General features: G+C 38.6%; 6 protein-coding genes across 11 annotated transcripts in view; 5 read left to right on the plus strand and 1 right to left on the minus strand.

The window, feature by feature from the left end:
- The first annotated feature begins 4,176 nt into the window (after nucleotides 1-4,176).
- LOC146614552 (macrophage mannose receptor 1-like) lies at nucleotides 4,177-8,678 on the plus strand. The gene is made up of 5 exons (XM_085376615.1): nucleotides 4,177-4,210; nucleotides 4,351-4,737; nucleotides 5,208-5,439; nucleotides 5,480-5,568; nucleotides 8,332-8,678. Exons 1-5 carry the CDS (start codon nucleotides 4,177-4,179, stop codon nucleotides 8,676-8,678), a joined length of 1,089 nt encoding a protein of 362 aa, XP_085232741.1.
- A 3,098-nt stretch (nucleotides 8,679-11,776) lies between these two features.
- On the plus strand, nucleotides 11,777-14,307 carry LOC146614553 (macrophage mannose receptor 1-like). Of its 2 annotated transcripts, none has more exons than XM_085376084.1 (4): nucleotides 11,777-11,810; nucleotides 12,045-12,414; nucleotides 12,876-13,234; nucleotides 13,961-14,307. In XM_085376084.1, exons 1-4 carry the CDS (start codon nucleotides 11,777-11,779, stop codon nucleotides 14,305-14,307), a joined length of 1,110 nt encoding a protein of 369 aa, XP_085232210.1. The 2 variants fall into 2 exon arrangements, with proteins under 2 accessions (XP_085232210.1, XP_085232211.1); XM_085376085.1 differs by having other exon boundaries at nucleotides 12,045-12,407; nucleotides 12,878-13,234.
- A 6,163-nt stretch (nucleotides 14,308-20,470) lies between these two features.
- Nucleotides 20,471-22,912, plus strand: LOC146614554 (C-type lectin lectoxin-Lio3-like). Of its 3 annotated transcripts, none has more exons than XM_085376121.1 (4): nucleotides 20,471-20,504; nucleotides 20,742-21,135; nucleotides 21,596-21,957; nucleotides 22,566-22,912. In XM_085376121.1, exons 1-4 carry the CDS (start codon nucleotides 20,471-20,473, stop codon nucleotides 22,910-22,912), a joined length of 1,137 nt encoding a protein of 378 aa, XP_085232247.1. The 3 variants fall into 3 exon arrangements, with proteins under 3 accessions (XP_085232247.1, XP_085232248.1, XP_085232249.1); XM_085376122.1 differs by having other exon boundaries at nucleotides 20,742-21,128; nucleotides 21,598-21,957; XM_085376123.1 differs by lacking the exons at nucleotides 20,471-20,504; nucleotides 20,742-21,135 and having other exon boundaries at nucleotides 21,756-21,829; nucleotides 21,860-21,957.
- A 9,173-nt stretch (nucleotides 22,913-32,085) lies between these two features.
- LOC146614555 (C-type lectin lectoxin-Phi1-like) lies at nucleotides 32,086-34,420 on the plus strand. 3 transcript variants are annotated; one of them, XM_085376072.1, is made up of 4 exons: nucleotides 32,086-32,119; nucleotides 32,266-32,659; nucleotides 33,120-33,478; nucleotides 34,074-34,420. In XM_085376072.1, exons 1-4 carry the CDS (start codon nucleotides 32,086-32,088, stop codon nucleotides 34,418-34,420), a joined length of 1,134 nt encoding a protein of 377 aa, XP_085232198.1. The 3 variants fall into 3 exon arrangements, with proteins under 3 accessions (XP_085232198.1, XP_085232199.1, XP_085232200.1); XM_085376073.1 differs by having other exon boundaries at nucleotides 32,266-32,652; nucleotides 33,122-33,478; XM_085376074.1 differs by lacking the exons at nucleotides 32,086-32,119; nucleotides 32,266-32,659 and having other exon boundaries at nucleotides 33,283-33,353; nucleotides 33,384-33,478.
- A 17,666-nt stretch (nucleotides 34,421-52,086) lies between these two features.
- On the minus strand, nucleotides 52,087-57,283 carry ttc22 (tetratricopeptide repeat domain 22). Its single transcript, XM_085376469.1, has 8 exons — nucleotides 57,012-57,283; nucleotides 55,299-55,599; nucleotides 54,916-54,971; nucleotides 54,728-54,843; nucleotides 53,874-53,992; nucleotides 52,987-53,148; nucleotides 52,709-52,861; nucleotides 52,087-52,626 (listed from the first exon to the last, which is right to left on the minus strand). Exons 1-8 carry the CDS (start codon nucleotides 57,281-57,283, stop codon nucleotides 52,087-52,089), a joined length of 1,719 nt encoding a protein of 572 aa, XP_085232595.1.
- Nucleotides 57,284-62,743: 5,460 nt separating this feature from the next.
- Nucleotides 62,744-70,826, plus strand: part of lurap1 (leucine rich adaptor protein 1) — a 14,065-nt gene continuing 5,982 nt past the window's right edge. Inside the window, exon 1 of the mRNA XM_085376439.1 lies at nucleotides 62,744-62,962. Coding sequence (XP_085232565.1) covers nucleotides 62,744-62,962 — 219 coding nt within the window. The remainder of the gene's footprint in view (nucleotides 62,963-70,826) is intronic.

Here is a 70,826-nt window from a genome sequence, read left to right on the forward strand (position 1 = left end):
ATGTATTTTACTCATCCACACAGTGGAAAGACGTTGCCTGTTAAACAGTTCACAAACTTCAACACAACATGAGTTATTTGTGTGCTTAAATACACCGGTGGTCAACCTTTACTGGACACACAAAGAGAGCACTTAAACAAACAAGAAGAATTAGATAGCCAAACACTATTATGAGGCTAAACACAGCTCTCCTCCCACCCTACATTTTACTGGTATTGAGCATTAGACTTCCCACTCTTAGGGGAAGTCTATCTAAGGCGTTTTCTCAGAGAGAGACGTGTGCGACTTCAGTGCTGAGCACAATGACACCTTCTGGTGTGAATGAGGATTTTGCCTGAAAACAGTTTTTGTGAACAAGCTTGTATGATATACATGAAAATACAGAATGTTTATGATAAAACTGACACCCTCAGCACACTACTCTGTTGTAAGATTCATAATTTTTCTCATCATTAAGATGATGGATATGAGATTAGTGAGAGACTTTTACCATGTGATTCCTTTAAACCAATCATAGATTGGTTCATGGCGTGACGAAGGCCACACGGCTGAAATGAGAATATTTTTGTGTTTTAGAGGATCTAATGCTGTAGCATAGCAGACTAGTTGTAGTAGCTGAAGAGGACTTTTGCCACCATGTAATACTCCTTTAGCTTATTAGACACCAGGCATGCCTCTCTGAAGCAGGAGGTCCATGAAGGAGGTGAGACCGATGGTAGAGTGTGGATCAGCAGCATCTGAAACAGACACTGGATGAGATCTAAATCAAAGTAATGTGCAGGATATTTCTGCTGCTGTAGAAAACCCCACACTCAGTAGTACAATCACACACCTGTAATGGAATATCAGACTCCAGCTCAAGTAGCTTCTCACTCCAGGGAGTAAACCTCATTAACCATATATACCTATCTGTCTGTCTGTCTGTCTGTCTGTCTGTCTGTCTGTCTGTCTGTCTATCATGTACATTTCACATACATGTGGAACAGTTTCAGTTTATCACTGAAACAGAAAATACATGAACACAAAAGTGCGATTATACAGGGTCTGCTCAGTTTAATGATATGAAACAGGATTTTGTGTATTTACGATTTGGTTGCATTGAACATGTTCAATGACCCCCAAGGTGTTAAAACCACAACTTATTATTGAAGAGAAGAGAGGCCTTCTGGATATTTGCTAATTCTGGATATTTGTCACCTTAAAGACTGAATGATGAACTTTTACTCAATAAAATGTTGTAGTTTGTTAATGACAAAAAATTGTTTTGGATGTTTTGAGTTTGATATGTGACTTGTATATACTGTAATGTTCAAATTTTAAAACATTATATATCACTGATTTAACTTAAACATGAATATATTTTCATTTTCAGTCAAACCCTCAGACTCAAACTGAGGCAAACATCATGCAAATACAGAGGATATCAATTTAAGGAAAGTTTCTTCCTCCTCTGCTGAGCAACCTCTGAATCATGGTGTGTCTGCTCAGACTTACAAAGGTAGTGGTTAATGTGAAATCAAATGACTGCTTAGAATTTGTCGACAATAGGTCGAGTGGGTCCAGCTACATTTGTGAGTAAATTCGATTTTTATTGAAAGGGTATTCGGAGGTTCTGCTCTCTTTGTGTGCATGTGGAATCTCTGTATTTGTTGTTCCATGAGGGCTGAATAATTACACAATCAATTCTGGACTTAGGAATATGATGCATATGGTCATTTCCCATTCATGTTTTACTGTGTTACACTCTTACACTCTTTTAATAAGATAAGATAAGATAAGATAACCTTTATTAGTCCCACACGTGGGAAATTTGTTTTGTCACAGCAGGAAGTGGACAGTGCAAAAGTTATGACGCAAAAATTAGAATACAATAAGAATAAATACAGTACACAACTGTACAGAATAGAATAAAATAATATACTATATACAGTAGAATAAAATAGAATAAAAATATACAATAAGATAAAAATAGAATACGAATGCTATATACAACTGAGTAAAAATACAACGATGCCAGAAAAGATTATTGCACTTAGTGTTATTGCACATGTGTGGATGTGTGTGTTTGTTCAGTTAAAGTCTTTGTTGTGGAGTCTGACAGCAGTGGGGAGGAAAGACCTGCGAAATCTCTCCGTCCCACACCGTGGGTGCCGCAGTCTCCCACTGAAGGAGCTGCTCAGTGCTGTCACAGTCTGCTGCATGGGGTGGGAGACGTTGTCCAACAGGGATGACAGCTTAGCCGCCATTCTCCTGTCACTCACCACCTCCACTGGGTCCAGAGGGCATCCTAGAACAGAGCTGGCCCTTCGGATCACCCTGTTCAGTCTCTTCCTGTCCCCAGCAGAGATGCTGCCGCCCCAGCAGACCACACCATAAAAGATAGCAGAAGCCACCACAGAGTCATAGAAGGTCTTCAGGAGTGGGCCCTCCACTCCAAACGACCTGAGTCTCCGCAGCAGGTACAGCCTGCTCTGCCCTTTCCTGTAGAGGGCGTCTGAGTTATGAGTCCAGTCCAGTCTGTTGTTCAGATGAACACCAAGGTACCTGTAGCTGTCCACAGCCTCAATGTCCATACCCTGGATGTTCAGTGGTTGCAGTGGAGAATGCTTGTGCCTGCGGAAGTCTACCACCAGCTCCTTGGTTTTACTGGCGTTGATCTGGAGGTAGTTCAGCTGGCACCAGTCCACAAAGTCTTGAGTCAGTCCTCTGTACTCCTTGTCGTCCCCATCAGTGATGAGGCCGACTATTGCAGAGTCATCAGAGAACTTCTGCAGGAAGCACTGGGTGGAATTGTGGGAGAAGTCTGCAGTGTAGATGGTGAAGAGGAACGGAGCCAGAACCGTTCCCTGTGGGGCCCCCGTACTGCAGACGACCCTGTCCGACACACAGCCCTGAGTCCTCACATACTGTGGTCGGTCGGTGAGGTAGTCCAAAATCCAGGTAGTGAGGTGATGGTCCACTCCAGAGTTCTCCAGCTTGTCCTTCAGAACCGAGGGAAGAATAGTGTTGAAGGCACTGGAGAAATCAAAGAACATGATTCTCACAGTGCTTCCAGCGGTCTCCAGGTGAGCGAGGGAACGATGTAGGAGGTGAATGACGGCATCATCCGCTCCAATGCCAGGCTGGTAGGCAAACTGAAGTGGGTCTTTACCTCCAATAATTTGCCTCCAGGATCCAGCTGCTGAGGTATGGGAGTGATGAGACAGTGTGAGTGTTAATGGAGATTCCCTGATTTTGGATATGAAAAACTGCTGAGTTGGATTTTGTGGGGGTTCCTGTGGGACCTTTCTTTTTTGGGAGAGGTGTGATGAACCCTGCTCATTGTTTTAAACCTTCTCTAAAGTGTTTCAGATCTGGTGGGTGCAGCAGGGTTCATCAGTGCCAACTGGGCCTTTGGTTCCCAGACTATAAATCTTCCTGCACTGCTTTTTCTTTACTCTTTGTTGTTTGTTGCATTTACAACACTTGCATCTCAGCATACGTGCATACCTTACATCATAGCTCCTATTGATTTGTGTAGCTCATTAAGTTCTGTTTCAGTAGTCTAATTTTGTTTATGAACCTTCCAAAGAACCTTCAAAATGCAAACAGTAAAGACATGCAGTTAGTTTAGTTTTATTATAAGTTTTATTATATATAAATACCTCTGAGAGAAGGAAGCATGTTGTTAAAGTAAATTATTTTAAATAACACCCCCTCTTTGTTTGACATTATGTAAATATTAGTATTATATTACCTCTGTTATGACCATCTTGTTGGAATATTTAAATGAGTCCATAGAATGATCTTTGTTGAAGCAGAGACATTTTACTGAGTGCAGGTTTCTTTAACACAACACGCAGAGGCATCGGACTGAAGCAAGGAAAGAAGAATAATCAGATGTAAGTTCAAACTTCAGTCTCAATTTACATTGTTAGCTCAGCACTGGCTTTACATTAAACTTACAGTATTTATTCTGTATTTCTGCTGATTTTCAAAAGACTCAAAACCATTTTTAAAGTAGCTATTCCCCTCATGTGTAATGTATTTTTTTACAGTGCAAAATAAACTATGTTTTCTTACTCATATATTACCTTACCTATATTACCCTATTATCTGTGAAAGTGGTGCAGTTATATTAACTTTGATGGTTGTTTATCTGTCTTTCAAATCTTAGTTTCATCAAACAGAGGAAATATGCACCGGAGGCTTTTTCTGCTCATGCTGATGGGTAAGTCGATCATTTTAACAGTAAAAACTGCAGATTTGCATCACTTCAGATTAGTGCAGGGTTTCTGTGAACTGCTCACAAAACTTGCCATCAGTAGATTTCTGAATGACCTGTGGTTTTTTTTGTTTTGTTGTTTTTAGGTCAGTGTTCCTTGATTTTATGCCAGTGCTATGAGTACTATTTTATTAAAGAGCCTAAAACTTGGGACGAAGCTCAGCGCTACTGTAGAGAAGGATATAAAGACCTGGCCACAGTGCCTAACATGACACATATGAAGACACTGTACACAGATTCTACAGAGAATCAAGGAAACGCCTGGATTGGGCTGTACAGCATCTCAGGAAAAGAAAACAGGAGGTGGCACTGGTCTCTGCCAGGAGTGGAGTTCAATGATAAAGACGTGAAATGGAGTGGAAATGAACCTAATGATAAAGGCGGACATCTTGAGAACTGTCTAGTGATTGACAGCTCTGGTGGGTTGTTGGATTTTGGTTGTTCTCATGTTCACCGCTTTATCTGCTATAATAGTGAGAATATTTGACAATAATTGTATTAATTAAACAAAGTGTTTATATTTAAACATATCTACAGCTCATCTCTAATGAAAATGAGAAGATGCGATAATTGGCTGCTGGTGTTTTAGCCCCTGTGTGCTATCCTGCTCATTTGAATACCCGTCCTCCCACGGTGCTTTCTCTGCCTCTCATGTTACACCAGGACACTGTTCATTTGCTTTGCTGAACCATCTCGTGGTGCCAAATGTCATTACACAAAATTTCATACCAGACCTTTGATCAGAAAACTGTTTCTCTGCCACACAGAGCAAAGTCATCCTGAGCATAATGTCACAGCTGTGGTTATTCCCATAATGTTGATAGTTTAGTTTTGAAGGTTTTGAGCTATTTTAAGTTGTGTCTTTAGAAAATCAATTTAAAGATACATTTAAAGATAGAAATGTACATTTCTTATGAGTCTTGTCTTTCTCTTTATTCCACAGAACAAAACAAATCACTACATTTCATTGATGATACAAAAAAGTGGCGTGAGGCTCAGAGCTACTGCAGAGAGAACCACACAGACCTGGCCAGTGGAGAAGAACAGTTAAAGGAAGCAGTCAGTACATTTAAGAGTTCTGATGAAACACGATCGTGGATCGGCCTGTTCAGAGACACCTGGAGGTGGTCAGATGGGAGTAATTATTCTTACAGACACTGGAGAGATGTTGGTGAGTTACCTGAAAGAGTGGTCTAAAACTGACCGCGGCACCAGGAAATGTGCGATGACTGAATTAAACAAAAAAGGAAAATGGAAAGCTCATGATTGTAACACCAGAAAATCTTTCTTCTGCTACGCTGATGGTGAGATTTACAGAGATTCATCTTTATTTAGTATTTAGTATTTATTTATTTATTGTCATTGTCAAGAACAATGAAATTGCGTTTGGGGCTTCCATACAACCCAAAAAAAAGAAGAAAATAATAAATACCCCTTAAAACCCAAGTGTACATATTTAACCCAGTGTGACTCCAATGCAATAAAACAATCCTTAGCAATAATGTTCGTAGAAATTCAGACAAAGACCTGAGAAACATGACAAAATACAACAATGCAACCCATTCAATATTATTGTACTGTGAGATATGATATCAGATATGATAGTTATCTATTTAAGAAAGAGGGGGGGGGGCAGGAGGGGGAAGAGAATAAAGATATGATGCACCAATGCAGACCAGTTCATTGCTATTAAGAAGTTGGATATGGTTATTGTCCGTGAGAGGGGGGCAGAGAGTTCAGGAGCCTCACAGCCTGTGGATACAGGCTGTTGGCCAGTCTGGATGTTCTGGCCTGTATAGACCTGTACCTTCTCCCTGAGGGCAGCAGATGGAAAAGGTGGCGCGCAGGGTGATGTTGGTCCCGCAGGATACTGTGCACCCTCCTCAGACAGCGAGTGGGGAAGATATTACTGATCTCTGGCAGACTTGTTCCAATAATTCTGCCAGCTTCTTTCACCACCCGCTGGAGTGCTTGCTGATCGGCCTTGGTGCAGCTGGGGAACCACACTAGAAATCCATACGTCAGAACGCTGCTGATGGCACAGTTGTAGAAGTTCAACATCAGAGATCTGGGAATGTGTGCGCTCCGCAGTCTCCTCAGGTAGTAGAGGCGCTGTTGGGCCTTCCGTACAACTGAGGTGATATGGTTGCCCCAGGACAGGTCCTCGGTCACAGTTACCCCCAAGAATTTAAAACTGCTCACCCTCTCCACCGCCTCACTGCCAATGAAGAGAGGCAGATGGTTGTTATGACCCCTCTTCCGGAAATCTACAATGATCTCCTTGGTCTTTTTGGTGTTTAAGACCAAGTTATTGTTGTGGCACCATGACTCTAGTTGTTGCACCTCTGTCCTATAGTTTGTCTCATCATTGTTGGATATAAGTCCGAGCACTGTAGTGTCATCTGCAAACTTAACAATGAGATTGGACGCGCAGGAGGAAATACAGTCATGGGTGAAGAGAGTGTATAGCAGAGGGCTCAGAACACACCCCTGAGGGGCACCGGTGTTGACCACAAGGGTGGAAGAGGTGTTCTTACCCACTCTGACACTCTGTCTACGGTTAGTGAGGAAGTCCACAATCCAGTTGCACAGAGAGGAGTTAAGTCCCAGTTGGTGGAGTTTGGGACGGAGTTTGTATGGCCGGATGGTATTAAAAGCCGAGCTGTAGTCTACAAAGAGGAGCCGTGCATAGGTGTTCCTGTGTTCCAAGTGCTTCAGTAATGTGTGCAGCACTGTGGCGATCGCATCCTCGGTTGACCGGTTCTCCCTGTATGCAAACTGGTGCGAGTCCAGGGATGGTGGAAAAGCAGCTCTGATGTGTTTAATGACCAGTCTCTCCAGGCATTTGGCGGGAATGGGGGTGAGTGCCACAGGTCTGAAATCGTTCAGACATGTGACATTTGACTGTTTTGGGATGGGAACGATGGTTGCTGCTTTGAAACAGGATGGTACCAGTGAACAGGACAGCGAGGTGTTATATATAGAGGTGAAGACGTCCGCCAGGTCGGCAGCACAGTCTTTTAGCACCCGGCCCAGCACTCCATCCGGCCCGGCCGCCTTCCTGGTGTTAATGCTCCGGAACACACGCCTCAGCTCATGAGTGCTCAGGACCGGAGCAGTGTAGGAGCTCCAGGCCGCTGCGTCTGTGCGCGCCGCCATCTTAAGTTCAGCTTGAACATCTGGTTTCTGTCAGTTTTCTTACTGAAGGAATAAAGGTTAAAGCTAAACTAATATTTCTTCTCTCACTGAAAAAGTGTACATGAAGGGCTGGTATATGTTTCATCATAAAGCTTAATAATGCAAGCTGTTATGGAGATAGAGCTACACCCCAGACACATAATGCAGCCTCCCTATAGGAACCTTATAAGAACCAGGGGTCATATTAGTTTATAATAATAACATTTATGAATTCTCCAGTTTTTTTCCCTTTTTTTTAAAGGCTCACTCATACATGAAAGATTTTAGTTAATAGGACTTTAATAAAGCAAATTAGGAAAAGTTAAAATTCTAAATTGGAAAAACTTACATCAGGAAAGTAAAAAATATTTCCAACTCTTATTATTACTTATAACACCAGTAAACCTTTCTTCTGCTATGATGACGGTGAGATTTGCAAAAATGCATCTTTCACATCTGGTATCTGTCATGTTTCTTACTCGAGGAATACATATTCAAACTAAACTAATCTTTCTTATTCTTATTGAAAAGAAGTCATCATCAAAGCGAAATAATGCAAGCTTTTATGGAGATAAAGGTATACCCCAGACGCTTAATGCAGACTTCTTTTGTAAGGAACTTAAGACACATTAGTCACATTAGTTTCTGTCAGTGAGGGCCTGTAATGCAACTTACATGTAAATAATTCTTAAGAAAGAAAGAAATCTTCTCGATAACTTGGGGTGGTCGAGGTATACTCTGGGTAACAAGTCATATAACATTAATGATTTTACCACGGGTAAATCAAGAGGAGTAAAGATTTGAAACAGAAAATGCTTAAATTCTTTTTCTTTTGTTTTTGTCCTGATTTGTTTCCTTTTAACCGACCATCCTGTGTTTGTTCATGCCAGAAAACTTCATTCTGATCAAAGAAAACAAAAAATGGGATGAGGCCTTAACTTACTGCCAGCGGCACCATCATGATCTGGTCTCTATCACAAATCCCAAAGAGGAAGAATTAGTGAAGGAGAAAGTGAAGAACGCCACCACACCGTATGTGTGGCTGGGACTGCGCTTCAGCTGTGTTTTTCAACTGTGGCTGTGGGTCAGTGACCGGGTTGTCTGTTATGAGAACTGGGCCAATGAGGATCACGCTGGACGGTGTGGCATGTCTGTAGCCATGGAGACAGGAGGAGAGCATAAATGGTTCAAGAAAAATGATTCAGAGATGTTTAACTTCATCTGTTCGCTGCGATAGGCTTTTAAACCAGTCTAAATGACTGCTTATAGAGTTGATATTTCTCGTAATTATGAAGTCAAAAAATCAAAATCAAAACTAGAAGCAGATGACATCTAACAGTGATAATTTCTCTTTGTGTTTATTCTTAAGGTTGTTTTTTTTGTTTTGTTTTTTGCATATTGTTTACTACTACCTACTACAGAATAAGAATCCCTTTTTTGTTTTGTTTTTTCAAACTTAAAAACCACATATATGTAATTATTAGTTTGGTGTCTAACATAAAGAGTTTATTCTGTTTCCGTCTACTTTTATTTCTCTTTTTTCTATTTTTTTCTTGAACACTAGATGGTGCATTCGAGTCAGCCAAGCCACTGAAAAATGTCTGAAAAGTCGTGTGCTTGTACTTTAAATGATTCATGTTACCCAGTTTGGTCTTTTTGTGTAAATCAACATTAAACAGTAGCTCTGAAATTATGTTGGACTATGCTTTTGTTTTAACAAAGTAAAAGAATGTGGAAAAACTAATAAATATATTTTTCATAAAGTTTTGTATTCTTAGACAGTTTAAACTTCATTTTTATGCTTTTCAGAAAGAAATAGACCAATATTTACAATCATATAGTAAAAAACCAGGAAGGCTTTGTGACTGAGCTCCCATCTTATTGTTTCCTTTTAGTTATTTTCAATTAATGTCCATGTTAAACACTAGAAGGTCTTTTTCTTTCTTTTCAATGTTGATGGTGGTTAAATTTGTGATAAAAATCTAAGAACATGAAATATAAAATAGTAAAATGCAAGACTGTTGTAAATAGAAGATTAATGCTGCAGTCACTTGCAAATGTAGCAACAGCTTAGAGAATGGTAAAATAAAAAATAAAAAAGCTGAACTGATTTTAAACTGAAAACCTGAACACACAACCTGCTCTCAACCAGGTTGTGTGTTCACCATAAGTTGCCATGGTGATTTAACCAGGTAATAAAAGCAAGTTTCATGACACAGAACATTTTGTTTTTCCCTAAGTCTGATTTTTAAATATAAAAATTCGGTATGAACAACTATTTTAGTTTATCTCCCACAGAAGTGTCTTTCTGTGAAGTGACACTTTCTGTATTTATTTGCTGGACAGCCAACAGTGCATATTTCACTTCTTCCTCTTTTCTATCATTTAGTTTCTTAAGACGTGACGCGAGCTGTTACAGTTCACTGTGTCAATGAGGAGGACTGCACACGCAGGAGGAAGAGACAGCAACAAAAAACAAGTTTAAAAAGAACAAACCGGATATGCTTCCAGTAAACACAAAGTCCCACTGTTAAACCAAAAGTAGGAATATTTAAATGTGTACCACAGAATTCTCTTTGTTGAAGCAGAGTGGAATATTTTATTACAGTTTTTTCTGATTGCTTAAGCACATTTTTTGTAACTATTGGCTAATTTTGCAAAACTCTTCACACAAATAAGAAAACCTGTCACCCAATAATCAAAACATTGTAGTTCTCTTGCAAAAGCAAACACAGCTAGATTAACTCTTCACACCTTCGTAAAAATGGTGTTTCCGTATCAAACAGTACACACAAGCCATCATCTACTAAGCACACAATGCGCCAACTGCACACTGATGGTATGAATACAAAACACATCTGGCTTTTGCTTTCTCTGTGCACAAGGTAGGCTATGTCAGTTTGAGCTCATACTTCTGTCATAGATCCATAAGCATAGAGGGATCCAAACTTCAAGTACTGGTGTTTATTCACACACATCAAAACAAACACAAGTGTTTATTTCCAAGTATAGGATTATTTGCAATCGCCATAATGACTATATGGGTTACTTGGTCTGCAGTGAACATGCTTCCTCTGCCCCAGCATCTGGTCATCTAGCAATTCTGTAAAGTAACAATTTCAGTATTTTTACATCAATGGTATTGGTGTGTTTCTCATTGGCATATGCCAGTGCTACAAATCTTTGTGCGAAGTGACTGTACTAACCGATTCTCATTTCAAGATGTCCTTATGGTGCTTGCTCCAGTGTAGCGGCTCGAGTTAGGCTGGACCCGTTGGCCAGCTACCCTCAGGGTCATTCCACGGTTGATTACATGGTCCACTATTGTAGCTCTGATGTCATCAGCAATTCTATTTCTTACTCTTCCTACCCTTCCTCTCCCCCTCCTCATCTTCCTCTCCCCCCTCCTCGTCTTCCTCTTGCTCCTCCTTGTCCTTGTCGTCCTCTTCATCCTACTTCTTCACCTCCACGTCCTCTTCCTCGGCCTCCTCTACTTCTCACTCTTTCTGCTCCCACCATTGTACTCCGCACACACAGCTTACCTGTATTATAGTGCTTAGGCTGATTGCAAAGTGAACGAATTATCTAAGAAAGTTTTCACATGTGAAAGTGTGCCAGACAGTTGGCAAATTAGTGTTAATGATAGCCATACATGTGTATACTTTTGCTAGGAGTGTGTTGGAAATTTGGAAATTGAGTGTTGTGCAGTGAATTGTGCCTACAGTTTTGCAAAGTGTGTGTTACAAAATTGCAAACTGAGTGCAAAGCAGTTTTTGTGCTTTTAGTTTTGCACACTCAGTGAGTGGTTTTGCTATAAGTCTGACTAGTTTTAGAAATTGTGCTACAGGATTCACAGTTAGTGTTTAGGCATTCGGTAAAAACTGTAAGTGCAGTCTTCTTTACAGCAACACGCAGACGCATCAGAGCGAAGCACAGAAGAATAACCAGATGTAAGTTAAAACTTTGTAGTTGAAATTAACATTTTTACCTACAATATTTATTTCTTCCTCATTTTCTGCTTAATATTAAAATGATTTGCATTTTTAAAATGAAAAACATTTTTAGTTTTAGAATGAACATTTTAAGAATTTTTAAAGTAGGAATTCTTTTGGTTTGTAATAATAATCTTTTTTATGTAAAAGAAACTGGATCCAACCTTTAATTTCTTATTCATATTATTTGAAATTGTCCTGCTTGTTGTGGTTCCTGTTTACAGCTTGATTTTTTCATCCATCTTTCACTGGTCTTCCTTAGAACTCATCTAACTCAAACATCTAACTATATTAACTCAAAATCGACACAATTAAAATCTTAGTTTCATCAAACAGAGGAAATATGCACGGGAGGCTTTTTCTGCTCATCCTGATCGGTAAGTCGATCAATTTAGCATTAAAAACCACAGATTTACTGCATCACTTGAGATTAATGAAGGTTTCTGTGAACTGCTTACAAAACCTGTCAGATAACAACATCCAAAACACAATTTCTGTCAACAACCATGTGTGAGCAGTCTCTATGGGACCTCTGCCCTCCGGATATAATTTTGTTAACAACATTTTTGCCATCAGTAGATTTCTGAATAACTTGTTGTTGTTGTTTTTAGGTCAGTGTTCCTTGATTTTATGCCAAGGCTATAAATACTATTTTATTAAAGAGCCTAAAACTTGGGACGAAGCTCAGCGCTACTGTAGAGAAGGATATAAAGACCTGGCCACAGTGCCTAACATGACACATATGAAGACACTGTACACAGATTCTACAGAGAATCAAGGAAACGCCTGGATTGGGCTGTACAGCATCTCAGGAAAAGAAAACAGGAGGTGGCACTGGTCTCTGCCAGGAGTGGAGTTCAATGATAAAGACGTGAAATGGAGTGGAAATGAACCTAATGATAAAGGCGGACATCTTGAGAACTGTGTAGTGATTGACAGCTGTTCTCATGTTCACCGCTTTATCTGCTATAATGGTGAGAATATTTGACAATAATTGTATTAATTAAACAAAGTGTTTATATTTAAACATATCTACAGCTCATCTCTAATGAAAATGAGAAGATGCGATAATTGGCTGCTGGTGTTTTAGCCCCTGTGTGCTATCCTGCTCATTTGAATACCCGTCCTCCCACGGTGCTTTCTCTGCCTCTCATGTTACACCAGGACACTGTTCATTTGCTTTGCTGAACCATCTCGTGGTGCCAAATGTCATTACACAAAATTTCATACCAGACCTTTGATCAGAAAACTGTTTCTCTGCCACACAGAGCAAAGTCATCCTGAGCATAATGTCACAGCTGTGGTTATTCCCATAATGTTGGTAGTTTAGTTTTGAAGGTTTCGAGCTATTTTAAGTTGTGTCTTTAGAAAATCAAGTTAAAGATACATTTAAAGATAGAAATGTACATTTCTTATGAGTCTTGTCTTTCTCTTTATTCCACAGAACAAAACAAATCACTACATTTCATTGATGATAAAAAAATGTGGCGTGAGGCTCAGAGCTACTGCAGAGAGCACCACACAGACCTGGCCAGTGGAGCAGAACAGTTAAAGGAAGCAGTCAGTACATTTAAGAGTTCTGATGAACGACGATCATGGATCGGCCTGTTCAGAGACACCTGGAGGTGGTCAGATGGGAGTAATTATTCTTACAGACACTGGAGAGATGTTGGTGAGTTACCTGAAGAGCTGTCTAAAACTGACCACGGCACCAGGAAATGTGCGATGACTGAATTAAACAAAGAAGGAAAATGGAAAGCTGATGATTGTAACACCAGAAAATCTTTCTTCTGCTACGATGGTGAGATTTACAAAGATTCATTTTTCACATCTGGTTTCTGTCAGTTTTCTTACTGAGGAATAAATGTTAAAGCTAAACTAATATTTCTTAGTCTCATGGAAAATCTGTACACGAAGAGGTTGGTATATGTTTCATCATAAAGCTAAATAATGCAAGCTGTTATGGAGATAGAGCTATACCCCAGACACATAATGCAGCCTCCTTTCATCAGGAACCTGAGTCACAGGGGTCATATTAGTTTCTGAGTGTGGGTATCGCTACCGTTTCTAATAGGTTCTAGATTTACAGCTATAATGAGACATAATTCTTGTTTCTAAATCCTCCTGATTAAAAGAAAATTAAATATAAAAAGGCTCACTTAAATTTAAATAATAAGACTTTAATAAAGTAAATTGAAAATTCTAAGCTGGAAAAACTTACAGCAGGAAAGTAAAAAAGAAAAAGAAAATTACATTTTTTTTTTTTAAAAAAGGCTCATTTAAATTTAAATAATAAGACTTTAATAAAGTAAATCAGGAAAAGTAAACATTCTAAATTGGAAAAACTTAAAGCAGGAAATTAAAAAATATGTCAAACTGTCCAGCTCTTATTTTTATGAAATTTGTGACTTGTTTTGTTGTTTGTTTTTTCTTTTATTTGCTCCACATATTTTTTTGTATTCTAGGTGGAAAATCTTGCAACCTCATTTCATTTAATTTGAACTGAACATCTGTTTGTTCATGGCAGAAAAGTTGATCCTGATCAATGAAAGCAAAAACTGGGACGAGGCTGTAAATTACTGCAGAGAGCACTATCATGACCTCGTCTCCATCACAAACCTTGAACAGCAGGAACTGGTGCAACAGAAAGCCAAGAATGCCAGCACACCCCACATCTGGCTGGGACTGCGCTACAGCTGTGCTCTTGATCTGTGGTTCTGGGTCAATGACCAGCTTGTCTGCTATGAGAACTGGGCCGATGACACAGACACTGGGGACTGTAACCTGGCTGTAGCCATGGAGACAAGAGGAGAACATAAATGGTTCAAGAAAAATGATGCAGAGATGTTTAGCTTCATCTGTTCTTTATCATAGGCTTTGAAACCATGCTAAATTAATTGTTTTAAATCTTATATTTCTAGTAAGTGTTGTAATCACACTTACTATATTTTTCCTTTATCCAGGCTAGAGATTGATGGGATATAACAACAAGAAGCACTCTGAGTGCAAACCTCCACTCTGGACAGGATTTTTGTTTAATACAATAACGCTGGATTTTGCATGTAATCATTTTCGTTTTTTTCTCTTTTTAAATGTACTAAGATGTTTGTAGTGCAGTAAAAATAAATAAATAAATAAATAAATCCACACCATTGTGGATTTCAAATGTATCTATTTTGTGATACTTTTGAACTCTGATTGAGAGTGCTCCACATAAACTACAACAATACACTGGACTGTAAACTCTCAATATTGGCTGAATTATGCTACTTTATTGAAAGTGTGAAATGTGAGAAAAAAATGTGAAATAATAATAAGCAAGAATAATGAGTTAATGCATTGGATACATTCACTGTTGCCAAATTCCTCACTCGGATTTTAAAGCCAGCATAAAATAAATGTGCAGAAAAGTGACTAATGTGTTTGCACCACTTTAATATTAACACATCAGAGAGACAAAAAAAATGAAGATTTTTACTAGTAATGAAAGCTGTCGGATGAACGTTAGGTATCATTTGAAAATAAATTAACAAAGATCATTGTTTATTCTGAAGGAATAAGAAATTGTTAATGTTTCTTAGAAATCTGAAGTTTTATTTATTTTTTTCCAAAATACATCTCAAAAAGTAAAAAAAAAAAACTCATTCGCCTATTTTTCATTATATGTAGTCCCATCAGAAATGACTGGTTTTGGGGGGGTGGTTGATCCAAAGTTCAACATCGTGTTTGCTCTCCATTTAATGATATGATGCAAATATTGTTATTGTAGCACTGTTTGTATGATGATATCCAAATGCACACAATAAAATCCTCTTTACTGGAGCAGAATGGAATATTTTACTGAGTGCAGACTTCATTAGCAAAGCACACAGAGACACACTGTGTGCTATGCTGGCAGTGGCAGACTGTATGTGTAGCAAAAAAGGACTCAAATGCAGACCAAAACAGAAAGTGAAACGTGTGTGGAGTAACAGAAAACGAGCAGTTTACTAAGGCTGGTAAAATAAATACAAATGAAGGGCATGGGTGAAACGAAACAATAACCTAAACTGGGTGATCTAAAACTAAAACATGAAAAACCCTTAAACACGGTGAACTGACAGGAATACCAGAAGACGTGCACACAGAGACACATCATGAGTGTCTCTGTGTGCTCATCAGAGTTAAACCACACTGACATGTTTTTCTATGGACTGACTGAACATTTGTGTAAATGGTGCCTCTTCTGAGTAGAAAAAAGTGACCACTATGATATTATTGGGTTAAAAATATTTACCTCTTAAAAATTTCCAGCAGCAGCTGTCAGCCATAATTTAACCGTCCACACATTTTTATTTTTCTGTATATTCTCAATAAAATTCCTGGAAAGAAATGTTTTACAATAATTTTAAATGATTATTGACGACACAAATAAACTCTGTCCAGCGTGTTGGATTGTAAACTTTCCATACGTCTTTAGTTACATGCTACTTTCTGCTACTACTAGTATTCAAACTATGTCAGTATTATTAAGAAGTTGTAGTTAAAATAGATATGAACACATCTAGAACACAGAAAAGTGTTCTAGATTTAAGATTATAAACTTGATTATCAGCATGAATTTAGTTTATCTTCTACACAAATACTTTCTTGTTGTTTAACTTGTTGGTCAGTTTTCAGAATGACCACAACTACAAAGAAAAACAAATCTCAATTATTAAAAACATTCATTTAATTTAGTCTTTTACCATTGCTCTAACAGAAAGGATGTTTTTAGTTGTGTCTTTCAGCATGTCAAACAGCAGGTTTGGCTTCTTGTCTGTCCTTTTTTCCATTACATTATGTAAATATTGTTATTATATTGCCTGGTGTTTGGCCAGCTTAGAGTTCTTGTTTGCATATTCAAATCCATTCAACAGAGTCTTCTCTGTTGGAGCAGGATGAGGAACTTTATTGAATGCAGTCTTCATTAACACATCAAATAGAGACATCAGAGAGAAGCAAGGAAACACAAATAATCAAATATACATTAAAACTTTGTGGTGCTTTTCAAAGTTTATAATATATAGGTTGAAGTTTAAAGTAGTTTTTCTTTCTTTCATTGTTCAAAATTTGATTTTTCTTTCCATATAGTTTCCACAAAGTAAGAGCATTGCAATAAGTCAGTGGTTGTTGAAGCATGTATTTGTCTAATCTTCTTTGTTTATTCTTAGCTGCATTATTTTCATCTATATGTTTGTTCTTTTTCGTTTACAGTTTCCATATTTCTGTCATGGTCCTGCATCGGACCTGGTACTTTTTTATAATCATAGCCTTAGCAGTATTTTAAATTCCCTGGCTCCACAAAAAACCAGAACTGTACTTTTTTCTCGCTCTGCACCCTGGTACACCCCTGAACTCCGACTACTGAAAGCTAAAGGCCGACAGCTTGAACGTCTCTATAAAAAAACTGGCCTTACTATTCATAAGGATATGTTTAATAACCACGTTCTGTTTTACCAGGAATGTATTAGTCAAACCAAATCTGCTTATTACTCTGCCATTGTCTGCTCAAGTGAGAACTCTACCAAGACCCTTTTCTCACTATTCAACTCTTTTAACAGGCCACCTGATTCTCTGCCTGCTCATCTCTATTCATCTAACTTCTGTGATGCTCTAATGCTATTCTTTATTGATAAAATTCATAAAATACACTTAGACCTGGACCCTAATGCTCAATGTAGCTTCTCTGTCCTAACTTCTCCCCCTTCTCACTTCCTCTCTGTTTTTCAACTTCCATCCTTAGCTGATATTGCTGATCTCATCCATAAATCAAAGCCTTCTACCTGCCAGCTTGATCCTATCCCCACTGTCCTCGTCAAAGCCTGCTTACTCCCTCTCCTTCCCCTCATATCTGCTATTATTCACTCTTCACTCACCACTGGAACTGTTCCTGCTTCCTTCAAAGTTGCTGCTATTACCCCAATTCTGAAAAAAACTGGTCTAGATCCCAACAACTTTAATAATTTTCGTCCTATCTCCAATCTACCATTTCTCTCAAAAATCCTTGAAAAAATAGTTGCTTCACAAGTCCATCTTCACCTAACTGATAATAACCTTTACGAACAGTTCCAGTCTGGCTTTCGTCCTCTACATAGCACTGAAACTGCTCTTATAAAAATAACAAACGACCTTCTTATGGCAGCTGATTCTGGTCTCCTCTCCATCCTTATTCTCTTTGATCTGAGTGCAGCTTTTGACACCATCTCTCATCCCATTCTCCTTAGCAGATTAGCTTCTATTGGTCTCTCTCACACTCCACTAGCCTGGTTTAAATCATACCTATCTGACCGCACTCAGTTCATTCAATTAAAATCCTTCACTTCTCAGCTTTCCCCTCTATCCACTGGGGTGCCCCAGGGATCTGTCCTCGGGCCCCTTCTTTTCATCATCTACCTTCTTCCACTCGGACATATTTTTCGTAAATATAATATTCAGTTCCACTGCTACGCCGATGACACCCAGCTCTATCTCTCTACCAAACCTGACTCTACTCTTCCTCCACCCTCCCTCATCCTCTGTCTAGCTGAACTTAATTCTTGGTTCTCCTCCAATTTCCTTAAACTCAACAGCAATAAATCGGAACTTCTTCTGGTTGGCACTAAACGACTGCTATCCAGAATTAACAACTTCTCTCTCACCATCAATAACTCGCTGGTCCCTATCTCTCCCTCTGTGAAAAGCTTGGGTGTCATTCTCGATAGCACATTATCCTTTAACTCACATATCAATAATATTACACGTGCAGCATATTTCCAACTCCGTAACATTAATCGTCTCCGCCCCTTCCTCACACCTCACGCCACTGCCATTCTCATCCATAATCTTGTTATCTCTAGAATTGACTACTGCAACTCATTATTATTTGGCCTTACACAAAAATCTATCAACAAGCTCCAACGTGTCCAGAACTCTGCTGCCCGTATTATTACTAGGACTTCTTTTACCCACCACATCTCCCCAATCCTGAAGCAACTTCACTGGCTCCCGGTTAAACTTCGCATCCATTTTAAAATAATTCTGTATACATTCAAGGCTATTCATTCTCTCTCTCCACCGTACCTCTCTGACTTATTACAGATGAAGCTCCCATCCCGCTGCCTCAGATCTTCATCTTCTCTTTCTCTCTCTGTTCCCTCTGCTCGTCTGATTACAATGGGAGGGAGGGCTTTTAGCTGCTCTGCCCCTCGACTTTGGAATTCCCTACCCCCGGACCTCAGAAATATTAGTTCATTCTCTCTTTTTAAGTCCACCCTCAAAACTCATCTGTTTAAAATTGCCTATCCTTAAATTTCTGTATGCTTTAACTTTTATCTTCTATTTTTATTATTGTGTATATTTCCAGTTTTTATCTGTTGTACAGTGTCCTTGGGTGCTTTGAAAGGCGCTATTTAAATAAAATGTATTATTATTATTATTATTATCGGTGACCCAGCGTTTTGTGTTGTTTATTATTAATAGTCTTTGCTTTTGTCTTATTTAGAATCTCTAGTCTTTGGTTTCAGAGTTGTTTAGAGTCCTTCTGTTTCTGTCTCTGTGTTCCAGGTTTGCTGTGCCCCTTGTCATGTCTGCGTCTCTGTGTTAGTTTCCTGTTTTACTTTGACAGTCTGTGTCCTGTGTCAGTGTATTCTGTTTTGCTTCCTGTCTTGTAATGTTCAATTAGTCTCAACTTTGTCCAGTTTTTATTGATCCATGACAAAAATGACAGCAACATTTACAGTTAACATATTAGTTTCAAAAAACATGCAGTGCTGGATTGCCTGCTCATTCTGGTGGGTAAGTAGATCATTTTACCAATAAAAATTACATATTTGAATCACCTTAGATTGATTGAGTGCATTGTTAAGTGATTATAGGGACCACAAATGCTGATATGTCCATGTTAAACACTAGAAGGTCTTTTTCTTTCTTTTCAATGTTGATGGTGGTTAAATTTGTGATAAAAATCTAAGAACATGAAATATAAAATAGTAAAATGCAAGACTGTTGTAAATAGAAGATTAATGCTGCAGTCACTTGCAAATGTAGCAACAGCTTAGAGAATGGTAAAATAAAAAATAAAAAAGCTGAACTGATTTTAAACTGAAAACCTGAACACACAACCTGCTCTCAACCAGGTTGTGTGTTCACCATAAGTTGCCATGGTGATTTAACCAGGTAATAAAAGCAAGTTTCATGACACAGAACATTTTGTTTTTCCCTAAGTCTGATTTTTAAATATAAAAATTCGGTATGAACAACTATTTTAGTTTATCTCCCACAGAAGTGTCTTTCTGTGAAGTGACACTTTCTGTATTTATTTGCTGGACAGCCAACAGTGCATATTTCACTTCTTCCTCTTTTCTATCATTTAGTTTCTTAAGACGTGACGCGAGCTGTTACAGTTCACTGTGTCAATGAGGAGGACTGCACACGCAGGAGGAAGAGACAGCAACAAAAAACAAGTTTAAAAAGAACAAACCGGATATGCTTCCAGTAAACACAAAGTCCCACTGTTAAACCAAAAGTAGGAATATTTAAATGTGTACCACAGAATTCTCTTTGTTGAAGCAGAGTGGAATATTTTATTAAGTGCAGTCTTCTTTACAGCAACACGCAGACGCATCAGAGCGAAGCACAGAAGAATAACCAGATGTAAGTTAAAACTTTGTAGTTGAAATTAACATTTTTACCTACAATATTTATTTCTTCCTCATTTTCTGCTTAATATTAAAATGATTTGCATTTTTAAAATGAAAAACATTTTTAGTTTTAGAATGAACATTTTAAGAATTTTTAAAGTAGGAATTCTCTTGGTTTGTAATAATAATCTTTTTTATGTAAAAGAAACTGGATCCAACCTTTAATTTCTTATTCATATTATTTGAAATTGTCCTGCTTGTTGTGGTTCCTGTTTACAGCTTGATTTTTTCATCCATCTTTCACTGGTCTTCCTTAGAACTCATCTAACTCAAACATCTAACTATATTAACTCAAAATCGACACAATTAAAATCTTAGTTTCATCAAACAGAGGAAATATGCACGGGAGGCTTTTTCTGCTCATCCTGATGGGTAAGTCGATCAATTTAGCATTAAAAACCACAGATTTACTGCATCACTTGAGATTAATGAAGGTTTCTGTAAACTGCTTACAAAACCTGTCAGATAACAACATCCAAAACACAATTTCTGTCAACAACCATGTGTGAGCAGTCTCTATGGGACCTCTGCCCTCCGGATATAATTTTATTAACAACATTTTTGCCATCAGTAGATTTCTGAATAACTTGTTGTTGTTGTTGTTTTTAGGTCAGTGTTCTTTGATTTTATGCCAAGGCTATAAATACTATTTTATTAAAGAGCCTAAAACGTGGGACGAAGCTCAGCGTTACTGTAGAGAAGGATATAAAGACCTGGCCACAGTGCCTAACATGACATATATGAAGACACTGTACACAGATTCTACAGAGAATCAAGGAAACGCCTGGATTGGGCTGTACAGCATCTCAGGAAAAGAAAACAGGAGGTGGCACTGGTCTCTGCCAGGAGTGGAGTTCAATGATAAAGACGTGAAATGGAGTGCAGGTGAACCTAATGATGGAGGCGGACATCTTGAGAACTGTGTAGTGATTGACAGCTCTGGTGGGTTGTTGGATTTTGGTTGTTCTCATGTTCACCGCTTTATCTGCTATAATGGTGAGAATATTTGACAATAATTGTATTAATTAAACAAAGTGTTTATATTTAAACATATCTACAGCTCATCTCTAATGAATATGAGAAGATGTGATAATTGGCTGCTGGTGTTTTAGCCCCTGTGTGCTATCCTGCTCATTTGAATACCCGTCCTCCCACGGTGCTTTCTCTGCCTCTCATGTTACACCAGGACACTGTTCTTTGCTTTGCTGAACCATCTCGTGGTGCCAAATGTCATTACACAAAATTTCATACCAGACCTTTGATTAGAAAACTGTTTCTCTGCCACACAGAGCAAAGTCATCCTGAGCATAATGTCACAGCTGTGGTTATTCCCATAATGTTGGTAGTTTAGTTTTGAAGGTTTTGAGCTATTTTAAGTTGTGTCTTTAGAAAATCAAGTTAAAGATACATTTAAAGATAGAAATGCACATTTCTTATGAGTCTTGTCTTTCTCTTTATTACACAGAACAAAACAAATCACTACATTTCATTGACAATGAAAAAAAGTGGTGTGAGGCTCAGAGCTACTGCAGAGAGAACCACACAGACCTGGCCAGTGGAGCAGAACAGTTAAACAAAGCAGTCAGTACATTTAAGAGTTCTGATGAACGACGATCATGGATCGGCCTGTTCAGAGACACCTGGAGGTGGTCAGATGGGAGTAATTATTCTTACAGACACTGGAGAGATGTTGGTGAGTTACCTGAAGAGCTGTCTGAAACTGACAGCGGCACCAGGAAATGTGCGATGACTGAATTAAACAAAGAAGGAAAATGGAAAGCTGATGATTGTAACACCAGAAAATCTTTCTTCTGCTACGTTGATGGTGAGATTTACAAAGATTCATTTTTCACATCTGGTTTCTGTCAGTTTTCTTACTGAGGAATAAATGTTCAAGCTAAACTAATATTTCTTAGTCTCATGGAAAATCTGTACACGAAGAGGTTGGTATATGTTTCATCATAAAGCTAAATAATGCAAGCTGTTATGGAGATAGAGCTACACCCCAGACAGATAATGCAGCCTCCTTTCATCAGGAACCTGAGTCACAGGGGTCATATTAGTTTCTGAGTGTGGGTATCGCTACTGTTTCTAATAGGTTCTAGATTTACAGCTATAATGAGACATAATTCTTGTTTCTAAATCCTCCTGATAAAAGAAAATTACATTTTTTTTAAAAAAGGTTCATTTAAATTTAAATAATAAGACTTTAATAAAGTAAATCAGGAAAAGTAAACATTCTAAATTGGAAAAACTTAAAGCAGGAAATTAAAAACTATGTCAAACTGTCCAGCTCTTATTTTTATGAAATTTGTGACTTGTTTTGTTGTTTGTTTTTTCTTTTATTTGCTCCACATATTTTTTTGTATTTGAGGTAGAAAATCTAGAAACCTGATTTCATTTAATTTGAACTGAACATCTGTTTGTTTGCAGAAAAGTTGATCCTGATCAATGAAAGGAAAAACTGGGACGAGGCTGTAAATTACTGCAGAAAGCACTATCATGACCTGGTCTCCATCACAAACCTTGAACAGCAGGAACTGGTGCAAGAGAAAGCCAAGAATGCCAGCACATTCCACATCTGGCTGGGACTGCGCTACAGCTGTGCTCTTGATCTGTGGTTCTGGGTCAATGACCAGCTTGTCTGCTATGAGAACTGGGCCGATGACACAGACACTGGAGACTGTAACCTGGCTGTAGCCATGGAGACAAGAGGAGAACATAAATGGTTCAAGAAAAATGATGCACAGATGTTTAGCTTCATCTGTTCTTTATCATAGGCTTTGAAACCATGCTAAATTAATTGTTTTAAATCTTATATTTCTAGTAAGTGTTGTAATCACACTTACTATATTTTTCCTTTATCCAGGCTAGAGATTGATGGGATATAACAACAAGAAGCACTCTGAGTGCAAACCTCCACTCTGGACAGGATTTTTGTTTAATAGAATAACACTGGATTTTGCATGTAATCATTTTCGTTTTTTTCTCTTTTTAAATGTACTAAGAAGTTTGTAGTGCAGTAAAAATAAATAAATAAATAAATCCACGCCATTGTGTCCTATTTTAAATGTATCTATTTTGTGATACTTTTGAACTCTGATTGAGAGTGCTCCACATAAACTACAACAATACACTGGACTGTAAACTCTCAATATTGGCTGAATTATGCTACTTTATTGAAATTGTCAACTGTGTGAAATGTGAGACAAAAATTTAAAATAAAATAAGCAAGAGCAATGAGTTTATGCATTGGATACATTCACTGTTGCCAAATTCCTCACTCGGATTTTAAAGCCAGCATAAAATAAATGTGCAAAAAAGTGACTAATGTGTTTGCACCACTTTAATATTAACACATCAGAGAGTCAAAAAAATGAAGATTTTTACTAGTAATGAAAGCTGTCGGATGAACGTTAGGAATCATTTGAAAATAAATTAGCAAAGATCATTGTTTATTCTGAAGGAATAAGAAATTATTAATCTTTCTTAGAAATCTGAAGTTTTATTTATTTTTTTTCAAAATACATCTCAAAAAGTAAAAAAAAAGCTCATTTGCCTATTTTTCATTATATGTAGTCTCAGGAGAAATGACTGGTTTTGGGGGGGCTGGTTGATCCAAAGTTCACCATTGTGTTTGCTCTCCATTTAATGATATGATGCAAATATTATATTGTATGAGGATATCCAAATGCACACAATAAAATCCTCTTTACTGGAGCAGAATGGAATATTTTACTGAGTGCAGACTTCATTAGCAAAGCACACAGAGACACACTGTGTGCTATGCTGGCAGTGGCAGACTGTATGTGTAGCAAAAAAGGACTCAAATGCAGACCAAAACAGAAAGTGAAACGTGACGTGGAGTAACAGAAAACGAGCAGTTTACTAAGGCTGGTAAAATAAATACAAATGAAGGGCATGGGTGAAACGAAACAATAACCTAAACTGGGTGATCTAAAACTAAAACATGAAAAACCCTTAAACACGGTGAACTGACAGGAATACCTGAAGACGTGCACACAGAGACACATCATGAGTGTCTCTGTGCACTCATCAGAGTTTCTGAGTTAAACCACACTGACATGTTTTCTATGGACTGACTGAACATTTGTGTAAATGGTGCCTCTTCTGAGTAGAAAAAAGTGACCACTATGATATTATTGGGTTAAAAATATTTACCTCTTAAAAATTTCCAGCAGCAGCTGTCAGCCATAATTTAACCGTCCACACATTTTTATTTTTCTGTATATTCTCAATAAAATTCCTGGAAAGAAATGTTTTACAATAATTTTAAATGATTATTGACGACACAAATAAACTCTGTCCAGCGTGTTGGATTGTAAACTTTCCATACGTCTTTACATGCTACTTTCTGCTACTACTAGTATTCAAACTATGTCAGTATTATTAAGAAGTTGTAGTTAAAATAGATATGAACACATCTAGAACACAGAAAAGTGTTCTAGATTTAAGATTATAAACTTGATTATCAGCATGAATTTAGTTTATCTTCTACACAAATACTTTCTTGTTGTTTAACTTGTTGGTCAGTTTTCAGAATGACCACAACCACAACTACAAAGAAAAACAAATCTCAATTATTAAAAACATTCATTTAATTTAGTCTTTTACCATTGCTCTAACAGAAAGGATGTTTTTAGTTGTGTCTTTCAGCATGTCAAACAGCAGGTTTGGCTTCTTGTCTGTCCTTTTTTCCATTACATTATGTAAATATTGTTATTATATTGCCTGGTGTTTGGCCAGCTTAGACTTCTTGTTTGCATATTCAAATCCATTCAACAGAGTCTTCTCTGTTGGAGCAGGATGAGAAACTTTATTGAATGCAGTCTTCATTAACACATCAAATAGAGACATCAGAGAGAAGCAAGGAAACACAAATAATCAAATATACATTAAAACTTTGTGTTGCTTTTCAAAATTTATAATATGTAGGTTGAAGTTTAAGTAGTTTTTCTTTCTTTGTTTAAAATTAGATTATTTTTTTTTCATATAGTTTCCACAGAGTAAGAGCATTGCAATAAGTCAGTGGTTGTTGAAGCATTTATTTGTCTAATCTTCTTTGTTTATACTTAGCTGCATTATTTTCATCTATATGTTTGTTCTTTTTTGTTTACAGTTTCCATATTTCTGTCATGGTCCTGCATCGGTGACCCAGCGTTTTGTGTTGTTTATTATTAATAGTCTTTGCTTTTGTCTTATTTAGAATCTCTAGTCTTTGGTTTCAGAGTTGTTTAGAGTCCTTCTGTTTCTGTCTCTGTGTTCCAGGTTTGCTGTGCCCCTTGTCATGTCTGCGTCTCTGTGTTAGTTTCCTGTTTTACTTTGACAGTCTGTGTCCTGTGTCAGTGTATTCTGTTTTTCTTCCTGTCTTGTAATGTTCAATTAGTCACAACTTTGTCCAGTTTTTATTGATCCATGACAAAAATGACAGCAACATTTACAGTTAACATATTAGTTTCAAAAAACATGCAGTGCTGGTTTGCCTGCTCATTCTGGTGGGTAAGTAGATCATTTTACCAATAAAAATTACATATTTGAATCACCTTAGATTGATTGAGTGCATTGTTAAGTGATTATAAGGACCACAAATGCTGATATGGCAGGCAGAGATTCCTACAAAACTCAGGTTATGCTCAGTTTCTAGTACATGTAGTAGTCCATAGTTTCAGCCCAAATGATAAACCAAAAACACAGAGAGATAAAAACAGATGATGCAACAAAGGAAAGACGGCTTTTCAAGCATAGGACAGCTGTGTGATCTGAGTCAGACAGGCTCTCTCTCTCTCTCTCTCTCTCTCTCTCTCTCTCACACACACACACACACACACACACACACACACACGCCATGAAAGATAATCGGGGAAGTGGATACAGCTGGCAGAACAGGACAGGTGTAGACAATTAAGACAATGAAAAGGTGGAACCAGAACACAACAGAAAACCAGCTAATAAAATAGGAAATTACCCAAAATATAAGAGATAAATACTGAACATAATATGATGGGAACACTGGTGTAACTAAACACCAGTCACAAACACCACAGAAAGTTCAAATAACACACAACACAGGCTTCTTCTCACCATCAGTGAGAGTGATGCTATTCTAACATTGAGCTTGCCAATAATTGGAGCTTAATATTTACTTTCCTTTAAAGTTCTTCATCATTAGAGACAAAAAAAAAAAGATGTTACTTTGATTTATTTGTTTATTGTGTCTGATTGAGAGATACTTACATGCACACATTAGTAGCCTTTAGATTTATAGCCAGGTAGATGAATAACAGTTATAATATTAACTTTGTACCCAAACATAATTCAGCAGTGCAGTACAATTTTCAAATAGTTGAATCATAATTACATTACATCGCATTGTTATTGTTTTCAATAAAAATGTTTGTTTGGACAACAGAAATTCGCTAAAACTCTTTATTGTAGCAGAAAGTAAGAGAAAGGGAAATACATAAGTACATGAGGTGCATGTATTTTAATTTTGTACTTTTTGGTTACAATTACTTTCCAGTGGCTCCAGGTTGTGCAGTCACAGGATTTTGAGATAGCACAGTAGAGCTATTCTTACGACGTTTTAGCTCACAATCAATCTGACACCAGACACATAGGTTGCAGAAACAAGTGTGTACGATGTCTCTCTGGAGAGTCCCCTATGGAGGAAATAGCTGTTTGTTATTTCTATCCTTTAATTATAACATAATATTTGCATTATAGATAACTGCACTTAGGTTTGCAATGTTACATTAAATGTGTTTTTTCACATTCTTGGTTGTTTATTAAAATTATTTTGTGTAAAGATTTTTATAAATCTGCATTTCTAGATGAAGAAATGCATCTTATAAATGGTATCTGTTAAAAAAAATTGAAAATTGTTTTATTGGTGTCATACCTCAATTCCATATTTCTTTCTCATGGTAATCCTGAATGACAAGGCTACGGGAGCAACAAACAATGGTATCCCGAGGATCGATAGTGCCCCAGGGGAGCACATGTCCAAAATCGGGAGGAAAGGGTTCTCTCCAAGTGATTTTGAAATGGTGATCGCATAGCATGGCCAGCACCAAAAAGCATAGCAACCTGAAAATCATGACACAAATAGTAAAATATTGGCATTTTTTACACATATCAAAAATACAAGTTAAAGTCCAGTATTGATTCTTACAAGACAACTTGTCTTCCATGCAGTGAAAGAGGCCAGAGCCCCACTCTGCTGACGACGGCTCTGTCATTGGGCTGCAGATGATGACCTGATTGGATCTGAATATGTGCTGTATATGTTTAAAAAAAAATTGGAATAAAGAACAAACACACAAATATAAAACACCCTCTATGCTCCATGTTTCTAAATATCATAAATATGGTTTCATGTAAATCAGGTTTGCCACTGTGGATCCTTCAAGAAGATATAACATTGTACAAAATGAAATCAGTTTACTGTGAATGCATCCATATGGAAATTCTTTGTTGGTAAGTAAAATTCATTTATTAAGCGCTGTGCACAGAAAGAGTCAACTTGATAAGAACATGATGTTCCACAATGGCCAGTAAAAATTTAGTCAGCTACATTCCAAGTCCTTCATTTTAAAGGTACAAATATATAAGTTTTTAAAAAGGCAGGGACAAAATTTGTTGTAGTGCATTCTGATTCATATGTGTGCATTTATTAATATTTTAATAGGGATAAATCCCTTCAGTATACTTCTTTATCCTCCAATCCAAACTATAGCAATTTCAATAACTTTGAAACTGAAAAATAATAAATTAAAAAAGAACTTTTTTTCCTTATTAAATCACACTTTTTGGATAAATATCTATCATTACTTATAATATTTAAACTTATATACTTAAACAACATATAAGTTGCCATGTTAAATTTTAATTTGTCTTACCTGATGTAGATGGAAGTGCTGTTGTCACCTTTTAGGCTGTGAGAGAATTAAACAGTGTACTCTGAGGAGCGGCACTTAAAGCAAATTTCCTCAGTTATCAACTATCATCAACATTTTTTTGTAGGCCCACAAAAATGTTGAAATAAGTCAATATAGAGTGAAACAAAAAGCTGTCAAAAATATTTCTACGGAACTGAAACAAATGAAGTTGGATCATTAATTTTGTTCTCACCTTACACACCTGTAAAAATGTGTTACTGTTGTGTTGCCAAAGTCTGTCCGTGAGCACACAAGACAGTGAGAGACCGCTGCTGCAGTGCTCAGAACCATGATGGTCCCAATGCTGGGGGCAGTGTGCATGTGCTTTTGCAAAAACTGTACCAGGGGGAATTGTTGTATACTTTAAAGTTATGCATAACTTGCAAAAAAATCCAAAATACTGGCTTGACACTACGTAGATGTTACATGAATATACACACATACTTCTTGTGGTTACCTGACAGATGCGTTTCTCTTTCAGCTGATATGAATACTTCCATTCTCTAAAATGTCATCAAACACCATTAAGCTGGAAGCCTTGTGTTTATTTCCACAGCTGTGAAAACACTTAAATGTTATCAGTTACACAGATTATTCTTTGCATCCTTGAACAGTTTAATGAATAATTGCACAGAAAGTTGTGGAGATTACAACTTTCTCAAGTGGAAATGATAACAGAGACTCTTCAAGTAGTAATACTGAGCAAGAACAGGATTCCTAAACAATCAGCAAGTTAAGACGTATTCTTGACAGTTATTCCGATGTTAACAACCCCTCTCTATGTTTGCTCTTGCCCACACAATCTGTTCACATTCTTGTGCAAACAGGCTGTCGGCTTAAAACCCTTATTGCAAAATACTAAGTTATAGTGCCAAACTCTCATAAGAAACAGAGCCAGTGTGTGCACACGGACACTGCCAGGTTGTGTCACGCACAACACTGACTCCTGGTTCAGAAAGACTTTTGTATCCTAAATGCAAGTGACGGGAAACTAAAGGCCCGTCACTTGCACTTTTTGGTGTGAAATGACACGTTACAGTCACAAATACACAAACACAATTAAAGTTTTCATCATTTTCATGAAAGTGTTTGATTTGATTCCAAAATCAGTTCCCCAGAACTGACTCAAGACTCACAAATTTGCTCAAAACTGTGAAAATATCTATTCTGTTCAGTAAGTCTGGCCTTACTCTTTGTAATAATTACTGAGGCAGAGTGGCTTTAAGCTCGGGCTGGCATCCCTGAAGGATTTATGAAAATATTCATACAATCATTTACACAGATATAAACAAAATTTAAATAAAACCATGGAAAACTTTCAACATTATTTGTGCTCTTAACGTTCCTCCTCAGTGAATAAACTTCATTATGAGAGCTTTTAATCACACAAATGTCTGTGATCACCTTGTTAAGAGCCACTACTTAATTGACCTGCCACAACACTTACCCGCTCTTTCTTGCTGTGCAGGAATCTGTGGATCAACGGTCTGGATACTGTGGTGAGCAATCGGAAATACTGAGTGAGTAAATAGATTTATTCAGTAAAAGGACCAGATGTTACAGTTATGAGGAAAAGCAGCCCAGAAACTTTACCAGCTGCACACATCGTTGTGTGCCTCAACCTTCGTTCTTTGGCCTAAGCTAATCTGCCATTTTTCCTTGGTTAGGTTTAGAGTTATGATCTATATTATAATTTTACAATTTGGGACACATCGTCGGTAGTGGACCTTTGATTCATCGGGTGTTTCGGCCATTATCACTAGACACCCTCATCCAAGGAGGCCCTGCCAGGGTTGATCAGGGATGTCACTGGTTTATGTAAAATTTTTATTTCTCTTCTTCTTTCTAATGTTTAATTTTCTACAGTTTATTCTATCTATTCAATGCAACTGAGAAATACTTACCTCTTTAAAATTTATGGAGCCTCATTTCTTCAAAAGGGACAGAAAAGGTGATAGAGAGATGTAAGACAAGTAAGTAAGATAAGATAGGAGAGAGGAGAGCCGGAAGGGGGGCGCCCGATCTGGCTTCCCACACCTCCCCGCCGGATTGGACTGTACACTCTACCTCCCCATTGCCTCCCAGAAAAGGGAAGAAGAGCAGAGGGGAGAAGAGCAGAACTTTTTTTTCCTATTCTTTCATTCCTCCTTTTAGTTTCACTACCATGAGCTTAACTGCACAGTCCCCATGAGGCCCTGAGACAGCTGTATCAGTCAACCAGAAAAACTAATGTTATGTTTTACCCTTTTGATGCCCCCTGTTGAGGCAGGCCCACCATAGGCCCACGTGATGTCAGCCCTTTTTAGCCATTCTAAGAAGTTCTGTGACTGATGTAGAAGATATTGTCTGATCAAAGTTCGGATTTAATGCTGACAGACAAAGAACTGGGAGGTGCAGGTTTCTTTAATTGGGAGAGCCTACAAGCTTTAATATCGTCCAGATCTGAACTCCAACTGGAAAAACAGAAAGACTAACCTTCATCTCTGAATTCAACAACTGTTATCAGCAGCTTAACAATATGCATTGCAGACACTGACACACTCTACAGGCTGAAGCATTGCTGAGTGCTGATACTGGAGCAACTTCCTGTCTTATTATTTTAAGGAGCTCAGACAGTTAGGGATCATCTTGTCAATATTGTTCAGCCAAATAAAATGAATGATGCTTCAGATGTTTTTTACTCATCCACACAGTGGAAAGACGTCGTCTGTTAAACAGTTCACAAACTGCAACACAACATCAGTTATCTGTGTGCTCAAATACACCGGTGGTCAAGCTTGTACTGGACACACATAGAGAGCACTTAAACAAACAAGGAGTATGCCATAGCTAAACACTATTATGAGGCTAAACACAGCTCTCTTCAGAGGATCTAATGCTGTATCATAGCAGACTCGTTGTAGTAGCTGAAAAGGACTTTTGCCAGTTTGCCAAACTGTGTTCATGCACATTTGCACATATACACACACATTCAGTAAGATTCAGCCAATTAAGAATTTCTGGCTATTAGACATCTCAAACGTGCGCACTATCAATCAGGTAATGAGTAAACTTAAAATGTGCTGCTGAATTGGATTTTGTGGGGGTTCCTGTGGGACCTTTCTTTTTTGGGAGAGGTGTGATGAACCCTGCTCATTGTTTTAAACCTTCTCTAAAGTGTTTCAGATCTGGTGGGTGCAGCAGGGTTCATCAGTGCCAACTGGGCCTTTGGTTCCCAGACTATAAATCTTCCTGTACTGCTTTTTCTTTACTCTTTGTTGTTTGTTGCATTTACAACACTTGCATACATCTCAGCATACGTGCATACCTTACATCATAGCTCCTATTGATTTGTGTAGCTCGTTAAGTTCTGTTTCAGTAGTCTAATTTTATTTATGAACCTTCCAAAGAACCTTCAAAATGCAAACAGTAAAGACATGCAGTTAGTTGAGTTTTATTATAAGTTTTATTATATATAAATACCTCTGAGAGAAGGAAGCATGTTGTTAAAGTAAATTATTTTAAATAACACCCTCTCTTTGTTTGACATTATGTAAATATTAGTATTATATTACCTCTGTTATGACCATCTTGTTGGAATATTTAAATGAGTCCCATAGAATGATCTTTGTTGAAGCAGAGACATGTTACTGACTGCAGGTTTCTTTAACACAACACGCAGAGGCATCGGACTGAAGCAAGGAAAGAAGAATAATCAGATGTAAGTTCAAACTTCAGTCTCAATTTACATTGTTAGCTCAGCACTGGCTTTACATTAAACTTACAGTATTTATTCTGTATTTCTGCTGATTTTCAAAAGACTCAAAACCATTTTTAAAGTAGCTATTCCCCTCATGTGTAATGTATTTTTTTACAGTGCAAAATAAACTATGTTTTCTTACTCATATATTACCTTACCTATATTACCCTATTATCTGTGAAAGTGGTGCAGTTATATTAACTTTGATGGTTGTTTATCTGTCTTTTAAATCTTAGTTTCATCAAACAGAGGAAATATGCACCGGAGGCTTTTTCTGCTCATTCTGATGGGTAAGTCGATCAGTTTAACAGTAAAAACTGCACATTTGCATCACTTCAGATTAGTGCAGGGTTTCTGTGAACTGCTCACAAAACTTGCCATCAGTAGATTTCTGAATGACCTGTGGTTTTTTTTTTGGTTTTTTTTGTGTTTTTAGGTCAGTGTTCCTTGATTTTATGCCAGCGCTATGAGTACTATTTTATTAAAGAGCCTAAAACTTGGGACGAAGCTCAGCGCTACTGTAGAGAAGGATATAAAGACCTGGCCACAGTGCCTAACATGACACATATGAAGACACTGTACACAGATTCTACAGAGAATCAAGGAAACGCCTGGATTGGGCTGTACAGCATCTCAGGAAAAGAAAACAGGAGGTGGCACTGGTCTCTGCCAGGAGTGGAGTTCAATGATAAAGACGTGAAATGGAGTGGAAATGAACCTAATGATAAAGGCGGACATCTTGAGAACTGTGTAGTGATTGACAGCTCTGGTGGGTTGTTGGATATTGGTTGTTCTCATGTTCACCGCTTTATCTGCTATAATGGTGAGAATATTTGACAATAATTGTATTAATTAAACAAAGTGTTTATATTTAAACATATCTACAGCTCATCTCTAATGAATATGAGAAGATGTGATAATTGGCTGCTGGTGTTTTAGCCCCTGTGTGCTATCCTGCTCATTTGAATACCCGTCCTCCCACGGTGCTTTCTCTGCCTCTCATGTTACACCAGGACACTGTTCTTTGCTTTGCTGAACCATCTCGTGGTGCCAAATGTCATCACACAAAATTTCATACCAGACCTTTGATCAGAAAACTGTTTCTCTGCCACACAGAGCAAAGTCATCCTGAGCATAATGTCACAGCTGTGGTTATTCCCATAATGTTGGTAGTTTAGTTTTGAAGGTTTCGAGCTATTTTAAGTTGTGTCTTTAGAAAATCAAGTTAAAGATACATTTAAAGATAGAAATGCACATTTCTTATGAGTCTTGTCTTTCTCTTTATTCCACAGAACAAAACAAATCACTACATTTCATTGACAATAAAAAAAACTGGCGTGAGGCTCAGAGCTACTGCAGAGAGCACCACACAGACCTGGCCAGTGGAGCAGAACAGTTAAACAAAGCAGTCAGTACATTTAAGAGTTCTGATGAACGACGATCATGGATCGGCCTGTTCAGAGACACCTGGAGGTGGTCAGATGGGAGTAATTATTCTTACAGACACTGGAGAGATGTTGGTGAGTTACCTGAAGAGCTGTCTGAAACTGACAGCGGCACCGGGAAATGTGCGATGACTGAATTAAACAAAGAAAGAAAATGGAAAGCTGATGATTGTAACACCAGAAAACCTTTCTTCTGCTACGATGGTGAGATTTACAAAGATTCATTTTTCACATCTGGTTTCTGTCAGTTTTCTTACTGAGGAATAAATGTTAAAGCTAAACTAATCTTTCTTCGTCTCATGGAAAAGCTTTACACGAAGAGGTTGTTATATGTTTCATCATAAAGCTAAATAATGCAAGCTGTTATGGAGATAGAGCTACACCCCAGACACATAATGCAGCCTCCTTTCATCAGGAACCTGAGTCACGGGTGTCATAATAGTTTCTGAGTGTGGGTATTGCTACTGTTTCTAATAGGTTCTAGATTTACAGCTATAATGAGACATAATTCTTGTTTCTAAATCCTCCTGATTAAAAGAAAATTAAATATAAAAAAGGCTCACTTAAATTTAAATAATAAGACTTTAATAAAGTAAATCAGGAAAATTAAACATTCTAAATTGGAAAAACTTACAGCAGGAAAGTAAAAAATATGACAAACTGTCCAGCTCTTATTTTTATGAAATTTGTTTAGTTTTTTGTATTCTTTTGTTTGTTCCTCATGTATTTTTGTATTTGAGGTAGAAAATCTAGAAACCTGAATTCATTTAATTTGAACTGAACATCTGTTTGTTTGCAGAAAAGTTGATCCTGATCAATGAAAGGAAAAACTGGGATGAGGCTGTAAATTACTGCAGAAAGCACCATCGTGACCTCGTCTCCATCACAAACCTTGAACAGCAGGAACTGGTGCAAGAGAAAGCCAAGAATGCCAGCACATCCCACATCTGGCTGGGACTGCGCTACAGCTGTGCTCTTGATCTGTGGTTCTGGGTCAATGACCAGCTTGTCTGCTATGAGAACTGGGCCGATGACACAGACACTGGGGACTGTAACCTGGCTGTAGCCATGGAGACAAGAGGAGAACATAAATGGTTCAAGAAAAATGATGCACAGATGTTTAGCTTCATCTGTTCTTTATCATAGGCTTTGAAACCATGCTAACTTAATTGTTTTAAATCTTATATTTCTAGTAAGTGTTGTAATCACACTTACTATATTTTTCCTTTATCCAGGCTAGAGATTGATGGGATATAACAACAAGAAGCACTCTGAGTGCAAACCTCCACTCTGGACAGGATTTTTGTTTAATACAATAACACTGGATTTTGCATGTAATCATTTTCGTTTTTTTTCTCTTTTTAAATGTACTAAGAAGTTTGTAGTGCAGTAAAAATAAATAAATAAATAAATCCACGCCATTGTGTCCTATTTTAAATGTATCTATTTTGTGATACTTTTGAACTCTGATTGAGAGTGCTCCACATAAACTACAACAATACACTGGACTGTAAACTCTCAATATTGGCTGAATTATGCTACTTTATTGAAATTGTGTGAAATGTGAGAAAAAAAGTAAAATAAAAATAAGCAAGAACAATGAGTTTATGCATTGGATACATTCACTGTTGCCAAATTCCTCACTCGGATTTTAAAGCCAGCATAAAATAAATGTGCAGAAAAGTGACTAATGTGTTTGCACCACTTTAATATTAACACATCAGAGAGACAAAAAAAATGAAGATTTTTACTAGTTATGAAAGCTGTCGGATGAACGTTAGGTATCATTTGAAAATAAATTAGCAAAGATCATTGTTTATTCTGAAGGAATAAGAAATTGTTAATGTTTCTTAGAAATCTGAAGTTTGTTTGGTTTTTTTTTCAAAATACATCTCAAAAAGTAAAAAAAAAAAAACTCATTCGCCTATTTTTCATTATATGTAGTCTCAGGAGAAATGACTGGTTTTGGGGGGGTGGTTGATCCAAAGTACACCATTGTGTTTTCCCTCCATTTAATGATATGATGCAAATATTGTTATTGTAGCACTGTTTGTATGATGATATCCAAATGCACACAATAAAATCCTCTTTACTGGAGCAGAATGGAATATTTTACTGAGTGCACACTTCATTAGCAAAGCACACAGAGACACACTGTGTGCTATGCTGGCAGTGGCAGACTGTATGTGTAGCAAAAAAGGACTCAAATGCAGACCAAAACAGAAAGTGAAACGTGACGTGGAGTAACAGAAAACGAGCAGTTTACTAAGGCTGGTAAAATAAATACAAATGAAGGGCATGGGTGAAACGAAACAATAACCTAAACTGGGTGATCTAAAACTAAAACATGAAAAACCCTTAAACACGGTGAACTGACAGGAATACCTGAAGACGTGCACACAGAGACACATCATGAGTGTCTCTGTGCGCTCATCAGAGTTAAACCACACTGACATGTTTTTCTATGGACTGACTGAACATTTGTGTAAATGGTGCCTCTTCTGAGTGGAAAAAGGTGACCACTATGATATTATTGGGTTAAAAATATTTACCTCTTAAAAGTTTCCAGCAACAGCTGTCAGCCATAATTTAACCGTTGACCGCCCATCCACACATTTTTATTTTTCTGTATATTCTCAAACACAGACACAAATAAACTCTGTCCAGCGTGTTGGATTGTAAACTTTCCATACGTCTTTACATGCTACATTCTGCTACTACAAGTATTCAAACTATGTCAGTATTATCAAGAAGTTGTAGTTAAAATAGATATGAACACATCTAGAACACAGAAAAGTGTTCTAGATTTAAGATTATAAACTTGATTATCAGCATGAATTTAGTTTATCTTCTACACAAATACTTTCTTGTTGTTTAACTTGTTGGTCAGTTTTCAGAATGACCACAACCACAACTACAAAGAAAAACAAATCTCAAGTATTAAAAACATTCATTTAATTTAGTCTTTTACCATTGCTCTAACAGAAAGGATGTTTTTAGTTGTGTCTTTCAGCATGTCAAACAGCAGGTTTGGCTTCTTGTCTGTCCTTTTTTCCATTACATTATGTAAATATTGTTATTATACTGCCTGGTGTTTGGCCAGCTTAGACTTCTTGTTTGCATATTCAAATCCATTCAACAGAGTCTTCTCTGTTGGAGCAGGATGAGGAACTTTATTGAATGCAGCCTTCATTAACACATCAAATAGAGACATCAGAGAGAAGCAAGGAAACACAAATAATCAAATATACATTAAAACTTTGTGTTGCTTTTCAAAATTTATAATATATAGGTTATATTAAAGTAGTTTTTCTTTCTTTCATTGTTCAAAATTAGATTTTTTTTTTTTCATATAGTTTCCACAGAGTAAGAGCATTGCAATAAGTCAGTGGTTGTTGAAGCATTTATTTGTCTAATCTTCTTTGTTTATACTTAGCTGCATTATTTTCATCTATATGTTTGTTCTTTTTTGTTTACAGTTTCCATATTTCTGTCATGGTCCTGCATCGGTGACCCAGCGTTTTGTGTTGTTTATTATTAATAGTCTTTGCTTTTGTCTTATTTAGAATCTCTAGTCTTTGGTTTCAGTGTTATTTAGAGTCCTTCTGTTTCTGTCTCTGTGTTCCAGGTTTGCTGTGCCCCTTGTCAAGTCGGCGTCTCTGTGTTAGTTTCCTATTTTACTTTGACAGTCTGTGTCCTGTGTCAGTGTATTCTGTTTTTCTTCCTGTCTTGTAATGTTCAATTAGTCACAACTTTGTCCAGTTTTTATTGATCCATGACAAAAATGACAGCAACATTTACAGTTAACATGTTAGTTTAAAAAACATGCAGGGCTGGATTGCCTGCATATTCTGGTGGGTAAGTAGATCATTTTACCAATAAAAATTACATATTTGAATCACCTTAGATTGATTGAGTGCATTGTTAAGTGATTATAAGGACCACAAATGCTGATATGGCAGGCAGAGATTCCTACAAAACTCAGGTTATGCTCAGTTTCTAGTACATGTAGTAGTCCATAGTTTCAGCCCAAATGATAAACCAAAAACACAGAGAGATAAAAACAGATGATGCAACAAAGGAAAGACGGCTTTTCAAGCATAGGACAGCTGTGTGATCTGAGTCAGACAGGCTCTCTCTCTCTCTCTCTCTCTCTCTCTCTCTCTCTCTCTCTCTCACACACACACACACACACACACACACACACACACACGCCATGAAAGATAATCGGGGAAGTGGATACAGCTGGCAGAACAGGACAGGTGTAGACAATTAAGACAATGAAAAGGTGGAACCAGAACACAACAGAAAACCAGCTAATAAAATAGGAAATTACCCAAAATATAAGAGATAAATACTGAACATAATATGATGGGAACACTGGTGTAACTAAACACCAGTCACAAACACCACAGAAACCTCAAATAACACACAGCACAGGCTTCTTCTCACCATCAGTGAGAGTGATGCTATTCTAACATTGAGCTTGCCAATAATTGGAGCTTAATATTTACTTTCCTTTAAAGTTCTTCATCATTAGAGACAAAAAAAAAAAGATGTTACTTTGATTTATTTGTTTATTGTGTCTGATTGAGAGATACTTACATGCACACATTAGTAGCCTTTAGATTTATAGCCAGGTAGATGAATAACAGTTATAATATTAACTTTGTACCCAAACATAATTCAGCAGTGCAGTACAATTTTCAAATAGTTGAATCATAATTACATTACATCGCATTGTTATTGTTTTCAATAAAAATGTTTGTTTGGACAACAGAAATTCGCTAAAACTCTTTATTGTAGCAGAAAGTAAGAGAAAGGGAAATACGTAAGTACATGAGGTGCATGTATTTTAATTTTGTACTTTTTGGTTACAATTACTTTCCAGTGGCTCCAGGTTGTGCAGTCACAGGATTTTGAGATAGCACAGTAGAGCTATTCTTACGACGTTTTAGCTCACGATCAATCTGACACCAGACACATAGGTTGCAGAAACAAGTGTGTACGATGTCTCTCTGGAGAGTCCCCTATGGAGGAAATAGCTGTTTGTTATTTCTATCCTTTAAATGTGTTTTTTCACATTCTTGGTTGTTTATTAAAATTATTTTGTGTAAAGATTTTTATAAATCTGCATTTCTAGATGAAGAAATGCATCTTATAAATGGTATCTGTTAAAAAAAATTAAAAATTGTTTATTGGTGTCATACCTCAATTCCATATTTCTTTCTCATGGTAATCCTGAATGACAAGGCTACGGGAGCAACAAACAATGGTATCCCGAGGATCGATAGTGCCCCAGGGGAGCACATGTCCAAAATCGGGAGGAAAGGGTTCTCTCCAAGTGATTTTGAAATGGTGATCGCATAGCATGGCCAGCACCAAAAAGCATAGCAACCTGAAAATCATGACACAAATAGTAAAATATTGGCATTTTTTACACATATCAAAAATACAAGTTAAAGTCCAGTATTGATTCTTACAAGACAACTTGTCTTCCATGCAGTGAAAGAGGCCAGAGCCCCACTCTGCTGACGACGGCTCTGTCATTGGGCTGCAGATGATGACCTGATTGGATCTGAATATGTGCTGTATATGTTTAAAAAAAAATTGGAATAAAGAACAAACACACAAATATAAAACACCCTCTATGCTCCATGTTTCTAAATATCATAAATATGGTTTCATGTAAATCAGGTTTGCCACTGTGGATCCTTCAAGAAGATATAACATTGTACAAAATGAAATCAGTTTACTGTGAATGCATCCATATGGAAATTCTTTGTTGGTAAGTAAAATTCATTTATTAAGCGCTGTGCACAGAAAGAGTAAACTTGATAAGAACATGATGTTCCACAATGGCCAGTAAAAATTTAGTCAGCTACATTCCAAGTCCTTCATTTTAAAGGTACAAATATATAAGTTTTTAAAAAGGCAGGGACAAAATTTGTTGTAGTGCATTCTGATTCATATGTGTGCATTTATTAATATTTTAATAGGGATAAATCCCTTCAGTATACTTCTTTATCCTCCAATCCAAACTATAGCAATTTCAATAACTTTGAAACTGAAAAATAATAAATTAAAAAAGAACTTTTTTTCCTTATTAAATCACACTTTTTGGATAAATATCTATCATTACTTATAATATTTAAACTTATATACTTAAACAACATATAAGTTGCCATGTTAAATTTTAATTTGTCTTACCTGATGTAGATGGAAGTGCTGTTGTCACCTTTTAGGCTGTGAGAGAATTAAACAGTGTACTCTGAGGAGCGGCACTTAAAGCAAATTTCCTCAGTTATAAACTATCATCTACATTTTTTTGTAGGCCCACAAAAATGTTGACATAAGTCAATATAGAGTGAAACAAAAAGCTGTCAAAAATATTTCTACGGAACTGAAACAAATGAAGTTGGATCATTCATTTTGTTCTCACCTTACACACCTGTAAAAATGTGTTACTGTTGTGTTGCCAAAGTCTGTCCGTGAGCACACAAGACAGTGAGAGACCGCTGCTGCAGTGCTCAGAACCATGATGGTCCCAATGCTGGGGGCAGTGTGCATGTGCTTTTGCAAAAACTGTACCAGGGGGAATTGTTGTATACTTTAAAGTTATGCATAACTTGCAAAAAAATCCAAAATACTGGCTTGACACAACGTAGATGTTACATGAATATACACACATACTTCTTGTGGTTACCTGACAGATGCGTTTCTCTTTCAGTTGATATGAACACATCCATTCTCTAAAATGTCATCAAACACCATTAAGCTGGAAGCCTTGTGTTAATCTCCACAGCTGTGAAAACACTAAAGTGTTATCAGTTACACAGACATGCTGCAAAACCCGAATCCAAAGACAAAATGAAATAATGAGTAGCTGTTAGATGACTTGTTATGCTCTACTACAGTTACAGTTTACCCTCAGGTCTTTTAAAAAGAGAAAAAAAGATAAGAAATATTTTCTTAATTATACTTCAAAAATAATGAACATTCATGTATATACCACACTTATTAAAAATCTTTTACGCATCCATAACTCTGCACAGTTTGAAATCTCCCTACATTTTCAACATGCAATTACTTTATGCTTAAATAACTTTTGATTGAATGATTAACTTTAAGGGTGCATTATTTTTCTTCAATTTTATTAGAGTACTTAGTGTAAAGCTTAAATATGCAGTCTTGGTTTTATATTACTTACTCAGCTTTCCTAACCTACAGTGCAATGGTTTGAAAGCATAAAGACCAAAAAGATGAAAATAATAAAGGTTAAGAAATCTGAAAAAATAAGACATTATGCTGATTTACATGATTATGGAGTTTAATCCCCAGTAAAGGTAAGTGGACTGCTTATTATATAGTGTTTTTCTACTCTACCTGAGCCTTCAAAGCACTTTATACAACATTTGCACTCCGATGAATGTATCAGAGTACAAATGTTGGGAATCTTGCCCAATGATACCCAGGCATGCAGACTGGAGATCAGGGCAGCCGATCGATAGATTTCCATCCTCATACTTTTCATGTTTGATAAGATCTGTAAAGTCCAGTTCTTGCTAAATGGCTTTATGTGGAAAATGTGCCACATTAATGTCACATTAAGTTCATCTGTATATCTAGCACTGTATATCTAGCACTGATCACCACCTGCACTCATGTATATATCATGTATATATCTATCTACTTAGCACTTTTAATTCTTATTCTTATTTTTTATGACAGTATGTTTGCACTGAAGCACCGCAGCAATTTCCTAATGTTGTAAACCTGCTCAACATTTGGCAATAAAACCCTTTCTGATTCTGATTCTGATTCTAGCAGCCTCAGCCTCACATTTTCTCACTTTATTGACTCAGATGTCTGAAACTGCTCTGCTCACCGGGCCCTGCATTGTAGTCCAGGCTGTGTGCAAACTGCTGCACTGGTTTAAATGTGGATGCAGTGGTCCTGAGAGGTCAAATGCACTGCAACTTCAGAAAATAAGGAAGCCCCACCAAAGGAAAAACACTGAAAAGCACACAAAACACAATAGAAGGAGAATAATCGTGGCTCAAGAGTTGGGAGTTCGCCTTGTAATCGGAAGATTGCCAGTTCGATCCCCGGCTTGGACAGTCTCGGTCGTTGTGTCCTTGGGCAAGACACTTCACCCCGTTGCCTACTGGTAGTGGTCAGAGGGCCCGGTGGCGCCAGTGTCCGGCAGCCTCGCCTCTGTCAGTGCGCCCCAGGGTGGCTGTAGCTACAACGTAGCTTGCCATCACCAGTGTGTGAATGTGTGTGTGAATGGGTGGATGACTGGATATCTAAAGCGCTTTGGGGTCCTTAGGGACTAGTAAAGCGCTATATAAATACAGGCCATTTACCATTTACCATAATACTTTAAAAGCTACAACCACAACAGTATTTTGGGGAGAATGGTGTGACAAAACAGCTGTGGAAGTGAAAAGCTAATAGTAAACATCTACATCTACATTATTATACAATCATGCGAATAAAACACATGCTCCCTTGCATCTTTTTCCTCCTTACAACACAGCTGTACTCTCTGCTTCTTTTAAATGTGTTGTTTTTGTGTGTTTTTGCAGCGTTGTAATATGTGCTGGTGTTTTCTTTTTTTTTTTTTTTTCTTTTTTTTGCGCCCGTCCCGTTTGGCTCTTTTGCCATCAGAATTGTTGTCTAAAGGCAAAGAAAGATGCCCAATGGATTTACTTTACCAAATTGACCATCCCAGCCTTGCCATAATGGTCCATTTGATTCACCTTTTATTGTTTATTTTATTTTCACTTGCTGAATACGGGACAGACTTGACTGGAGGAAAGAAGGGGAGAAAGAAAGAGGGAAAGAGAAACAGTTGAGAAGAGGGACGGGGGAGAAGGGCAAAAAACAAAAACCAACAGAATGGGCAGGAAAAAAAAAGAAAAAGAAAATGCATATATCGATCACCTGGATCACCTGTTGAGAAAGAAAAAGGAAAACAAGCAGAAGAGAACAAGAGTAATAGAATAAACAACATCACAATGATATATGGGAATATGACAGTAAATACTAAATATTAAACATTATTGTGCAGCACATAAGATCAACAGAACACAGTGTGCTTTGAGGTAGAGCCAAAAGGGTGTAGTTTGTGTGTGTGATCACCCGTGTGTACACCTGTGAGCATGGACACGCTTGTTTTTTTAAAAGGTTCCTTCATGTAATGATCTGCTAGAGGGTGTGGGGAGCCACAGCCCCGTCCTCCAGGGCATGAAGCAGGTATGGAGGGGATCAAAACTCCAGACATCCAGAGGCCCCCAGAACACAAGAGACCAAGGAAGACTAACAGAGTGGCAGCCGCGCCACTGTCCCAGAAAGAGCTGAGGAGAGTCCCAGATGAGGGCTCACTCAGCAGCCGCGGAGCAGAAGCCAGGGGGGGTTGCAGTGACGCGCCCGTGAGCTCCGCCGGCAGCCAGCTGTGCCTGAGTGACCGAGCCCCAGGCCGAGAGGCCGGGGGCACCCCACCTCCGAAGTGGCCCGAGCGAGCCCCAGGCCCCAGGCCCCGATAAGCGGCCGCCAAGGAGTGAGCCGGCGTGTACCTGGACGCCCATCCCCAGACACAAAGAACCACCAACGCACCGATGTCTGAGGGAGTCCGCCACTGGCAGGGGAAGTGGTGGTGGGGGGAGATAGCCGTCCAAACCTTGGAGGGCCTGAGATGTCCCCCTGGTGTTTTCTTAAGTTGCAGTACATTTGAACTCTTGGGACCACCGTATACGGAGGACAATTTTGTTGTGTAACTATTTTGTCTGGGATGGTGTGGTTGTGCAGATCCTATGCACAGCTTTGCAGACTGTCCATCAACACACAACATTTGTAACACAGAATAAGCTGACATGAAGCCAAAAACAATGAAAATTCACACTGTAGCCGCTTGCTTGCTCAGTTTCTGTGCTTTTTTCACACTTCTTCCCTTTGTTGTGAACTCTTGTTTGTCCCTTTTGTGTTGAGGCCTATTTTTCAACCACTCAGAATAAGACCTGCTTCTGTGTTGTTGCATGCACAACAAAGGACTGTGCAAATTTTCCATGACAAAAAAAGAGATACAAAGTCTTTACATCTGTCTCACGCTCCAAAGACAGGATTTAAGCAGTTGTGAGAATGATATATAAACATGAAGTGGGTGTATCACATCACCCCCTCGTTCCACACCCTGGTGTTTAAACTGCAGTTATAAACTCTGCTAACCTCTCACTGCTTCTGTCAAGTTCATCGATTTACACTGATTGCAGAATTATGGTAGCTCATAACCAGTGTTAGGTCAAGTTACTTGAAAAAAGTAATCAGTAACTAATTACTGATTACTTCCCCCCAAAAAAGTAATCCTGTTACTTTACTGATTACTTATTTTCAAAGGTAATTAATTACTTAGTTATTTAGTTACTCCGTTACTTTTTAAAAACACGATTTACAACCTGATTAGGTGATAAAGCAATTTTCAGCCCAGTTCTACTGATTCTGTATAATCCATCATACAAAATGTAATCAAATGGAAAAGTCTCTTTTTAAAACTTGTTTAATCTTTTAACTTTATGCATCAAGCAAAAATTAAATTATATGCAACATTCTCTGACTGGAAGAAATTTGTTTAATATTTAAACCTATTTTCTGCACATTCCAGCACATCATTTTTTTTGTGTGTGTGTTTACACTCACTCTTTCAAATAGATGCAAGTAAAACACAGCAGAAAATAAATAAAATCAAAGACTAGCGGTCCTGTTGCTCTATTTTCACCTGTAAAGCAGGAGCGGGGGTAGGCGGAGGTTTGCTCTGGTGCAGGTGAGCCGCAGCGGTCAGTTGAAGAATCCGCGAGTTTCTCTGTGAATTTGCTTATGTCACTGTCATGAGACATTCTCGCAAAAAAAATCACGGTTTTAGTAACGCAGTAATGCAGCGTTCCTACGGAAAAGTAACAGTAATCTAATTACCGTTTTTGCGATAGTAATCCCTTACTTTACTCGTTACTTGAAAAAAGTAATCGGATTACAGTAACGCGTTACTGCCCATCTCTGCTCATAACTGCTTCCATATAAGGAAACTAAAACTATATGATATTGCATCTTGCGCGTGATGCAATGGAACTCATGCTATGGGTTCCATTGCAATGGAACTGATGCTGTTGCATAAAACATATCGTGGCCTCCTGCAGCTGCTTTAAATGCATTCTTTTTTGTGGTGAAGAAATATTTTCAATGCAATCAAACAACATTACACTGGAAGTTAATCTGTGTTTATTTTGATGTTGTCTCTCCTTGTCTGTGACACAGATATGCTGCAAAACCTGAGTTCAAGGACAATAAAATGAAAAATAATTTTCAGGAGTGTTATGTTTCAAAAATGTCTTTCAGGTGTATGACTGCTGAAGTAAAACAAATACTGCCTTTAAAAATAAACAGGTATAACTGTGCCTTTGTAACAGTGTAAGTTAGTTTTTCTCAGCAACAGAAGATTGTCATTGATTATAGTGTTGAATGGTTACTACTGAAAATGTTTTTCAGTAACCAAAAACATGGTGCTTCTATTTCCAAGCATTATCCTGAGTTTAGTTTTATAAGGAAAATATTTTAGCACAGTTTAGCAAATATGTGTAGTTTTAGCTTGCTTGGCTAGTATTTTTTTACATTACCAAAGTAAACACTTGGACAGATTTTTCATTATTTATCTTTTTATTTATTGCTATTCCAAAATCTGTTATACATCGCCATGGGGTGATAGTGGCTCAAGAGTTGACAGTTCATCTTGTAATCGGAAGGTTGCCAGTTCGAGCCCTGGCTCCTACAGTCTAGGTCGTTGTGTCGCTTCACCTGTTGCCTACTGGTGGTGGTCAGAGGGCCTGGTGGTGCCAGTGTCCGATAGCTTCGCCTCTGTCAGTGGGCACCTGTGGCTACAATGTAGCTTGCTATCACCAGTGTGTGAATTGGTGGATGACTGAATGTAGTGTATAGCGCTTTGGGGTCCATAGGGATTAAGTAAAGCGCTATACAAATACAGGCCATTTACCATTTTACCATTTACATTATGGCTTATAAAAGAAGTTGGAAATTGGATGCTCCAGTTCACCTTTCTCCTGAGAAGAGCTTCAGACATCTGTGCTTGTGGAGTTTGACAGAGGATGGAACAAGGTAAGTATGTTCAACCAGCTGAGCCATACTTGGGTGCATAAATAAATGACAGACATTTACTTTCATCATTGCAGTGTGACTCTGTTGGGTTGCTGTCACATAATATTTTGTTGATTTTAAACAGATTCTTCACAGGAGCATCAGTCTGGTCTGGTTCTGCTTTAGCAGGCCTGCACAGCAATTTTTTTAGTTTTGTTTTGCTAGCATCTTTATTATACAAAACAAATTTCTTTCACAAAATAGTAAAAAAAAGAAAAAGGTTCCTAAAAAGTTTTTGCTATATAGTTTGCTTTATTTTCTCTGTAACCTCAAAATTTTCCTTTCTTCTTCTACTGTACCCACCCATGAGTTTTTTTGTTACAGAAAATTACATGCTAAATTTATGGGACAAACACCATAAGTTGGGGGCTGTTTTATGAAGTGTTACCAAGGCCTCTTACAACCCTAACAGCGCAGTGCTTTCTTGGCATACACCAATACAAATATTGTATTGGTGTATGCCAAGACTTATTTTCAAGCCTGGGCCTGGGATCCAGTTTCCGCAGGCCCAGGCTTAAAGCCAAAACCCAAAGCAAGGAGCTGGTCACTGCCATTAGTCTGTTATCTCAGGTGGCCTCAGCAGAGACGTACTGGTTGTAATCCATTTGAAATCAGCTGTGTTTCTGCTCCTAGGCTCTTTGGAGACATGTCAAACACAAAGATGTATTTGGTTTGTGAATGAATGGACATCTGTGTACCACAAATCTTTCTCAATACAATTGTATAACTGTGTTAAACCATTTAAACATTCTTAATGACAGCTGAGAAATGTATTGTTTATAGAATACACCTCCAAAATACAAAAATTCAATCATTGACTTTTGGTCTGTTATTTTGCTGTTTGCTGTTGCTTTTCTGGGTGATTGTAACGTGTACTTGGGCCAGTCCCTAGGATGCCTCTGTCCCTGCAGCAGGCCTCAGTCTCCCCCAGCGGTCAGGTAGACCTCCAGAACTGTTTTTGGACCTTCTGTGCTTCATGGCTTGACTTGCTCTGTCTCGTCACTGTTCCCACGTTCTTCTCTGTGTTTCATCCTTTGTGTCTCCCCAGTCTGTCGTGTGTTTCCATGTTTGTTTATCCCCATCTTAGCTTCAAGCTCGCATGTCCTTACCTGAGTCTCAGTGTTCGTGCTACTTCTTCTTTTATTTTGTTAGTCCTAGTCTCATGTGCATTTTGTTCAGTTTTGCTTCCCGTGCCTTGTTAATCTCCAATTGTGTTCCTTCTGTGTTCCCTCAGAATATATATTATCTCTTGCTATTTGTCAGAGCGTGTGTTTGTCTTCCTCTGTGTCTCTCAGGTTGTGTGTGTCCAATGTTTCTCAGGTTCTCCCATTTTCCCCAGTTTAGCTTTTCTGTGTAGTTCCTCATTTCAGTTCGGTTTTCTTATTTTGTACTGTTTTGAATAAACAGCTCACCTTTTGTTAACGTTCTGTTCCTGCCTACATTGTCATTTGGGTTGAATATCTTCTTGTCCATGTCCAGTATAGCTCTACTTTAATCATTTCGCTTTAATGATATTAGTTCCTAACGTATTTAAGAACAGCTGTGATTGACTAAAAATATCAAAAACGTCTGTTCCATGTTATGGACTTTTTCATGACAGGAGATCCATATGCTGAAACAGTTATCATTATCATGAGGATCACGTGTTTCTGCTAAACTGTAAAAACATATTAAAACATATTGCTGACTATGGCTTGGAAAATAATATGATAAATCTAATTTCTTCACTTGTGAAAGATTATTTCCTTTGTAACCATCCAAACCATGAATAATGTCACAATTAATGACAGTTAAATAAATAACACAACACAAATTACCAACAAATTTACCCTACAATTCATAACCAGCAATGGTCTGTTTCCTAGCTAGGTAGTTTAAACTAAAATGGCACACATTAACATTCTGTTTCTGCTCCACACCAAGAAACAAACAATGGAAAAGCAGGTTGTTAAAGGGTTAAGAGCAGTTGTTGTTTTTTTAACCTAAGCTGTCATACATCTGATGGTATGCTTTCTTGGAACATAGCACAGTTATTTTTATTTCACTTTGTCTTTGGCTCAACGTCTTGAAGATGCAAAGATAAACACAAGGCTTCCATGTAAATGTTTGATGGTATTCTGAGATGGATAACTTACACTCACAAAGAACACAAAGTGAGTTTTCAAAAACGGGCAAAACATTGTTCAAATAAATGAAGTTTCTGAACATCTTTTAAATCAAATTATATGTTACAGTAATAGATTAATAAATTTCTTAATTCATCCAATAATTCCTCACTTTATACTACTTAATGTGCCGATCTGTGGGAGCCCAACAAGCAAGTAGCAAGCTATTCTAATACCAGGAGCTCCCTTTTCAGGTGTGTTTACACACAATGTGCAAACATTGTGTGTAAAAAATATAAAATGTAACACAAAATGTAACACATTGTGTGCGGGAGTGAATGTGAGTGCGAATGGTTGTCTGTCTCTGTGTGTTAGCCCTGCGACAGACTGGCGACCTGTCCAGGGTGTACCCTGCCTCTCGCCCTATGACAGCTGGGATAGGCTCCAGCGCCCCCCGCAACCCTGAAAAGGATAAGCGGAAGCGAATGGATGGATGGAGGTTATCAGAATGAGTGCATAACTGGCTGTTTGGATGGCTCAGTGAGTTGTGAGCTTAGTGCCACATATTTGTCCACGTGAACATATTTGTGTCTTCAATTCAATTTGTTTAATTCAATTCACTTTTATTTACATGGCACCAAATCAGTCGCCTCAAGGAGCTTTATATTGTATGGTTGACCCTTGGCTAGTTCCACAGAAGAGGGGCCTGAAAACTGAAGGCTCTGCCTCCCATTCTACTTTTAAATACTCTAGGAACAACAAGTAGGCCTGCAGAGCGAGAGCGAAGTGCTCTAATAGGGTGATATGGTACTACAAGGTCATTAAGATAAGATGGGGCCTGTTTATTTAAGACCTTGTATGTGAGGAGCAGGATTTTGAATTCAATTCTGGATTTAACAGGAAGCCAATGAAGGGAAGCCAAAACAGGAGAAATATGCTCTCTCTTTCTAGTCCCTGTCAGGACTCTTGCTGCAGCATTTTGGATTAGCTGAAGGCTTTTCAGGGAGCTTTTAGGACATCCTGATAATAATGAATTACCGTAGTCCAGCCTGGAAGTAATAAATGCATGAACTAGTTTTTCAGCGTCACTCTGAGACAGGATATTTCTAATTTTAGAGATGTTGCGCAAATGGAAGAAAGCAGTCTTACATATTTGTTTAATGTGGAGTCAACAACACATTTGGCATACCTACAGAAATATAAACCCATGGACACATGATTCCTAATGTACATTATTGTTTTAACCCTTTTTCTGGCAATAATTCTGGTTCTACAACATTGTTTTTGCCAAGTGATTGTATAATACAAAAGGCACAGAAGGCATGTTCTTTCATATTTACCTGACTTCACAACAACATACCCAGCTTTGACAGGTACAGTTTTTTTTGTTGTTGGTTGTTTTGTTTTTTTTTCGTGTTTCTTCATAGGAAATGTTATGTATTGTGATTGTTATTGAAAGACATAAAGCAGTATATAGTACTAGCATAAAGCATGAAGTAGTTTTTAAAACATGCTTAGGGCCTGTAACCGATGTCCATTGGCATTGTGTGTAGATTTAGTGTTTTTGTCTTTAAAACTTAACATTGACATTTATGTATTTCAACTGTAGAAGATAGCAGGTTGGGTTTTTTCTGTTTTAATGTTGTTACTATGCATTTCAGCATCCAAATCAATGTTCCGCATTTGAATCAACAACAAATATTTGCTGCTGAAAGTGACAATTTTGCTATTTAGGTGCTGTTGCTTGGTACTGATTCCTATGTATCAACAGGTAATTTGAATTTATTCTGTGACTAACATTCAACAACAATGGAAACACAATCATCGACAAACTAGAGTACCACCCTTGTAAGCATGAACAACTCTCTATGCAATTGTTCAGCTACAGTATGTGTTGTCTCATGTATTACGACGTAAAACTGCAGTTGTTTTCAGGCTGCTATGGTTTCTGGTGCTGCCCTTGCCTTACCTGCACAGTTGTAGGACAGATGGGAGACCACCGCTGTGTCCCATTATGCGACATGTTCAGCACAACTGATCTCAGCCATTGGGATACCAAATGTTATACCTCCTGCTGCCTTGGCCATTAAGGTTGGGATTCGATATAAATACGGCATCAAGTTAAATTTGTCAAAGAAATTCTTGTTAAAAATTTCTGCTGTTTTTTACATTCCCACAGTCAGAAATAAAGAGAATCAAGTATTAGTAATAGTTCAGTTCAGTAATAGTTAATTCAATCCAATCTTTTTAAAGGCACTTTATTTTTTAAGGTAAAGACCCTATAATAATAGAGAGAAAATGCCAACAATCAAATGACCCACTTTGAGCAAGCATTTGGCAACAGTGGAAAGGAAAAACTCATTTTGAACAGAAAGAAATCCATGCTCAGGCAGGGGCAGCTATCTGCCACAACCGATTGGGGTGATGGGAGGAAGGAGCTATAGCTGTAACTAATGACTGGATAAAGTGGTAAAAGTGTATAATTACCAAATATTTCTCTACAGGGTTCTATCTGTAAGGACATCATGAGTTCCTGTTTCTGTGTGTGGTGCTCTTGGTGTGAGATGCACCGTGAGTTAAAAATTCGCAAGAAAAGCACAAGTGTCATCAACATGCAGCCTGCACCAGTTAAGTCCACAGGCAAAGATGAGAGTCTGTTATGGCTTCATGCCAGGGTTGCTTTTCATTGGTGTGCTCTGTCTTTAAAAAGGCATTTGATTGAGTTTAACGATGTTTGGTGTGACTAAGTGAACTGGTATTTGGTTTTGACTTTTTTTTTAAAGAGCTGGTAAGAGGTTTGCTTTGATGATCTAAAGACAAGAACAATATGTTTTATTCATGCATATTTTTAATTTAATCCCTGTTTTAAAGATCTCTGACTCATCAAACACATTTGCAATAAATAAAACAAGAAACGGTCAAAGGCCTTACGATGGGGGATCAGACAAATTGTAACTCAAATCATTATCATAAATCTAACTTTTAAAGAAAGCAGAGTTAAAGTTTGTCTTTGCCTTAACTCATTCAGCATTCAGTCTAGGTTTACTTTGTGACTTTCAGTTTTCTTGTTTATGATTTGATAGAACAAAAAGATTAATAACATTTTTGAAATCTTTGTGTAGTTCTGTAACTTTTTTTCACGTGGTTTTTGTCCTTCATGTAAGTTTCTATCTTTCTGCACCGGCGCTCAACAAAAGAAGTTGTCAAATGAACTTAATAAAAGCATTTTTCCTTTTATGTAAAAATTTACAATGTAATTTTCCACTGTTTTATACTTTTGAATGAAATCCGTCCTGAGCATCGTGTTATATGTTATTTTCTGAATATTCAGAATATGTTATATCCTGTAAACAAGATCTCATGAGTCCCCAGTGTAGTGGCAGTGAAGTCAGCAGAGGCGTCTGAAATGTGTCACGACAAACTCAAGGCTACGTGAACATATTTGAGTAACAATGGAATGGAAATCCATTTTGGCTTCCACAGAAAGGTGGAAACTGCTTCAGCTGCTTTTGCAATCACTCACCTTCACACTCGACTCATTTTGATATCCTTGGCAAGACAAAAAAGAAAAAAAAACATATATAAAGGTTTTACTAATTTGTATCTTTTTAAAAAAAAAAAAAAAAAACTTTGGCAAAAATAATCTTTCCAATAATCTTCTTTCCAGACTCTTACTTTCATTTTATTTTCACTTTCTACTGTACTTTCCGGTAAGTATTTTTAAGTACAGAAGATTACACCCCTAATTTAGAAATGTACCTTTCAAATATTGGGGAAAGAAAACCCTTAAACCAGCTGTACTTTCCTTAACGGTAACTAAGGCTTGCGTATATGTTAGTATAAAAAATACAGAGTCCCAACATACATTTCTGTGTGATTTTATCCTTCAAATTGCAGCAGGATGAAGCAACAGGTTTGCTTTGTATATGTCATCATAACTTATTCATTTAACTACAAATTAATAGACATGTATTTAAATTAAGGAAAATATCAACAATCACTGTGTCAACTAAATGCTTGTACCCCCTCAAACCTGTGAGATTCCACATCTGCAAGAGTTGGTGTATTAAGTGTTCCAAAAGTAATTATTTTATTAAATGCAATTTTAAATGTCCTATAAACACTTACATCACACTTCTCAAAGGCTCACAATACATTGTTGCCAACTCTGTTTTTGGTTCAACAATCTTATGGTATATACCCCCATCTGCAGGTCATTAGTGGTAAAATATCTACTAAGTGAGAGGTAGTGGGACAGTGTGTGGGTTTTGCAATAGCAGTAAGACTGCTTAAGATGTAAAACTACTCAGTTTGCGAAGCACTCTAAAAAATATGATACCTTACAGCTATTATCTTACAAAAAACAGAACGATAGATTAATCACAGTTTGGAGAAAACATCCTGTAAATGCTGTATAGGCAGCACTTAGTAAGAGCTGTTTATTTAAATACATGAAATGATGTTAAGTCATTCTTTAATAACTGTTCAAGCCATATCTTTGCATCATTTTAATGAGACCGACCTAAGGACCAGTGATCTCTTTTTAGCCAGCTGTTCAGGCACCACTGTATCCAGCAGCCTCCTCACTAGGTCCAGGCGTCCTGTCTTGATCAGAACCCTCGATAACTCTGTAACCTCTGCCGTGTGTGTCGTATAAAGGTACCTCAGCTCAGCCTTCACTATGTCCTGAGAGTACAGCTCCTCTGCCTTGAGCACCCACATTTCCAGCTGAGTGATGACAATGCCAGGGTCAGGGTGTCCCTGCATGAACAGAGTCAGGAGAGCCTGTAAGAGGCAGCGCAGGGCTGTGGTGTCTCTGCTCCCTTGTTTCTCTAACTCCAGAGCTTTTTTGAAGCAGTCTACGGCGTTCTGCTCCTCGCCTTTCACGAGGAGGCAGCGTCCTCTGAGCACATGAAGTTCCGGTAAGCAGTCTCCCAGCTCAAACTTCAGAGCGTGAGACAAACTCACCAGGGCACTATTTATTGCACTCTCATCCACCAAAAGGCTCTCCTGGAGTGCATCTACACCCATGTAGTAGTATACCTGAAATGAAAAAGATCAACTTGAAAGCCTTGTTGGGACATGAAACACAGAATTTGACCAGCTTTGCACGTTATGCTTTTACCTGTGCCATCTCCAAATGTGTTCGAAGACAGGGGCGTACACCGAGTACTTTGTCTAAGTCTTTTCTAGCTTCAATTAGCTTCTGTCGGTCTGGGATTCCACCATCACCAAGCTTTGCCTTCTCGAGGTCCCCCATGTACAGGATTATATTGATCTACACAGAGAACATGTTGTCCAAATATGTAAACTTTTTACATGTACTAGCCACTTTAAACTAATACAGCTATTCTGGCCTTAAAAGGAGCTGTCATAGCAACTGACTTGATTAGTCGTAGCTACCTTGGCACGGGTGCAGTGAGCCTGCCAGTTGAGTTCTGGATCTGGCAGCACATTTAGGGCCATATTGCAGATCCCTGTAGCCATTTCATGTTTACCCAGCAGAGAGAAGACTCTGGCCAGAAGGTTCAGGATAAATGCATCGTCACTGGCCATATTTATGGCCTGGAAACACAGACAGAGCTGTTATTATCTCATCTTAAAAGGGAACAGTGCAGCAGTATTTCTTAAACCCATCCATCCATTCGCTTCTGCTTATCCTTTTCAGGGTCTGGAGCCTATCCCAGCTGTCATAGGGTGAGAGGCGGGGTACACCCTGGACAGGTCGCCAGTCTGTCGCTCATTGTTAAACCAAATGAGCAATTAGTAAGTGAGTGAGTTAATGACTTGTTCAGCAGTTTTTAGCTGAAAAAAACCTTCTGTTGTCCTAGTTAGATACATATTTTTCAATCTTTTGAACTGAAAAGTCTCAAATAAAAAGCATTTCACTCACTGGCCCTCATTTTAGGTTTGACAGCATTTTAACAGATAAAGGTGAATGGCTTAAACATGAATTGAGCTGAAGTTTGGGGAAGGCCTCGGAGAGGACTGGCAGCGGCTCCCGGGCCTGGAAGATCACCGTGTACTAAATAGAAGTGAAGAAGTGAAAGAATTGAAAAGGGGAGCGAGGGAGGGGCACAAAAACGAACAGCTTGTAGAACTGGGGGAACATATATAGGTAAGAACCTGAAGGAGCGTGTTCGGAGGCGAGGCCCCACTCCTGAAATTCAGATACTTTATCGCTAACAAAAGTCAGATGACAGGCTGATTGCAGAGGTTTAGTCCTAACAGTTTGAGGGAAAGTAATTGTTTTTTTCCCAGCTTGGTGAGAGGTGCATGAGTTAACTCACAGTTCCATAACAGGACAGAGGATCCGAAGCCGAGAAACCGCAGTCGTGTATGGACATGGGCACAGGGGAAAACTCCTTCTTCCTTTCTAACATGATGCCGACATAACACCAAGCTAGAGCTGATGGGAGAGATGAGAAGATTTGGTTTTTCAGCTTTTATTTTTTGTAAATAGCATGTACTTGAGGAAATAGACAAACGAACTGGCCTGTAGTTTTAACAAAATGATTTCAGCAACAAAAACTAGTAGCTCATTGATATGGATAATACACCTTCACCGACTTGCAATCAATAATAATAATGATAATATGATAATGATAATAATCATAATAATCATAATGAGACTGTTGGGACTATGTTGAATGTTTTTCTCTTGATAATAATCTTTCCCTTGTGCAATGATTGACTTTGACTTTCCAAATTGTTTGGGAATGACCTCTTCAGACTGACGCGTAGACAGAATTGGTTGTGTAAGATCATTGTAGACGTTCTTTTAGAAATATATAATGTCATGATCTAATATGTTGTGTGTTGTAGTTTTAATCTGAGACCTTTAAGGACCACATGCGGAACAGATTTGTATTTCTTTTTTCTCTCTGACTCCATGACTGAAAGCATTTATCATGACTGTATTGATCTGTCTTTAGTTAGTTTGTATAATCAGATTTTAAATACAAACACCTTTTTGCAAAATTTTGCACAAACTAATACATTTATAATCAATCTCTGATTATTAGAGTCTGGTGTGGCCAGTCTTCATGAACACCTTTAATTTTGATTTTTTTTTGCTGTACTGAAACTTGAACATCTGTAAGAACTGTGGATTAATTTCAATACAATACTGTCACATGTTTACCTTTGTGCTGTGTTTTCTCAGATTCCAGTGTTTCTTTCAGAAACTGGAGTCCTTTATTGTAGTGCGAAAGTCTGGAGTACTCAGAATCCTCTTTGGTCTTTACTATGTTGTCCAGCCTGCAGACAGAAAATAACTTGAATATTTTCACACTGTGTGGTGATAGTAATCTAAATCATATCACCCTGTACCTTATGTAGATTGTTGCCATTTTAAAATACCAGCTTCGTTTTTCCTCTATCGGTATCTGAAAAACAGCACCACAAGTTAAGTAATACCCCACTTAAATGCTCCCTACAACATGAAACAGTGATTTGAAAGCTCTTATCTGCTACTAAATTTGTGATTTTAGACTACAACAAAGTAAAATGGCCTCATTGTCTTCCTGTGTGTAATCTTTTGAGCATTGTCATATTCCTTCAGTTAATTCCAGTAGAAAAGCTAGAATGATGTGAATGCTCACCATCTAACCAGTCATTATATCAGTGCTCCGCTTTGTCTTTACACTCTGCAATGTGATTCTTGGCAGTTAACCATGTGTTGTCTCTTTATTTAAAGTATTCATATCTCTCACCAGGTCACCCCCATAATGCAGGGCTCTGTTGTAAAAAGACAGTGCAGTGTTCAGTCGCTCTCTCAAGTCGTCGTCGCTGTCCAGCTCTATATCGTACGGAAAGACGTAGGCCTGCTCGACCAGGCAGCGTGCAGCCATAATCCTGATCTCATCCTGAGACGCCTCACCGCCGTCTAAGCCCATGAGGTTGGACACTTTGTCCACACACTCCCCTGCATCCAGTTCTCGTCCCAGCTTGTCGTACACGTAGCCCAGGTTTGCCCAGGCATTCAGATTCCCAGGGTCCTCTTTGCAAATGCCCCTGAAAGGACAGAACACACAGACAGTGGGGCTTAGAATCAGGTCCAGATTAACATAAAGAGCTATCAGATCCAGGAGGCACTTAAAGACATTTCACACAGCATCTAACTAAAAAAATAAGAAATGGCAGCTGTGAGTGAAGTTGGAATTTTAACTATAGAATTACCAGCTACTGCAGTTATGACTATGTTGCAATGGGATAATTATCTTTTCTTCATTTTCTTGTATCTTGTACTGTGCAGTAAGAACTGATAATTATATATAGTGACATATTAAAAAAGGAATACCTGTGGATAGTTATAGTTGAAAAATTAAAGTTCAATGTATAAAGATGTATGTATTCATATATTTATTTATATGTGTTCACACTGTATAATCAAAACAGACATGTATGATGAACTAGCTAGGGGTAGGAATTAATAAGCATTTGCTTCCTCCCACTCTGTTTTGAACTGGGAGTGGTCAGCATTTTTTTTCTCCATGTGAATAGGATGGCTTTCAATGATTTCACCTTTATTAGTTGTTTTTTTTTGTCCATTATTGTTACTTATATGTTCAAAATATAGATCTGATTGATTCATTACGATAGGGGTGGACACAGACACCTGGCCAGGTAAAACTACCTGGCCAATTGCTGTGCCAGTTGAATGACACCTCCTGTTTAGTCTTTAAGTGAAATTTTACATAGCTTACATGAACAAAGTTCTCATACTTGCAAAGATATTTAATCTAAACTAATTTTTAGATTACTACTCAAACTAAGTACTCAAAGGACTAAGTGGTCTGTCCTTCACCCAACTGATGATGGATGGATGGATGGATGGATGGATGGATGGATGGATGGATGTATTGACAGAAACTGACATTTCTGTCACCTGCAGCTGTGAATAGTGCTGTCAGCCAAATGCTAACGTGTTAATATGACAAATGAGTATTTCTGATTTTCATTATTTACCAATTCTTCTTAAAGATACTTTTGACTTGTCTCTTGTCACAAAGGGTTATAGCAGCTAATACCACATAGTTTTGTATTTCTGGCTGGCATTAAACCAGTCTTCTGTTGCTTGCAGAAAAATGGGTTCAACTTGCAGCACCATAAATGTGTCGCTGAATCATACGATAATAAAAGTGTCAATAAATAGTAAAAATTGGACAATCGAGCGCCATTTTAATGTCTAAAGTCTGCAGAGAGCTAAGTTACTTGAATTAAAATAAAAATGTGTATGATGTTTTTTACACATATAAACCTTCTTCACAACCTTCACAAGGCAGCAAAAACAAAAGAAAGAAAAGAAAATGCCGTCAAGATCTCTGAAGAAATCATGTATTCACTGTGTATTTAATATCCTTCCTCTGACTCAGTGAATTTTCTGCATATTCTTCCTTAAAAAAAAGATGGCAGTGAATATTCACCTGAATATTTCCTCAGCAGTGTCCAGCTGTTCCAGGTTAAAAGCCAGCAGGCCCAACAGATTTCGCACAGCATATTGCAAATATCCAACTTCTGCTTCTAGCTCAGCTCGCAGGCTTTCCTGTCTTAAATAAGTGTCCCGATGTCTCAGCTTCACTGGCCCAGTAGGATCACAGTTAAGATTTAGATCCAGGTGGAAGTGACCAGGGATGTAGTCCATGTCCTCCATGAGAGTCTCAATGTCCTCTGTGTTTTCCCTTTCTGTGGCCTCCATCTTCTCTTCTTTAAGAAACGCTAAAAATGCTAAAAAATAATCTTAACCAGGGTAATGGTTAAGGTAGCAGAAGATCGTACCTAAGAACACACCTTGTCCTCTTTAGTCGACTTTCACATAAGTCACTCTTGTGCTCCAGGTTTGGACAGGTTGAACAGGTTGGGCTTGGGAGTGACTGGGAGTGGAAAAGAATGATAACTGAAGATAGTGTGAAGCTGTTGAAAAAATATGTTTGCCCACCTTTTTATTCTTATTGCACAATCAGAATTCTTGAATACATGAAATCATCTATATTCATGTTTATTGTCTGGAAATAAAACTGCCACACTTCTGTTCAGCCATGTTTCTTTGCCTAATTTGTATGTGCGAGCGTGCGTCTCTCTGTGTGTGTGTGTGTGTGTGTGTGTGTGTGTGTGTGTGTGTGTGTGTGTGTGTGTGTGTGTGTGTGTGTTGTGTGTGTGTGTGTGTGTGTGTGTAGGTGGGTGGGTGGGTGGGTGGTAGGGTGTATTAAAAGTCCCTCGTGACAGGATGATTTAATTTCTGACTGAGTTTTGTAAAATTATCTTTGTGTCTTTGTTTTGAGAGATATTTGAGATTCTTTAGCCTTCCCTCTAAGCCTGTTTTATCACACACAAGAATGTAAACCATCACACTCAGAGTGACTGAGGAAACAGTCAAACCCAATCTGTGTTCTTAATCATTATTTGGGTAGTAAGTATGATTTGAAAATGGTATTTTTTTCAAGGCATAACAAAAAATGGTCAGTTATAAAAACAAAAAAGAAAGCGTGTGTATTGGAGATATGCAAATACCTTCAACAGTTCAACAAAAGCAGTGAATCCCTGTAAATCCTCACCTTATCATTCTGTCTTTGAAAATCAGATAAAGATGAGGTGAGCACTTTCTGTTACTGCGTGCTCCTGCGAACAAAACCAAACTCTTCCACTAGAGGGTAAACTTGCATTGTGATAAACCAGCCTGATGGTGCAACAAAGGGAGCACGCTCGTTCAGTGTTACAAGACTTTACTGACACTGAGTGCAACATCACTTTTATCAGAGGAAAAAATCTATCAGATAACGTAGCTAAAGGCAAAGCTCCAAGCTTGAAACAGCATAGGAATGGGTGTCATAGTCTCAGGATTATGTGCTGTGTCTAAAACTTGAATCTTTAGTTAACAAATGTGAGTTTTGGATTTGTGTTTAGGTTTTTCTGTATTTGAATTTAATTTTTTTTTTCATATTTTATAATACTGAGGCTCATTTTTATTACACGAGTTCTAGCTACAGTTTTTTTTTCATACCTTGTGTCAATTTTACTTCCTTCTTTGCGTTTGTCTTGATTATTTTCACCATGTTTCCTAGTTACCCTGTTTCCCATTTCCAGTCAACCCTCAGTGTGTAACTAGTGCATGCTTTTTGTTGTGTTACGTTCCTGTTGTGCCTCCCTGTAGTCTTTGTGAGCTCTACTGTTTGTTTAACCCTTTATACTCTGTTTTGTTGCATCTCTGGTTTTTGTGAAAGTAAATTCCAGTAGTAACAAATCAATATTTAACATGAACAATAAAAATTTAAGACACCCAGGAGGAGCTAAAGTTAAATAAACTTTATGAGTTTATGAGTATTTTTTACCATAAACTAAGTTAAGTTTGATAGGATAGCTTTCCAAATTAAGTTTTGAAGGTTTCCCTGCAGATCAGGGGTCACATTTGTGGAAAATGTACTGTACATGTCTGGTGTTGTAATGGTATTTCACCACTCCTCGTAGTGGCCAGTGTTACTGCAAAATAAGCAAACTAACATTAAAATCCTTTGCTGTGGTTCTGAATTGCAGCACTTTTGAAAAACAAAGAGGGAGCGTTTACACAAAGGTCAGCGAGCAAACTATCCGCAGTCCTAAACATGCAGATTTTAGTTTGACTGGAAACTTGAGCGCTTGAGGCGAACCCACGCAAATAAAGAGAGAACATTCAAACCCACATGCAAAGGCCTCAGTCAGGTTTGCACAGTGCTGATGCCTCTGAACGACCGATCAGAAAGTGTTGTATAACATGCATTTGGTACTGTAGATCTCCCTCAGTGGGCAGCCCTTTTTTCCATTTGTACCACGTGGGTGTGCAGAAATCAGAATTTTCTGCTCTCAACAACCGTTGCCATGGTGGTCATCATGGATACCAGGCTGATAGCATGGCAACATAATGATTACAGATGCCTGTTTGTATGACTGTACGCCCCAAAGAAGCAAATTTAAAGGCATTTCTGTCATAAGTGACCACATGCTAGTGATACATTTTGAATTCTCATCTAACAAACACAAAGAGGTTTATAATAGTGACCTGACCCCCCAGAACACCCATCTGGCTTTTGTTGTTTACTCCCACCTAAATTGAGATTATAATAGATGTTTCAAATGCAACATGTTTTGCTTGTAGACTAACACCCTGTTAACCTCCTTAATTGTTTTGATGTCAGTCTTAACCTCATGCACAGACAGTGTATTATGACTGACATATGCAAAACCAACACTCAGCCTGACAAACAGCATCACATTTTTGCACAAATATAGCATTTTTTGTGAAAGCTGCACCTGTGTACATTTCATTAAGGGTCTTTAAATTCATTTCTGCAGTCGAGTTAGGATGCTTGGAGCCTCCAATGAGATGTGAGACTGAATACACAGGAAAGTGTCATTAAACCAGAGATCTCTCCAAGCTGCTCTCTCCTCAGCTTTTGTTAAACCATTACAATCAGTGCAAAATACTGGTTCTAGAATCAACGTAGCTTAAATAATGAAAAGTAGACATAGTCTTATATCCAAGCTTAATCTTCATGCCATTTCAGAAAGAATGAGACAGCCTTAATCCAGCTATTAACCCATTTTTATTTGCTACAAATTTAGCCCCCCCTACCTTTCCTAAGTAGAGTCTTCCATTTTGTCCGTCTGAGACAGACATGCACAATCACTAGCTGCTAATATTTGGAAACCCCTGCCTTTGCATCTCACTTCATTGCTGTCCACTACAACTGTATTTCCACTCACAGTCAGCTTCATCCTGGCAGCCCGAGCAAGTGTTCACAGTGAAAAGCATCTCTTCAGCTCTCCAGAGGCCCTTCCTGACTGCAGATTATGCCACTGAATGTGTCTTTGTGGTGTCTCTGGTTGTGACAGACATTTGTAATAAGAATGCAGCATTTTCAGTAAGTTATAGCAGAAAACAATTACTGAAAAGGATGACTATAATCGTTCCTTTCTTTCTTACATTTTTTGATATGTATCTTTATTAGTTAGCGCCTGGAAAACAAAAATCCAGTTATACATCCAAAGCCATAAGGAAAACAAAAACTTGGTGGAAAACCTGTGCCTGCTGTGGATCTTATTGAATTGTCCTTGACAGCAGCATTTAATCTCCTTTGTTCCAAAACATTGACCCACTGGTCTTTTAACCACAAGCTTTAACCTGAGCTCCAGTTCCACATGAGGGGGTCCAGGCCCGTTAAGGAAAAGTCTGCCTGGGCTGAGTTTGTGTGGGCCGGGAGAAAGTTTCCATATAGAGACACAGGGTATGAGTAAGTGTGTGTTTAGTGTATTAAGAGTAAAGTAATCCGGCCTTTGCCACAGAGATCTGTTGTATTTCATTACACTGATTAGACTCTTCATTCCTTCTCTTGGGCGGTGACCCATGTTAAAAGCTTCTAAGTTACAGCGGACCACGAATTCTAAAATAAATTCTAAAATAAATTCTAAAATACATTATTAAACATTTGACCAAATATTTTTGATTTAATTAATTTAAATGAAAACATTAAAAAAATATTTAATTAGCTCCCATTTTAATTAATTAATGCATCATTAATTATATTTTCTATTCATTTTGGCACTTGGGGCCTTCCATACATGGTCACACCATCACCTGCTCACACCATCACCTGCTGTGTTCAAAGAAGAGCCTTGCTTTTCTTTTTAGTGCACAATGGACAAAACTATGAGTCCACATCTTTTAATCTTTGAATTCAGGTGTTTTTAGCTTTATGAAAGCCGTGCAATCTGTCTTTACAAGCATTTGTGAGAGAATGGGTCGCTCTAAAGAGCTCACTGAATTCCAGTGTGGTGCTGTAACGGGATGCTGCCATTACAACAAGTTCATTTGTGAAATTTCTTCCCTCCTAGATATCCATGATCAACTCTGAGTGGTATTATTACAATGTGGAGACATCTAGAAACCACAGCAACTTAACCATAAAGTGGCAGACCACGTAGAGCAAGGGAGCAGAGTCGACGACGCTCACAGTTGTAAAAGTTGCTAAACCTTTGCTGACTCACTACTGCTGAGTTCCAAACAAAATTAAGCACTGGGAGCATCATGCCATGCGTTTCCATTACTGAGCAGCTCCCTGAGTGTAATGTGTCGGTGGCCCACTGCTTTTGTCTTTTTAGGGCATTTCAGATGTTTAGATTAGTCCTTTTTAATAGTTTATTAATGCCCACTTAATTTTTGCGTGGAGGAAAAGCTATCAAGTTTTTCACAAAAAGGCAAAAGCAAAAATAAGAGCTTCATCTTGTGCTTTTGTCCTTTTGCCTGCATAAATGTGGACAACAGGCAGATGGATACAGACATCACATCTTCACCCAAAGGTCGCCTTTCATGACTATGTTTAGATTATGTTTCTGTTCCATGATGCTCACACATATAACTGGTTGATGTTCACATATATAACTTGATTGGAGTATCAATATTAACAAGCTTATCTTCTTCTTATAAAACGCACAGACGTCTTTGTGCAGAAAGGAGGATAAAAGGACTTTTTTGTTGTTTTTGTTTTACTTTGTGCTTGTCGTTTTATTTTGGTAGTTCACCGTATTCTCCGGTACAGAGCTTTCACACAGATTGTATTTTGAAAGTTTTCCCGGAAGCTACCGAGGGTTATCGCTGGTGACTTGACGCTATCGGGTCTCCTCTCCCACTCTGCGGTTCCTGATCGCTGTCATCATGCAGGTGGAATCTGCGCAGTGTGGCTCAGCGTACAGATCCCAAACACCAGCCTCACCGAGCTGCAGCTCAGGACTCGGGACTCCGGAGATCAGACTGCATTTACAGCTGTAAAGGAACCAATCAAGGAGGGGAAAGCAACAAATTGGATTTCCCCCCCCCGCTATCACTTGATGACCATCAGCAGTTTAGATACAGAGGCTTCATCAATTTAACACAACATGATGACTGAGTTAAAATAACCCACATATCGAGGATTTCTCTCTGTATCATACTGCTGGAATAAGCTCACACTGCTGTGTTGATACTGTCAAACAGTTTTCCTTGCCTGGCGCAGTCCAACTCAGCAGCAGTCGCATAGGATGCCATACAAGCCTATAGGAAGTGACTCTCGCAGCTTGACAGGGAACAATCTCCGAGGAACCCGAAGGACGTAATCTTTGTCCTGCGGATCTTATCGGTGTAAAAACACTCATGGCGATGGACGAAGGTACTGTCAGCGAGAGCATCCCAGACCTCAAAGACATAGAGGCGAAAATCGGCCGGAAGACCCCCGAGGGTTTGCTCAGGTGGATGCGGGAAGAGTCGTCCTCTCTCCGGGCAGACGCCAAGCTGGCCCTCGCGCACGACACCGGTAAAGAGACCGGGATGAAGAGTTTGGATGAAAAGATAAGAAAACTGAAGATGGAGATGGTAAGAATCCACAGTTCTCATATATGTGCCCGCAGGATGCGTGGCAGACTCTTGTTTTCCAGGATGTGTCATTCACGAAAGTCAGCCAGGTACAGAGCTGTCATTATGACGATGAATGCTGAGCCCGGCTCGGCTCCGGCAGACAGCCTTGTTTCGAGTACTTGAACATTTATCAGCAGATCGGGTTGTCATTGCTGGGGTGTATCTGAAATTATGTGCAGGTACAGAAGCCTGCACAACTCCTGAGAGCCCAGAGACAGAGGTACTTAACATGTTATCTGACTATACAGCATGCCATTTTTAAAATTTCCTTACTTCTCTTTATTAAGTTCTTGTTTTCTGTTCAACTCTTTATATTAAAATAACTGAATGTATAAGTAACAATCCATAAAGTAGTATAACAGTATAATTTTGACCAGATGAACCTAAACCACGTCATGTTCACATGATCACTAGCCTAACACAATAAACTGTAGTGTAACGCTCCACTTGACAGCTGAGAAAAAATAAATGACTGTGTTTTATACTCCAAGTCGTCCTTCCTGCTCCCACTGTGCGCTCAGAGCCCACAGTGGGACTCACTGCAAAATGTCAGCATTCTTTAAAATGACCATATAATCTGTATTTCAGAAAGCGCTAAATGCCAAATAATTTTCTTATCCCGTGCCTCTGGTGATGAATGATACTTTAGGACAGTGAGATTTAAGGATGCTTTTAGGGCCCCTGCTAATTGTTAGGCCTCCAGTAAGCTCACTAACCTCAGCTTTTTGGATATTCCTTAATTATTGTGTGGGCTCACACATTTAAAGCTATAATAAGTAAGTGTTTTACCTTAATGTTGGGAATAATACCAGCCTCAGCATGATTTCTGAGTTCGCTGACTCGTAACAGCACCAGTAGCATCTCATTTGTTCCCACTCCTTCCCTCAAAAGTGTCAGTCTGTATGTAACTTGGGAGAATGTATACAGTTTTCCAGGAAAGTACATTTCTAAGGAGACACTGAGGGCAGAGCTCGGCAGATTATGCCTACATGACACAAAATCAAGTGGTTTAGCTGCTGGTTAGACACAAAGCAAGAGCAGGATTACTTTATTCTAATAACTTGCAATAGATGCCAACTTTTCTCTTATGGCTGTTTGTGGCTAAAATGTTCCTAAAGTTAGGTGGATGAAGAGTAAACCAACAAATTCTATTCCATATCAAGATGACGATTTTGTGTTTCACGGCACATGGGTGCCCCTCCGTGAGCCTGGTCTGCTGGATGTTTCTTCCTTTTAAAGGGGAGTTTTTCCTTCCCACTGTCTCCAGTCTCCAACTGCTTTCATATAGTGGGGTCGTCTGATTGTTGGGGTTTTCTGAGAATTATTGTGGGGTCTTTACCTCACAATATAAAGTGCCTTGAAGTTACTTGTATTTTGATTTGGCACTATATAAATGAAACTGAATTGAATTGTTCGTTGCGCGAGCAGCTGCTATGATTTGTTTCACTACAATTCAGTACTGGAGCTTAAAAGACTCCAAAGTCCAGAGGCCTTTTATTACCAGTTGAAGCTACAGGGGCTGCTGTTATCACTGAGTAGCAAACGTTACATACGCCTGCTTTAAGAATTATACTTGCCAATGGATGTTTCAGCTTTTGGAAAGCTAAATGTTAGCATCAATCTCTCTTTAATGTCTTAGATAACGTAATTACTATGTTATCAACATGTCAAAATTAGCCAGTTAGGTCAGTGAAGTATTAATGTATTTTGAATCCAGCATAATTAAATTCTACGTTTACACCCAATGCAACACTGGCTGTGTCTTTCTGTACATTTCTTGTATTCTTTGGTAATGTTTTCACTTAGGATCGCCATAGGAGGTAAAATTAAAGATGTGACATTGACTTTGCTGTCGCTGTACGATTATGACAAAAATAATTTGGAATTTGTGGACTGATATCACACTTTTATACTCAAAGCACTCTATACAACACATTCACTTTCTTTAAGCTTAATGCTTTTTCTAACTACATTCACACTCCGATGGATGCATTGGAGAGCAACTTGGGGTTAGCATTTTGCCCAAGGATACTTGACATGCAGACTGGAGGAGCCAGGGATCGAACCACCAAGCTGCCGATCAGTAGGTGACCCGCTCTACCTCCTGAGCTACAGCCTCCCCTAACATGTGTGCAAACTAAATTTTAATATGAACATTGCTCTTATTATTAAGTAGTATAATACTAAGTAGTATAAGAAGAAAATCAGGAGTCTACATTCGATTATTAAGATTAATGATTAATGATGAATTTGATTGTGACTAAATGCAACAGATGTAATTTTACTTTGACTGGACTTGAGTAATAAAATGTGAAGGCCCCTTGTATCCACTCATTCAATAATTCAAGCTGCTCTTCGCTCTGCCAGCAGCTGCACTTTGTTTGGAAATAAGTGGAGGTAAAAATGCACACAGGACCGTGGTGAAGGCGCTCTCTTCCTATTGTCTAGCTGCGCTTGCACCATTTATAGAAAGTAATTTTTAACATATTGCATACATTTCTATCTTCAGTCCACTGGGCTTAATTTTGGTGTGATACATACTCATATCATACCTCTGAACAAGACTGTTTTTCAGTTTCTCTTATTAAATGATTCCATCCCTCGTTTATCCACAGCAGGCCGCTCTGTGTTTCTTCAGAACTGATTATTTCTTCTACAGCAGAGCTTCCGTTCAACAAGTACTTCTCTGTTTTCTTGTTTACATCAACCCCACCTCGCGTCAAACAGTGGAGGTCTGTAGCAATAATGCACCACTCTACAGTTGCCCCCCCCCCAACCATGTTCATGTATGTCATACATTCCTGCGGCAGATGCAGGCATGCACCCCGTCTCCCCATCTGTGGTTGTGACACAAGAGCGTGTGCGCTGCCACAACCGAACTTCCAAACCAAACAAGCTGTTTTCTGAAAGAGTCGCTCCAAAACACATTGGTTACATTCAAACATCCAAAAACACATTAGCAGTTTGGTCGCATGGTAGAAATAGAAGCTGATTTCACTCCAGGACTCATGATGGTGGCAGCATGTGTCTTAAGTTCGCTTGCTTGGTGTAAACAAAGTTTTCAGAAAGAAAGATGATCGGCTGTCATCGTCACATTTGTTTAGTATTTTCTGCCACATGTCTTTGAGTTTGAATTAGGCTCGTATTCCTTGAGCCTGTGTGTGTGTATATCTTAGGTTAGCTTAAATAGCTGGTGAGTAATAAAACGCTCGCTCTTAGGTTGTTGTATCAGTTCAGGGCTTTTGGTGACGGGTGTGGTCTGAGAACTAACTGATGTAGGCTCGTGTGAATCCATTGGAAGATGGATCACAAAACCTTTTTTTATTTTTTCAGAAGTGGTGTGTGTGAATGACTCAGATTGTTTTTTCCTTTTTTTCCCACAGAAGTCTTAAAAAGCCCTTTTTCACATCACATCTGGGCCAAGTGCATATGTAGTCCTACATCTGAGTCATAGCTGATCTCTGGACATGTTGACCACAATGTCAACGGAAATACGCATACGCGGGAGGTTTAGTGTGAACATCACATGGGTTCTGTAGTTGCAGCTTGCCTGTCTGTAATTTTGTGACCAGAAAGGTGCATTGTAATGGTAAATGGTAAATGGCCTGCATTTGTATAGCGCTTTACTCAGTCCCTAAGGACTGCCACCTGAGCTACAGCCACCCCGTAGTAATGGATGTGTTAGCTCTAAAAAGCAAAAAGTCTGAGTTTTAAGGTGTTTTTTTTCTTCTCATAATACATATATGTATTGTAAACATGGCAATATTTAGATATAAATCAGAATATAAATGAATAAATGAGTGTTAGTGGGTTAGTGTGTACAGAAGAAAGCTCAGCTGCTGTTGTAGGTTGTATAGTACCTAACCTAATTGCATATTTAGCCCACATTTGTATTCACAAGGCATCCAGACTTGCTGGAAATCTGTTAAGACTATAGAAGCATGCTGGACTGTTAGTAGTTTTAGTCATTTATCAAGTTTTTTTGCAGAAGCGGGAGGACAGAGAGAGAAGTGATAGTGATGAAGAACCGTTTTCTAACTCTAGGGAGTGAAACTTTCAGTACAGTCCGGGCTGCTCCAGTATGTGAGTGTGTGTGTGTGCCCGCGTGCGTGTGTGCGCATGCAAGTGTGCATGGTTATTTCATCTGTGTGAGTGGTGCTGTGTAATGAGAGTGCAGAAGAAGAGATGGGAGCATCATCTGAAATCTGCTTAGTAAGATGTGCAGTACTAATGTGTGTGCTCAGAGGCTGCAGGGAGATACTAAATGGAAGAGCTCTCTCGTGCACACAGTCGTGCACACAGCCTAGCAAAGTCACCATGTTGTTTTCTTCCCCAACATTTTCTGCCATGCTGATAAGCTCAAACGAACAGGCGGGATGTTAATGAGTCGGCTATAAACTGCTTCTTTTTCCACTCTGAAAGTGTGTGTTTGTGTGGACCCTTCTGTTCCTCATTCATCTGTTACTTTGTATCCATAACCACACTGTGTGGCATTGGTGGGCTGCAGCATCTGCCTGTGTAAGATCAACACTGTGCATATTTGTGTGTGTGTGTGTGTGTGTGTGTGTGTGTGTGTGTGTGTGTGTGTGTGTGTGTGTGTGTGTGTGTGTGTGTGTGTGTGTGTGTACGTTACCACTAATATTGAAGTGTTACTCTTGTTAAATAGCAGGAAAAACAGGAAGTCATGTTACATTTCTAATACAGTACGTCTTTGATTTAAACAAACATGTTGCATAATTAGAATTAGAATTAGAATTAGAATTCAACTTTATTGTCATTGCACATGCACAGGTACAGGGCAACGAAATGCAGTTTGCATCCATCCAGAAGTGCTTAGTGATATAGATATATTACAATATATATTAGCAATAATATAGATATGTAAGTATATTACAGAAATGGGTCTATTATGGTATGTTATAATGTACACGGTATGAAGTATGTTGTGAATATTCTATAACTATAAGTATGTACAGGCTGTAGTGAGTACAAGCTATGTACAGGATATGGACAGGATATAAATATGAAAAACTATACAGAATATGAAATAAATAACTTTACAGGAATCTGAGATATACAGCTATACAGAAATGGGAACTATGCAAGTTGTAAACAGTTGTAGGGTTAAAAATTATCGTATGTACAGAATGATTATTACAGAGCTATACAGTAGTGCAGTTAAGGTAAGTGAGGGTGTGGATAATTTCTACAGAGGCTATATAAAGTGCTAGTGGTTGTGAGTGGTGGTTCACTCCATGTTATTATTGTGTGTTTGAGGGTACAGTTGTCCATTGTGTGTGTGTGTGTGTATGTTCAGTCCATGAGTTAACGTGGGTCAGATGTCAGGAGGCAGAGTTCAGGAGTCTGACAGCTGTGGGGAAGAAGCTGTTCCGGTACCTGGTGGTCTTAGTCCGGAGGCTCCTGTAGCGCCTCCCAGAGGGCAGGAGGGTGAAGAGTCCATGTGATGGGTGACTGGGGTCTCTGATGATTTTCCCAGCCCTTTTCAGACACCGCTTCCTGTAGATGTCTTTTATGGCAGGAAGTGGTGCTCCGGCGATGCGCTGGGCAGTTTTCACGACCCTCTGCAACGCCTTCCGGTCCGAGGCAGAGCAGTTCCAGTACCAGACTGTTATACAGTTGGTCAGGATGCTCTCGATGGTGCAGCGATAGAAGTTCACCAGGATGTCTGAGGACAGGTGGTTCTTCCTCAGAGTCCTCAAGAAGAAGAGGCGCTGGTGAGCCTTCTTGACCAGCTTGGAGCAGTTGGTCGTCCAGGTGAGATCCTCGGAGATGTGGACTCCCAGGAACTTGAAGCTGCTCACACGCTCCACAGCCGTCCCCTTAATGTGGATGGGTGGATGTGGGTCAGCATTCCTCCTGTAGTCCACGATGAGCTCCTTGGTCTTCTCGGTGTTAAGCAGCAGGTTGTTTGTGTCGCACCACTCAGCCAGACGATCCACCTCCTCCCTGTAGGCGGCCTCATCGTTGTCACTGATGAGGCCAATCACCGTGGTGTCATCTGCAAACTTAATGATGGTGTTGGAACCATCAGCAGGTCTGCAGTCGTGGGTGAAGAGGGAGTAGAGGAAAGGGCTCATCACACAGCCTTGTGGTACACCGGTGTTCATCGTGATTGTAGATGAGCAGTGGTTATCCAGCCGGACGTGTTGGGGGCAGTTGGTCAGGAAGTCCAGTAACCATTTGCAGATGAGGGAACTGATGCCCAGGTCTGTCAGTTTCCTGATGAGTTGTGAGGGGTGGATTGTATTGAATGCTGAACTGAAGTCTATAAACAGCATTCTGGCGTAGGTGTTGTTGTTGTCCAGGTGTGAGAGGACAGAGTGCAGTGTGATGGAGACTGCATCCTCTGTGCTCCTGTTCTGGCGGTATGCGAATTGGTGGGGGTCCAGGGTGGGGGGGAGACAGGATTTGAAGTGTGCTAGGACCAGCTGCTCTAAGCACTTAGTGATGATGGGGGTGAGTGCTACTGGGCGGTAGTCATTGAGGCAAGATGGGTTGGAGTTTTTGGGTATCGGGACGATGGAGGTGGATTTGAAGCAGGCCGGTACCACAGCGTGGGCCAAGGACAGATTGAATATGTCTGTGAGCACTCCTGCAAGCTCCCCAGAACACGCTCTGAGAACACGCCCGGGGATAACTCTCAAGTCCAGAAAAACACACTGATTCGATTGGCCTAAAGTACAAAATATAAATCAAAACGAAACTACAGATCTTTAAAATTAGCCTTTAAAATTGTTATGGTCATTAACATCCTATTTCCTGTTACTTGGATGATAGACATGGATCATCAGAGACTTTTAAGACAGCCAGCTTAGAGTCACCAAACAGTGACGTAGGATCATTATTCAGGAAAGCGAAAGATACGGACACGTTTCTTTGCCCAAATGATACCCAGCTAGTTCAAAACCTAAAAACAATACAGTTTAACAATTAAGAAATCTGAAAATAATGCAAGTCATCACACAAGTGAACCTGAGTTGGCAGTTACTATATTTGTTCAAGAAAACTGTAATACTACAAAAAAACGAACAAAGAATTCATCAGATATTCGATGCAGCTGCTCTAAATGATTTATTATACTGTAGCTGTAGTGTGATTACTGACTCTAGCAGAGTAATGTGTTATGTAACTGCTTCCAGACAAATGTGTTCATGTGTTTGCAGTAACGGGTGACTTCAGAACACGTTTGTCGCCGGCTCGGCTCATGACTTGATTTGGTGGGGAAAGAGCTGAAGGCAGATAAATGTTGCTGTGAATGATTTTAGTGCTGCTGTTCATCTCTGCGGGAGCAGTTTGAAAGCATCTGTCTTTCGCATTCGTCTCCAGCAATCTCCACTCTCCACTTCACTGATCTAAACAGATTTACTGGATAGAGACACTCCTTTAAAGCCAGAGAAGACTGGCACTAAGCCTTACACACACACACACACAGAGACACACACACTGAAGGGCCTTTTATATATAAGCTGCTTTGTGCATTTTATTAATGATCAGCATCTGTATTTTAAGCTACCAAAGGGCAAATGTTATGCTGTTGCTCGAGGTATGTCCTTACTTTTTGCTAACTCCTCCTTTTTTATTCACTTTAGCTTTCCCATGTCAGCCTCTCTCTGTCTTCCACCTCTGGGCAGATGAATGTCAGTGCAAAGTCAGCTCTCCGTGCAGAGCTGAGCTGTAGGGAATCAAAATCCAGTCTGTTTAATCTCAGGCTTCTTTCTCTAACTGGCTACTGGCTATGCTGTCACTGATGTCACAGTCAGTACAGGGTTTTGTTAAATTCAATTATTCCTGAGTGACCTGC

The sequence above is a fragment of the Diplotaxodon limnothrissa genome, linkage group LG17, assembly GCF_057381915.1.
Source record: "Diplotaxodon limnothrissa isolate DT_005_m linkage group LG17, D_limnothrissa_male_GT1.1, whole genome shotgun sequence".
NCBI lineage: Eukaryota > Metazoa > Chordata > Actinopteri > Cichliformes > Cichlidae > Diplotaxodon > Diplotaxodon limnothrissa.

Bases quoted from the DNA above. Each gene is read 5' to 3' on its own strand.
- LOC146614555 (XM_085376072.1), top strand. From the start codon at position 32,086: ATGCACCGGAGGCTTTTTCTGCTCATTCTGATGG. The intron at 32,660-33,119 runs TATTTGACAATA...TCTTTATTCCAC, and splicing joins ATCTGCTATAATGGTGAGAA to AGAACAAAACAAATCACTAC. The intron at 33,479-34,073 runs GTGAGATTTACA...GTTTGTTTGCAG, and splicing joins ACCTTTCTTCTGCTACGATG to AAAAGTTGATCCTGATCAAT.
- LOC146614553 (XM_085376084.1), top strand. From the start codon at position 11,777: ATGCACGGGAGGCTTTTTCTGCTCATCCTGATCG. The intron at 11,811-12,044 runs GTAAGTCGATCA...TGTTGTTTTTAG, and splicing joins TTTTCTGCTCATCCTGATCG to GTCAGTGTTCCTTGATTTTA. The intron at 13,235-13,960 runs GTGAGATTTACA...TGTTCATGGCAG, and splicing joins ATCTTTCTTCTGCTACGATG to AAAAGTTGATCCTGATCAAT.
- LOC146614552 (XM_085376615.1), top strand. From the start codon at position 4,177: ATGCACCGGAGGCTTTTTCTGCTCATGCTGATGG. The intron at 4,738-5,207 runs GTGAGAATATTT...TTTATTCCACAG, and splicing joins CCGCTTTATCTGCTATAATA to AACAAAACAAATCACTACAT. The intron at 5,569-8,331 runs GTGAGATTTACA...TGTTCATGCCAG, and splicing joins TTTCTTCTGCTACGCTGATG to AAAACTTCATTCTGATCAAA.
- LOC146614554 (XM_085376121.1), top strand. From the start codon at position 20,471: ATGCACGGGAGGCTTTTTCTGCTCATCCTGATGG. The intron at 20,505-20,741 runs GTAAGTCGATCA...TGTTGTTTTTAG, and splicing joins TTTTCTGCTCATCCTGATGG to GTCAGTGTTCTTTGATTTTA. The intron at 21,136-21,595 runs TATTTGACAATA...TCTTTATTACAC, and splicing joins ATCTGCTATAATGGTGAGAA to AGAACAAAACAAATCACTAC.
- ttc22 (XM_085376469.1), bottom strand. From the start codon at position 57,283: ATGGAGGCCACAGAAAGGGAAAACACAGAGGACATTGAGACTCTCATG. The intron at 53,993-54,727 runs GTAAACATGTGA...CTCTCCCATCAG, and splicing joins TGAGAAAACACAGCACAAAG to CTCTAGCTTGGTGTTATGTC. The intron at 53,149-53,873 runs GTGAGTTAACTC...CTGTGTTTCCAG, and splicing joins CTCTGTCCTGTTATGGAACT to GCCATAAATATGGCCAGTGA.